At 42.3% G+C, this 72,089-nt stretch overlaps 1 protein-coding gene across 3 annotated transcripts; it reads left to right on the plus strand.

Annotated features, from left to right (window-relative positions):
• The first annotated feature begins 1,145 nt into the window (after nucleotides 1-1,145).
• Nucleotides 1,146-22,108, plus strand: nfatc2a (nuclear factor of activated T cells 2a). Of its 3 annotated transcripts, XM_075475313.1 has the most exons (11): nucleotides 1,146-1,251; nucleotides 1,412-1,469; nucleotides 3,138-4,071; nucleotides 4,176-4,344; nucleotides 6,197-6,399; nucleotides 6,490-6,662; nucleotides 8,338-8,478; nucleotides 11,386-11,441; nucleotides 11,546-11,678; nucleotides 11,771-12,457; nucleotides 20,050-22,108. In XM_075475313.1, the coding sequence occupies exons 1-11, from the start codon at nucleotides 1,186-1,188 to the stop codon at nucleotides 20,103-20,105; spliced, it is 2,676 nt and encodes an 891-aa protein (XP_075331428.1). In that variant the 5' UTR covers nucleotides 1,146-1,185; the 3' UTR covers nucleotides 20,106-22,108. The 3 variants fall into 3 exon arrangements, with proteins under 3 accessions (XP_075331428.1, XP_075331426.1, XP_075331427.1); XM_075475311.1 differs by lacking the exons at nucleotides 1,146-1,251; nucleotides 1,412-1,469 and adding an exon at nucleotides 2,391-2,713; XM_075475312.1 differs by lacking the exons at nucleotides 1,146-1,251; nucleotides 1,412-1,469 and adding an exon at nucleotides 2,391-2,713 and having other exon boundaries at nucleotides 11,771-12,451.
• The last annotated feature ends 49,981 nt before the right edge of the window (nucleotides 22,109-72,089 follow it).

Consider the following 72,089-nt stretch of genomic DNA (forward strand, 5'->3'; position numbering starts at 1 on the left):
TGGTTCAAGTCCTATCTCGAGGACAGGAAGTATTTTGTTGAAATTGGTAATTTAATTAATTAATGATTATTCTTGTGTTTTACTGATTTTATTTGCCTTCTTGTGATTTTATGTAGCTGTAAAGCTCTTTGAATTGCCTTGTGTACGAATTGTGCTCTACAAATAAACTTGCCTTGTCTTGCTGAGACATTTGGATCTTGAACAGGCAGAACATAGGGCCTTTTCCCCTCAAGTTCATTATGATCTGCATATACACAGATACATGAATCAGATATTCATTCATGCATTCAACATAGGATTTACACATTCATTATTTGCCAGCAGTGGTGGGATTTAAAACAGAATGACTATTCTAAGATTTCTATGTCTCTGTCTGTGACATTATACTCTCCTTCCACAACACTGGCAGCAAATGAAGTGTCTTGGAAATAAATAAAAAAACTTTTGCATTGTTTGGTGTCTGACAAAAAACTACACTCTTAAATAAAAATTATTTAAGTTAAGCTAAATTAAAAATATAAATGCTTTCCCCCTGGATGCTTACAAAATTTTCGATAGATTGAAGTTGTTAATGTGTCCTCCTGACTCAGTTTTATGTCATGTTAAGCTTTTGGTCCAATCAAGAAGTAGAAGATGCTACAGACTTCCATGACAACATGGAAATGTAAAGTAAGTTCTACTTCAATGGAAACAATTAAATTCTCATTATTTCATGTTCAAAAAGGACAGTTTAATAGTTATTATTTAATGCTTTCTGGATTGCAGACTGAACTTCAGGATAAATTTCATGTGGTTTATCCTAAGAAGTTCAAAGGTACCCCCCCCCCCCCCCCCCCCTCTCTCTGTCTCTCTACAGTGTCCTACAGTAATTTCTTCACCCCTACAATGAAGTTCTTGTGTGCTACTGTCTGAGAGAAGCCGCAGAAATGCCTTGGCGCAGGAGACGTCATGGATTCCTGAGTGTGGGGCTTTGCAGGAAAGCCCTGAGTCTCTGACATGGACCAGCTCCAGGTTTCCATGGCAAAGGCGCACAAACAGGAGGAAACACTGAGGGAATCCCGTTATTTTACAGCATTGGACCATTATAAACACCCAGAGCGGGGAAGGAAGCCGCTCTTGATGCTCAAGTAATCCTTATAGAGCTCGAGGAAGGGGGACTTCATACCAGAACCGTTGCTTCAGCTGATGTGGCTGCATGTTTTTGAACAGAGAGAGTTAGCGCACAGCTGTCACAGCTTCACGTTTTTGAGCGTAAAGAGAGCCTTATTTTCTTTTTTCTGTCCTTCCAGCACATTTATCTGAAGACACACTGTCTCTGCTATGGTTGTTGGAGAGGAGTAATTTTATACAGCTTGCTTTTTTAAAAACTTTTACAGAATTCTTTCCTTCTTTTTTTCGCTTTCTTCTCCAGATGTTCAGAGAGACTTGGAGGCTGGCACAGTACCACATGATGCGTTCGATGGATCAAGGTACTGCTGAAGTGTTGTGATTATCTGGTAATCAACCCATTTGATTTTTAATTGTGTGTGTGTGTTTGAGAGAGAGAGAGAGAGAGAGCGAGGGAGAGAGAGACTAGAACGATGGAATGTCATTTGTCTGCCATTTGGGAGATGGTCAGTTAGAAACATGCTGCTGAGCTTCAGAGGATCAGTGCTGTAACACATGGGAGCGTCAAGAAATTCGGCAAGAATATGAAACCTGTTAGATACATTTTATTTCGTGAGTGAATAACAAGCTGAGAGACGTTTTGTATGAGTAAAGTAGGCTACACCATGGTTTTTCGCTCATGAAACTTAAAGAGCTTTAAAGAGCTTTAAACTAGTTTAGTTTAAGTATAATCAAGCTACGACTTGCAGATACCTCTAAAACGAATATTTGAACATTTCAAATTTACTGTTCGCTCTTTTTGCTGACAGAGTACATACCACTGTAAGGGGTGTAAGGGATGTAGCCAATGGAACGAACGCCCAGTGTGTGTCGTGTCGTGCGTAAATCTGGGGATACCCTTAAGAGAACCTGAACGTTTCCACTGACAACAAAGAGACTAGGGAATCCACAGTGGAATTTTTTTTAAATAAGTAAATGCAGAGGAGAAAAGTGAATCTTCTGTCCTCCTCTATCTACTCATCTACGTGCCTGCTCATACCTGAAATTGTGCCATTCAATCGCGCTTCTCGGCTGTAAAACAGGTGACCGACAGACAGGTCCCTGTGGTGTCACTGCAAAATGTCAGACACCTGGGGGCAGCATCAGGCTTTCTGTGAAAGGAGCTCCGTTTGTTTTATCACATCCAGTTTGCACTTTCGTTCTAAGTTCTTCGACGCATCAGCGAACGGGGGGGGGGGGGGGCGTGATCCGAAACAGACACTCTGCATTCAGTTTGTAAATAGACCCGCCTTCGTCTGAAAATAACCACGGCGAACTGAAACAGGAAACTCGTGCGCTTCACCTCCCGTAGCTCACCGATGCATAAGTCAACACTTGAACAGGTGCCCCAAATTCGCATCAGCCGCGCAAATCCTCATCTCTTGTCGTTTCGTCTGTTAACACTCGAGGAGAGGATAGGAACATTTTAGACAGATGACCTCCTTTTACGACGAAAAGGATCTGGAGGAAGAGCTCAGTCGAGTCAACTGCCCTGATGAAGATTTGGAGTTTGAGTACTTGTTTGAATATGAGCCGCCTTGCAACGAATTTGTTGGGGGAGATCAAGGTTTGTCTGATTCGTTTTGGCAACCCGAGTTTACCCCTTTACCTCTTTAGGTTATTTGTCGACGCATTATTAAAACACTGCTTGCCTGTACAGTTTGTTCATGTGAATGAAAAAGAAAATCAGGAAGTACATTTCACAAGCTTCTTGATATGAGTTAGGATATGAAGCCACGTGAGAGAAGATGTCAGAGAAAACATTTTTCTTTCCAGGTGTTACATGTAGATTTAAACTAAAACATAAATGCCCTTTGGAATGAATTGGTGGATATCATTTTAACAGAAAAATGATCAAATAAATATTTTTTCTGGAGTTGGAAAGTTGTTCTTGGAGTCATGAAAATATCTGACAAATGCCATTTTGACATTCGTTTGTGAAATCTGTTTATTTTTGTAGTTAATATCCTGTATTTTTTTTTCCTCTTCAGATGACCCCAACCTTGCATCTCACAAAGTGCTTAATCCGGAATCAGAGCAGGCTTTCCCTTTGGATGAGACCTCTCCATACGGAATCAAGTCCCTTAGTCCGTCCTACCCTGAGCACAACTCAGCGGTTCTCTCAGAGTATGAAAACCAAGAGGCTAGAAACTACCTGGACGGTGCCCGACCTGTAGGCCTGGCTTCGAGCCCTCGAATTGAAATCACCCCCTCCCATGAGCTCTACAACCATGGCCGGGAATCCCTTCAGAATCAACACATAAACATTAGTCCCAGACCCACCCTCACAGTTCCTGGCCATGAAAATCTTGCCTATCGTGAGCCCCAGTGCCTGAGCCCTGCCAGCAGCAACTCCTCCACCAGCTGGCACTCAGAGAGTTATTCCCCCTGGGCATCCCCCTGTGTGTCCCCCAGCAACGGGCAGAATCCTGGAGATCTCTGTCCCCGGTTGCAAAACATCCACACTGACTCCCCGTGCACCTCCCCAGGCACCTCCCCTCGCACAAGTCAAGCTGAGGACAACTGCCTGGGGCCTCAATCGCCTTCCCCCAGGCCTGGTTCCCGCTCTACCTCCCCACAGGGAAAACGCACCTACGAAATGTACAGGAATCCAGGGTTGATCCCTGGGCATCGCTCCCGCAGTCCCTCCCCACACAGCACCCACGAGGATCACAACATAGGAGCTCATTATACACACAACAGTCTTGAGATTGGCATGAATGGTTTTGGCACCAGTCAACCAGGCTTGGTGCCCACTAAAATAGTCAAGACATCCAACCAGGTTTACACTCTGTACCCAGAGAACCACGGAGAAAGGAATTACTTAGTGTCCTGTGACCAGGACATAAAAGCCAAAACTGCAGCAGAACCTTTCTTCGTCATACCCCAAATCTGGCCCAAGCCGCTGGTTTCCAGTATCTGCAGGTAAGTTGGCAAAAAAAAAAGTGAAATCTTGCATGAGAATTTAATTTACAACCTTAATTATTTATACAATTTATTTAATTTTTTCTATCTCTTATGCTCGGTAGCATCCCTGTGGCTTCACTCCCTCCACTGGAATGGCCGATCCCCAGTTGTACAGACCAGTATGAGCTCCACATTGAGCTGCAACCTAAACCGCATCACAGAGCTCACTATGAAACAGAGGGAAGCAGAGGTGCAGTCAAAGCACCTACAGGAGGGCATCCTGTTGTGCAGGTATGTCCAAAAGCTTGATTAAATTAATTAAGATGATTTAGATCATTATAAACTTAATACGGCCATTCATTGTGGTACGTGACCATTTGTAGACAAGGTCTGTTCAGTATTTATCTTCTTACTGTGGAGCTCAGGCTAAGTCAGCACTGATGGGAGTGCTCGCCTTTTATTGTATTTCCTACTCATTATGCACTCAGTTACTCTTGAGGCACCATGTCTCACTTTTTACAACAAATAATAGTGGCCCCATAACCACAGACATATGACACATTAAAACCACCATGTAGTCTCAGGACAACCCTCATGCAGACTCTGATTTTTTTTTTCACTGTTTTCTATCTTAAAATAATTAGTTATTTTGTGCCCTCGCCTCATGATTTTCACCACAGAGACCGGTCTAATTTTATGTACTTCTGAGTTTCTTTTATATGCTTCTTTACTGATTGTGTGACTCTTGTTGCTGTAAGTTGACTTAGTATGTAAACGCTATATGTTACATATATGTAAGACATGTGTTAAGAAAAGATCCTTTATAAATGCAGATTAGGTGCAGAAAAAGTTTGCTTTATGTCTTTAACACTTATATAGGATTAAAACACAGCACGTTCAAATTAGCTGTGCATGTTACAGCTGGCTACAGTGTTCATAAAAAGTTCAACTTCCTTTTCTTGGTGTTACTGTGGCAACATTTCAATGCTGTTTTTGTTGGTGATAGTAGCGACTCTGTGGAAATGAGACTTCCCCTGCTCATTTTCCATTTTCTGCCCATCCCCAAAGGCCTCACCCTGAGGTCAGTTCTGCCTGGTTAGCCAGGCCAATCAGATGGTCAGGCCTGGTTAGCCACGGTTTCACTCCTTCATCTCATCTTTTTTTTCCTCTACCTCTCCTTCATTCAGTATTTTCCCCCTCTATCTCCCTCTCTCTGAGCCTTGTGCTCTCCACTTTACTTTTCCTACACTGCTCTCTGTCATGACTCACTGCTCCTACCACTGCCATGACAACGGGCTGACTGCTCACATGGCCTGCTCGGTGTTTGCAGTCAGCTTACTTTCTCACACTGGGCGTGATCTACCTGGATATGGAGAGAGCATACTTATTCATGTTGCCATAGTTTCTGCTCAGACTAACCAGCTGTTGTGAATTCTAACAGTTACATCCACTTAGATAAACAAAAACATTTTCCCCATGCAATTTGTGGTGGATTGATAGCAAAACAGCTTGAAATAAACACTGTATTTCTGGGGCAAAGGCCATGGTAATGCAAAATTACTTGCATTGTTGGTTCTTTAATTGCAAATCCTTTTCATGGCGGGGTTCCGTAATAAAGGTTACGCAATACAGAGTTTGCACAAAAACTGTATTTAGATGCATGTTGTGGTTTTTGCAGGTTTCCTTGAGAGGTACTCTTTAGTAAAAGTAACATATTTGTATTTCTCAGTTCATAGTTACACCCACATACTACTTTTCATTTTGCGGCAGGATATTAAAATATTCATTGGTGTGTCAGTTATGCTGAATGGTTATGACAATTTAAGTCCTCTCGGTGAAAGACAGGATTCCTGCTAAATGCTTCATCCACTAAGGAAATAACAAGTGCAAGGCTTTAGGTTTTGAGCTGTCTATCAGCCTCTGCTACAGGTTACACATAGAAGACTGACACTGACACTGATTGGCAACTCTTGGGGGAGAGACATCTGGAAGTCCTAAACTGGAATAGAAGGCAATGGGGACGCACAACTAGTTTGAAATGACTTTCCTTAATGCTGTATCTATATTTCATCATTTTAGAGAGGAATCTTCAACTGTTCCAGCAAAAAGAAAAAAATCAACTCTGTGTTTCATGTGTATACAGTTACATGGCTATAGGGGCAAAGAGCCACTTGGCCTGCAGATTTTCATCGGTACAGCAGACGAGCGCATCCTCAAGCCTCACGCCTTTTATCAAGTCCATCGAATTACCGGCAAGACCGTCACCACCAGTAGCTTTGAGAAGATTATCAATGGCACCAAAGTTCTTGAGATCCCACTGGAGCCAAAGAACAACATGAAAGCAATGTGAGATGAGCAAAATATCCATTTTTGAATCATGGATCACATATCCAGTTAAACGTGATCTAAATGTTTTTTGTTTTTTTCTTCCTTCAGAATCGACTGTGCTGGGATCCTGAAGCTCAGAAATGCTGACATTGAGCTAAGGAAGGGCGAGACAGACGTCGGTCGGAAAAACACCAGAGTCCGTCTTGTGTTCCGGGTGCACATACCTCAGCCTGGAGGACAGCACATCTCTCTCCAAGTGGCCTCGCATCCCATTGAGTGCTGTAAGCAGTGAACAAATTTTTTGTCTTTAGCTTTTCTTTAATTAGGTTTTCAAGTTCTCCTACAATGTAGTCTTCATGACTATGCTTCCCGTTATGGTCAATCTGCCTGTCAACAGTTAACAAAACTTTATACAAAATAAACACCTACATGGTAGACCTACATTCAAATTAAGCTTGAGCTTGGCTGATAGTCCAGAATTCTAAGCATAAAGACCTTTTTGTGCAACTAGGGCTTCTATCCAATAGGTGGGTACAACATGTTTCAGTGTCTGTACCGGTTTGTATGTGGATGGTCTGTGTTTGGGTACATAAGTGTATGTGTACACAGTGTTATTAAAGCACCCAACGTAATCACAACTTAAACAGGTCTCTTATCTAGCTTTGATCAACACTGATCAAGCTTGACTTCAGCTGCATGCAATATGCTCCTGTTATTAAAAAAAAGTTTTGATGCAAAATTTAAGTTCACTTTATAAATGTTGTATCCAATCTTCTGTCTGTTTACTGAAAGGGTGAAATAATACTTGTATCTGTTTGATATCTGTCATGCCCATATAAGCAGACCTGTGTCAGTGATGGTGCGTTGGTTGGAGGAGACAAGTCCCTCTGCGAGTGTTGCTCTCTTCCTTTTATCCATTTGAATCAAACCTGTTCAAAGGTCACATGGTTCTCTGTCAATACCTCAGCTTCCTTCTGAGAGAGCAGGGATACAGCTGAACTATTCATATATTTTCACAGGTTATTTTAATGTTAGTCCTGTGCAGAATAGTATACCCAGCTGAATTTATTTGTCAAAAATTTTACAGTTAAGGCTTTATGTAAAATATTTATTTTATTATATAATGTCAGACTTTGACAGGGTTGTTTTCTTTTTTTTGTCCCTTTCTTGAATATTACTTTTATCGACTGAGGCTTTTCTTGTTACCAACCCCAGTTGTGATTTGACAAAATTTTAATCGCTGCTTATCAAAACCAAGAGCAATGGCTGTGTTTATTGAGTGACTCAGCATTACACTTTTACTTTAAAACAATACTACTTCTTGGTAGTGAGTAGCTGTGCATTTGAGAAATCAGTAGTGAGCTAGATGTGTAATTTCAGTTGACGTTCAGATACATTTTTGATAGTTTCTCATCATTTAGTCAATGAAATGTTACATTTACAGATCTATTAACTGCTTAGGCTGTAGGTCTTCTGATGTCTTGTTTCACCCGATAATCAGAACCACAAGAATTTAAAGTTATCCTCTGTTGGCTTGTGTTTTAATAATATTAAGATGTTAATGTTTAGTATATGTTACAAGATATATCGTAAGTAAAATCAGTGATTAATGCTGTGAGGAAATGACGAGAGGAGAAGCTAGCACAACTTACTGACCACTACTGCTGGTGTGTGTAGATGTGGGTGGGAGTAGATTAGCATTCAAAGTTCCCCAGTTACTGGATGAAGAAATCATATCCAAGGCCTTTTAGGCCAATTAGAGTTTAGTTTAGAGTTTCTTTTTCATTGGAAAAACTAAATGTAAAATCTTGTGGAACACAGGTGAGTTTTTAGGGGATTTTACAGGGACTTTAAAATTCTAATGATATAAAACAGAGACAAGCAGGAAATCCTCATAATGGACTTCAGTTGAGAGAAAGTAAATGTTACACACCACCCTTCTGTGTATCCCTGCAGCCCAACGTTCAGCTCATGAGCTTCCCATGGTGGAGAAGCAGGACATGGACAGCTGCTCTGTTCTGGGCGGCCAGCAGATGATCCTCACTGGGCAGAACTTCAGCTCAGATTCAAAGGTCATATTTCTGGAGAAAGCCCAGGGTGAGTGGCACTGAATCATTGATTTATCTAAAAACCATATCTGTAATTGAATCTATAAAATCTACGATCTGTCTGTTCCGATGTTACAGAAAATAGTGTCGTGGTAACACCACAACAGTAGGTGTTACTGATGACTTCCAAGTTGCCATGTTGTTAGTTGTTACATTTCTTTTTATGATGTTGTTCAGATGGAACCACGCAAGTTATTTGCATGATCCAGAGGATAATACTGTTGCCTGACTTCCTTTTGCCCTTTTCTTCCTTGCTGACTTTCATGATGTCTTATCACTCAAAGGGGCCTTTTGTGATGTGATTAATGTTTTGTGTCACATGAAAAGTTGTTTCATGTACATTTGTTGACGCCGATGTTTCACCCTGTTGTTTTGGATTAGATAGAGGGACTCATATTCATGCCTCTCACTGCAGTGGAATTAGTATCTGTACTTCAGTAATATATTATTTGTCAGGAGTTTATAGATTTGAGTAATCTAAGTAATTACCGTAGTTTCTATCTCTGACTTTCCTGAGCTAAGACAAGGATTTAATCGTTTTTGTCTTTTTTATGTGGTCACACAAAATTTGTTGGTGTTCCTCCTTCTGTTTGTGTGGCTCTGGGATGTACCCCAGCCCCACCCAGATCATTGCTGTAAATCTGTAGTATCAATTCTCAATGACTTGCCTAGATGCTGCTGGAAAGTTCTGTAGAAACATTGATTATGTTACTTGTTTGATATTGTGACTGATTCGGTCCACTGCTGTCTCTCAGCAGAGAGTTTGTCCTTTTAAATGCAGGAATTCCACAGCATGCCTCAATTAAAACTTGAACCTGCACATTCGGGCTATTTATTTTTTTCTCAGGGATTCTTTGTCACTGTCATTCTAACAACACTTGACAGTCATAGTAATGGATAGTAAGATGGAGACAGAAAAAGAAAACAAAAAAAGAGAGATTGCCATTGTTTTGGAGAGTTTGTGTAACTCACAAAGTTCGGCTGTGAAATCCCTCTGAATGAGAGACAGCTGCGTCTGGCTGGAACTCCACCTACTCCTGTGCTTGGACAGGGAGAGTTATACGGAGGGAATAAAACTTCCCAGGCCACACCAAGCTGCTCTGGCTCTTTCCCTAACTACATAGCTCCCCCTCTCCACCCCCGATCATAATTATCTCCAAGACAGGGGTGTCCCTTAGAGAGAAACAGCAACAAAACGCAAACAATTGCTAAAGCCAAGAAAGCAGCAGTCAAATTTTGCAGGAGAAGTGGAGAAAAATTTAACATGAAATGAAAATAAATTTTTTTTTAAAGTTGGCAGCAAGTGTGGAATCCCCCTTACTCCTGCTGACTCATTTAGGCCATGTGTTTTTAATTGGCAGTTTTGACAGAGGGTTTCCCGCCTACATCCAAACACTGCAACATATGTCTTAAATGTTTGGGCATCTGCAGTTTGTATTGAGGGGCAAATCTTGTGTTCAGCTTTTGCACTTAAATGGCAGCTTGAATGTAATCTGATGAAGTGTGACATTACACAACCATTACTATGTGTAGCGGTGCAAGAGCCTGCTGTTCTCATCACATCCAAGCTAACATTAACTGTCTGTCAGCACTGCAGTTAGGAACAGACACATGTGTCTTTCACAGTCATATGTCTTTGTGATTAATGGATGAGTATGTGTGTGTGCAACAACATGAACACCTAAAGGCAAATCCTATATCTATGTTTTGGAAGGAAGTGGTTTAAAATTTTTGTCTACATGCTCGCAAAAATGATGGAATAGCTGCACTTGGAGAAATTCTATCCAGCTTTTTTAAATTTAATAAAAGAAAAAAAAAAACAGAAACAACAAAAAAACATTTTATTGGATAGCTAACATACCTAAAAATGTTTTTTTTTTTTTTCAGATGAAATAGAGGGAAAAAATATAGAATCATGAACCAAAAGTCACAATTAATACTTTGTTGCACCTCCTCTGGCTTTTCAGAGAGTTTTAATTTTGTTTAGAATTTAGTCATGGTTTACGTTTGGCTTTGCTGGGTGGAAATCCCATTTCCTTGGTTTCTAAAAGTTCAGACACAAACATAGACTCCTGTTTCTACTAATTTGTTTTTCCCTTTCTTTGTTGTGCATATTCTCTTTTTAAGCCACATTTATTTGAATTTTCTTTCCAGAAACTTTGATGTCTTCTTTGGTCGACCTGTATGTTTCCCATTTACAACCCCCCCATTTTGTTTGTACTTACTCCAAATTTTAGACATAATTGATTGGGAACAACTGACATCTTTGGTACACTTTGAGTTTAATTACCTCCTTAAATTAGTTTTATATTCCTTATATCATTATATCTTATATAATTTCCATAAACAACTCTGTTTTTGGGGAAATGTTTCCTGCCAATCAGCCAGGTGCAACAGCGCATTAAGTTTTCCTTTAACTGCCGGCTCTTTTGCATGTTTTGACAGGTGCAGTTATTTGTTTAGGAAAGGTGTGATTACATTCTTTTTTTCCTTTACTTCATCTGAAATAAAGATTTGCAAAATTTTATAACAATTTCATTCATTTTATAATGTAGGTTTTACAAAGCCAGAATATTCAGCTATTAAAAAATGTGTTTTGTTTCATTTCTATGTTTTTTTTTAAATGTATTTTATAATATAAAAAAGCTGTAAAAACATCTTCCAAGTTTGGGTTTGTTTGGGTTTTTTGTGAAATTAACTATACAAAAGGAGCTTAATATGCAAAGGAAGAAAGGGGGTTTATCATTTGGTTTGGATAGCCTTTTTTCCACATTTCCAGCCTGACATTTAACATGCTCTAAGTCTTTTCAAACAGTCAGCCTTACAGATGTTACCATGCTAATAACATTATTCCAATGAATTAAGGTTTCCACCATCTCTTTTCACTTCTATTTAGATGGCAAGCAAGATTGGGAAATGGAAGCAACAGTGGACAAAGACAAAAGCCAACCAGTAAGTATTAAACATCCGACTGTGCATTAAATACTTGTCATACCTATGTCACAGATAATTTAGAATGAAATCACTTCAGTACATAATAGAGCACTGTTTTCCAGAGTATGCTGTTTGTGGAGGTGCCGTCTTACCATAATACATCTGTCTGCCATTCCGTCAAAGTGAACTTCTATGTCATCAATGGCAAGCGAAAGCGCAGCCAGCTTCAGCATTTCACCTACACTCCACTGGCATGTAAGAATTCTACTAAGGCTCTGAGGTATTCTGATAACATACTGTGGAATTTGAATAATTTTCAGAGTCATCTGATTTGATTTTTCTTCTAGCTCCATCCATTAAGACAGAGCCTATAGATGAATATGAAGCAGACCACATGGGATTTGTAATGCCTCAGATTTTGGGGTTATCACCTCATTCCTACTTCCATAACCCTCGCAGCATCCTTCATCCAGACAACGGCCTGGTCTCTGGCATAGCTTCCTGCCATCGTCTCAGCTCAAGCGTTCCAAGCCAGGATGCACGTTTCCCACAGCAGAGCCCAGCTATTGTCTATTCCCGTGGGGGAAAGAGTCTGAGTGGCAGCCCTGGCATTTGGCAGACTGGAGGGATGATGCCTGACCCTCACTGCTCAGTCCTGGTCCACACAGGATCTCCAGCTCCGTCTATAGGTCCTGTCAGTACAGGCCAACATCCCTCTATCATCCAGTTTTCTCCCAACAACCACCATCTGCTTCGGGCAGGAGACACTCAGACCCTCCATCAGCCTGATAACCAGCAGATTGTCTACTGTGATGGATACCCTCCACAGGCCACAGCTGCCTCTCACTCACCCACACACCCCCAGGCTCAGCACTGTCCCACTGTGATTCAGCAGCAGCCCTACGTGCAGAAGGAGCAGCAGAAAGGCCGGGCCCCACCTGGCATAGGGCAGATGGAGGCTCCAGGAGATGGACAGAGACGAGTGACGGTCAAGGAGGAGAACTTGGACCAAGCTTACCTAGATGATGGTGAGTGTAAGTTATTGCCTTTATACTCTTTGTGAGCATGTCATTCACTGTGTTTGCAGATAAAGAGATGGATATGTGCAAATATTTTTTGTGAAGTAAATGGATAACAAGAAGCACCAACTGAGATATGAGCTCCCAAAGAACAATTGAAGGATATTTACAATATCTACGCCATCTCCTTTACACATATTCCGCTCAAGCCGAGGCACAATAGTATTCTCTGAACAAAGCCAAGAGAACTGTTAAAACAATCCTTGCTAGGAGGTGTAGTTATGTTCCATTAATGGTGGAAATAACAGGGATTGTGACTCACATGTTTATACTTATGCTTGTCAACCCCATTACCCTCTGATAGAATTAATGTCAAACCACATCCAGCGTCAGGCAGAAGGTTGAACCTCTTCCTTATTTTGGAGTTAAAGGTTCTCCAAACTGTTATCTTTTGACATAAAATGACAAGAGTATTTATCTTGTCTTTGATATTTTTTATTTTTTTTTGTCAGCCTGGTGAATTTAAAAAATTGTCATCCTCCTGCTCACTGCTGGTTGCATGGCTTCATCTGGCACCAGCACACATAAGGAAATTTTTTTTTTTTTTTCTCACTGTAAAGTGAGGGCTGGAGGGAGAAAAAAAGTGTCATTTTGCCGACCTCCCCGACATGTTGACACTGTTATGAAGTGAAAAACAACTTCCATAGCAACCATTGTCAAACAGTGGAACGTGCTGCCTGGGAGAACTGGGGAAAGCCTTTTTGTTTGTTATAGTTGGCGAGGATTTTTCCTTGGCCTTGTGCCCCTCGATTCTATGGGGGAGCCCACCAGAGGATTAGCTTTTTTTCCGACCATGGGATTCTGCCAATCTGGCACAAGAAATTCCTATTTGTAGCTGCAGCTCTCCAGAAAACCAGCCTGATCCCTGTAAGATAGCAGGAGGGTGGAAGGTAGTTTGCAGGAAAAGGGAAGGAGATGTGTGTATTTGAGTTTCAATGGAAAATATTAAACGAAGTAAAAAGGCTAGGAATGGAATTTGTGTCTTTTGGATGGAACTTGTAGGGCTTCCCTCCACAGTAAACAAGCAACAGCGCTGTGAGCTTGTGAAGTAACAAGGAGTTAGAGTAACAGACTAACTGGAGCCCTCTTTCATCCTCCCATCTTAAAAGATGACGATGGCCCAAAGAGCATCTGCATCAGTTTGAGTTTGGTCTGTGAATTAAAAAAACATTCACACCCTTTCTGGAAAACTCATGAAAGCTACATCTAGTTTCAGCAGCTTTTATCTTTCCAAACAGACAGCCATTTCATTATCGTATATCAGTGTAAATAGGACATTTCTATATTAGAGCATGGCAGAATGTAAAATCCCCACTCATAATGCATAAACATGAGTGAAGCTATGCAGCTGCATAGCATGGCCACGTCTTATCACTCCAGCAGGTGATAATTAGCCCACTCACATCATCATTGCTGCTTTAATAAGGAAAAGATGGGGGACTTTCCGCTATTCAAAACATTTTTGGGGGTGTTGAGAAGATAACCAAGGTCAGAAAAATCCCTCTCAGTTTCACTGAAAAGTGTTGATAAATGATCCTGACAACAAAACTATCATAGGCATTTTCACCTAAGTGAGACTGTCAACATTTCTCATCAAGACATGTGTTAGAGTCTAGTCATTTTTGGAAAAAAAGAAAAAAAACAGAGATGCCACATCCTGGTATCGTCACAGTGTTGTGGTTGAAAATTGTCACATCTCCTAGCAGCCTGAATTGAGTCGACTCTAGAGACAAGTGCTAAATGAAAGTCAGGTGTTACATCTTGAAAAAAATAAAATAAAAAAATTGTCATAGTTTCTCCCACGCCGAGGGCTTTTATTGTCAGCCCTCGTTTAAGTTCCCATGCCTCCTGTGGGTGCTTAAAGACCATGCCTGTGTAGTGGTACTTATTGATTCATTACATATAGTCAGCCAAACAAAAAAATGTTTCTTCTATAGGTTTTCTACCTTTAATACTTAAAGGTCAGTGATGTCTGGCACAGCTCACTGCATGCCACAGTTTGCAAAAACTGGAAAAAAAGGGCACCTGGCATACCCTACAAAGGCTAAGAAAGACAGATTTAGTGGGTGTGGAATAAAGCCTAGAGGCAGTGGAGCAGGTGAAATGGTTCCAGCAAGTAGAGATCTAGGCGGGACAGATAAAGCACACAGTAGCAGCCTGGTTGACGCACATTAGTCTCAGCTCACTTCCATCCTATTTTAGAGACTTTGTCAAGTACAAATCATAGCTGTATTCAGATGGTGACAAACATGGTGCACACCTGCACATATGTATCCTGAAAATGAGTCCCCTTAAAGGGATAGTTCACCTCTTTTGACATGAAGCTGTATGACATCCCATACTAGCAATATCATTTATTAAATTTGACTTACCCTCTGCTGCGTCCTGTGAGCCAAGTTCCAACCTTGTTGACGAAGGTAGTCTGGCTAGTTGGCTGGGGCCACAAAAATAAAGCGTTTTGCTTCTCAATATGCGTTCAAAAGAGTAATACATTTGCATCACAAAATCATTCTCTTAAAATCAAAATTGTCAACATAGTCTTAGCTCTTGAGGACAAGCACATCTGTGCACAATTTTATTATTTTGTCAATCCTGAAAACATGCCAGTAAGATGTAGCCTTAACTTAATCTGAACACGATATAGGCAAATCAAATGCCATCCATCCATCCATTTTCTATACCCGCTTAATCCGCCGGTTGGGTTGCGGGGGGGCTGGAGCCTATCCCAGTCATCGGGCGAGAAGCGGGGTTCACCCTGGACAGGTCGCCAGTCCATCACAGGGACAAACAACCACACATACTCACTACTTTTTTTAGACAATTTGAGACAATTTTAGAGACACCAATCAACTTAACATGCATGTTTTTGGATGGTGGGAGGAAGCTGGAGTACCTGGAGAGAACCCACACATACACAGGGAGAACATGCAAACTCCACACAGAAGGTGCCCAGCCGGGAGTTGAACCTGGAATCCTCTTGCTGTGAGGCGACGGTGCTAACCACACCACCGTGCAGCCCAAATCCAATGCATATCTTCAAATTAAGTTTTCTTCAGATAGTATAAACATCTGCTTATAGTCTTTCCAAACTGTGTTAGTTTTATTATTAGGTTGTTCCAAAGTCTGTAACTAAAAGACAACTTTTTAACTGCTAAACTTTGGAGGACAAAAAGTTTGAGAGAAAAACAAAATGCAAAGAACTGAAACCCTATACATAGGGGCTTGTGCAATGTCAACACAGAGGTGCAAGCTGTGATCCTGTGTCATAAGAGCTGATCTACAGAACTGATAGGCTTCTTAAATCAGCCCGTGGCAGTTACTCACCAGAGAATGTCAATTCCTCGTCAAAAAGTATAGTTCTGGTCATTACTCTGCATATGTCAGTAAGAGTTACATTTGCAACAATTTTGTTTGGTGAGTAAACTCTGATGTATCATCTTGGCAAAGCAGTCATATGTACGAAAGATAGGATTGAGAATGAGGGGAGTTTGACAGTTTTGGAAAATGGTAGTGACAAACTGAGCAGGATGAAAAGCCCAGACAGTAGAGAATGAGCACAGAGGAGGGGGAACAGATCTCACTTATTGATACTAAGCTTAATTTTATAATGAATAATTGATATAATTGATGCAGTCCAAGCTAACAGTGCAATTAATTCCAGCCACTGTCCTAGATTAAGCTATCTGTCACTTGTGCGCTGTACACTATGTTTGCAGAATGTTGTACTTCCATTAAATCTGGCAATTTGTAAACTATAACTTTCCATCCAATTTAATGTCAATTCAGTTTTATCTATATAGTGAAAGATCACAACAAATGTCAGCTCAAGGCACTTCAAAGATACAGCAAAATTCAAGCCAGTTATAATCCAGTTCATTGTAATACAATTATAATTCAATCAATTCCAATTAATTTAATTCCAAACTTGTCATAAACATTTTCACTCATTGAGCTCAGTGAAATTAATGTTACCGCCCATGTTGCTGATACTGTCAAATGAGGAGAGCAGAAACATGCAACCAACACACGAGTCAAAAACCAGGTAAGATTTTATAGATATAGTCACCTTACATTTTCGCTGAACTATAAAATAGTGTTTTATGATTAAGGTATTTCATTACATGTCAATGAGAATTTACAGACAATGAAAATATATGTGTATAAAAGAAGAATCTAATAACTGGATGGATGGGTGGATGGACTGATTTGGTTTTTAATGAAATGCATTTAACTGCATGCCAATTAATTGGATTAAAAATTAGTTGGCTAGAGATTACTTTAGTTGAAGTTGACACTACATAAATATTGAATTGAACTGAATTGAACTGAAACTATAAAGGTACAATTCATTTTGAACATATGTTGTTGTTTTTTTTGCAATGTATGTTACCATTCAAAATGAAAACCTTAATCATTGCAGCAAGTCAGTCAACCCTCATTAGGCAAAAATTACAACACCATTGCTTTGTAGAAAAGTACAGTTCGGAACTGCTCTGGTCAAAGGGCAGACCTGTAACACGCTAAACTAACTTTGGCATATTAGAGACGATAAATATGACAAAAGAAGCCCAAAAGTTTTGAGCAACTAAAATGCTATGTGAAAAAATAATGAGAAAATCGTCACTTTTAAAATACAGCGATAATTCTGTTCAGTTCCAGAAACCCAGTGTTTCAGAATGGGTTTGTATTTTTCAAAAGAAATTGAACTTGAAATGAATCTCTTTACAGTCATTTCAATTCAATTAATTTTTATTTATATAGCGCCAAATACAACAAATGTCATCTCAAGTCACTTAAATAATAAAGTCCAATTCAAGCCAATTGGAATTCAATTAATTGTAATCATAATTATTAATAAGTCAGTAAAGAGAGAAAGAACAAAAACACAGATGAGTGGCTCTTCCACTGCACACATCTATACCCTGCGCTTTAAGCACTAACAAACCAGCTCAGTAGTTAAGTTAGTGGTTAACAGTCAGTCCACTCTCTACTTTCTCTTTACTGAATATGATTTTTAGTGTCAGGGTGTCTTTGCAGCTAGATATGAGCCTTGCTCCAACTGATCCATTGATACTTGACCTATGAACAAACTGTACACGCTAATGCAGAAACACATACACTGTATGAAAACTTGCAGGCAAATAAACACATTCCAGCTCACGGCAGACTGTGTGAAGCAACTGAGTCAGCCACTGTGCAGGGTGTCCTTCTCCTCCCTCCGTCGGTTGTTAAACAGAGTAGCTCATTTGTACAGAACTCAGGAGCCAGACACCCACCTATTGAACAGACTAGTGTTCGCTGAGCCTGCCTCAAATAGTCAGTCCGTGCCAACCCTTCATTAGAATCAGTAAAGCCCCTCTGTGTGCCGTCCTTCTGTGGTACTCTTGCTGCTTCTCTGAGCTTGTTTTTCACTTAGGAAAAATCTTGTGGCACTGCTGGGCAGATGAAAGTTTCCTTAAGGCATTAGGTGTCAGAGGGAATTCCACTACACACTCAAATAAACAGGGACCCTGATGTTGTGACGACAGCAGAGCACCCTGTTTGGCTGTCCCTGCAGATTTTGAAACTCTCAGATGCTGCTCCAGCTATAAAATGTACCCAGTGTTCAGCTGCACTTTCACATCTGCAATTGATCAGATAGAGAGACTGACAGACAGACAGTGAATATGCTGAAGGCCAGAGAAACAAAGATTAGCTTGTTGGACAGAGGAGGATTTCTAAGAATTGAAGCACTAATTTTCTCCTGTGAATTTAACCAATTTCAGTAGTAGAAACATGCCATCAACCTAGAACAGTGAATTTACATTGCTAATTTTGTGCCTAAAGATCATACTGTGTGAACAAGATGGTGTCTGAATGTATGTGTTTTTCATAGTTCTACAACATGTAAATCAGGCCAATAAATGAAGCGTATACAAGTCAGTTGAATAATTTTTATTTTTTTTTTACACTGTATCAAATAAGGTTTTTTGTGTGATGGCATTCAACAATGGTCGCTCATATTCACTGACTGGTTCAATGTGGTTTGGTTTGGTTTATCAAACTGACTGAATTTCATATAGGACAGTCACCTTCTGCATATTATTTTAAAGTGAGGGTGAGTCTCAAGTCAGCTGGTAGTCTTGGAGCAAATCTAGCCAATTTGTCAGCGGCTGCAAGCAGAGCAGTATTTTGCTTCATTTTGGTTCTTTGGCTTCTTAGTTTATAACAGTTTGCCTCCAGCTATTAACTTATTATAGCATAATAAAACCAGGTGAAATTAAGTCTGATTCTGTAACTATAACATGATAGTATGAAATTCTAGTCTCATTATAAAGCTCGCAAGTTAACCATCTAGTACACAAACCATGTATGTAGGAGCTAGGTTAGCAAAGCTATTCTACCTACTTAGAACATTTACACTTCACTACACAGCTAGTGTAGCATAACATAGCACGTGCAGATATGAGGGTTTCTTATTTTCCTTCATGAACTGAAGGTAAATGAATCACTAAGCTGAAGAGGAAAATAAGCACATTTTAAAATAGCATTACCCAAACAAAGCAAGGGAAATGTAAATGTATGGAATGTAATGTAATGTAAATAGATAAATACATGAAAAAATAGAAATATGTTGAGTGCTATTTGATCTACCAATGCTGGTGGCTCAATGTTACAAAGCTTTTCGCATTTTAACATGCAACAGTTGAATAGCCTAATACCAGGTTTGCTCATCGCCATGGTTACAAAATCAGGATGTTCTTTGTAATAGCTTGCATGCAGTCAAAACGCCTTTTTGGCCAACTTTGAAATATTTACATTACTCATCGACCCTAATGAGTTTCCCGAGGCACAGTGGAAGCATTGGCACCAGTCTATAATATCTAAGAAGTCCAATTTATACAAACAAACACACTGTAGCCCTCTAGACTTGGTCTCCCATACAAACACCAGAGCTAAACTCAGACAATGCGGCATATCAGGAAAGATGACATGTTACACATTCTTATCATTCCTTCATGCTTAAGGTAGAACCTAAGCAGGCAAACTGGCTCAAATAGGAAGAGTAAAAGCCATGTCATAGGTAGTTCCACTTCCACTTCCCTTTCACTTTACTGTTGTTATTTCATCTGGAGACACATGTAAAAGCAAAATTCTGAATCATAAATATGAGGGATACATTTTGGCAGATATGCAAAATCTCATGCATGTTTTATGCCGCCCGCCTACATTGTGTTTTCTATTTTTAGAAAAGAAAGAAATTCGACACCACGAAAGTTTCCATTTCAACCCCCCTCCTTAGGCTTGGTGTGTGTGTGTATACACACTCGTGATTGGCTTAGCAACAGCGAGTAATTGCTTCCTACCTCCACAGGTTACTCACCATTAATGCAGCTTTTATGTATGCCCTGGAATGCTTCTCCAGTAGCAATATTTAAGGAATACAATCAGTTTACTATTTTATTTTGTCTGAAGGGTTGAAAAGAACTGTTTTGAAATTTAATTTTAAAATCATGTACCTTGCACCTTGCAATTGTCTAATCACTATCTCTTTTTTTGCTTTACAGTGAATGAGATCATACGAAAGGATCTTACGGGCACTCAGGGCAGAGGGCAGACTTAGACAACAGATCCAAAGAGGAATTGACAACATACCCCCTTCCCCTGAGATGCACACAGACCGACATGCACACACAATCTTTAACCTTCCATTGAGGTGACACACTTCCACCAGCAATCAGTACTTCTCTTCCTCATTTTCTTTACCCATCAAGATAGAAATATTAACTCCTCACTGCTGTGTTTGCTTTGGATGTTTTCCTGCAATAAAACATTTGGTAAACAGAATTTATTTGATCCATAACGTCTGCCATCAACACCCACCAGGTTTCCAACAAGTAGGATCTCTGAAAAAGAGCAGTCAAGTGTGCCTTATTTTTTTCCATTGTCTTTTCAAGTTCAGGCTTAGAAGCAGTTTATTACTGAAAGGAAAAAAACATGTGAGAAATTAATTAAATCCTGCAAACAGCTTTATCTGGCAAAAAAAAAAAACGGGGAAAAAAACGTGTGTATGCATCATTATACTTTATGACAGTTATGTAGCATTCAGCAGTTTTACCAAAAATAAATTAAAAGGATTACTGTTACACCAAAGGAAAAGCCCAGATATGCTGTTCAGATATTTCTTGTGGCTCGACATTTTTGTCTGTGTGTAGTCTGTATAGTTTTACATGAAAAGCCAAAGCTTACTTGCTGATAATCACAGTTCAAGTTCAGTTTTCTAACAAACACTCTCTGCCTTAAGCATACAAACTATCGCAACCTTGCCCAAAATGCACTTTTTTCAATAAGGGTGGTCAATGAACTTTTATAGAATATTTGAGTAATGTGAATAATTTTGCAATTTTATACTCCTATTTAATCATACTCTGATGCCAAAGTTTCTACATGGGGGCCTGTGGTGATACAGTGATATCAGGGGTCTACATGTATTTTCAAGGCTTTCCCTGCACAAGTTAAAATCTTTATTACTAACTGCAATGAAAAATCTAAGAATGCATTTTAAGTCTGGCTCATGTGATATAAATAGAGTTTTTTGCTAATTTAAAGTGGCTTTCTTGTTTTTTTTTTTTAAATCATTTTTTATCTTAAATCTTTTTGTATTGGTAATATTGATTATAATAAAATATGTTGTTTTTTTTCCCACAGTCTAAAAAGACATATCCAAGTCTTAAACTGCATGGTTTACTCGATGATACATACAGTTGCATCTTGCACCTGTACAGTGACATTCATTATTTTAAAAGATGCCTATGCATTACTACCATGCCTACAGATGTAAAAAGCATGTATATTTTTTTCTCTGCCATCATAGTGTAAGCACAATAGGGATATTCAGTCAAGGATCACTGATACAAATAGTTTGCTTAAATGAGAAAAACAACTACTTTTTTGTAATACATATATAACTGAAGCTCATTGAAAGTGCCAATTCTGAGATTTTTAAACAAGAAATGTGAGTGTAAAGAGTTAAAACACTTTACAGTAAGATGTTAGATTGAATCACAATGTTTAATATTTCAAATGGTCCTATGCGATAGAAAATATGATTATATTATATAATATTAGTAAAACTAATCTTAATGTTTTAATGATTTGTGTTATTGAGCCAGTACAGCACAAATGCATTTGACATTTCTTGGATGTAATCTGTATTAAATGGTTTCCCCTTTCGTGTAAATATTACAAAGTTGTTGTTGTTGTTTTTTTTTTTTTTATAAAGTTTGTAGAGTCTTAAATAGAAGCAATTTTTTGTTTCTCATATATAATTGATCTGTCTCTTGTGTAAAATATGCAATGTTATAATCAGCATTATATCCACTGTCTTTTTATTTTTTTTGGAGAAGATAATTATGTTACATTTACCCAAAGTAGTTTATTTTTCATGTGCTTGTTGTCTATGATGTCACCATCTGATCTTTGATAATGGATAGATTTTAGATACTGTACTATTTTATTCTCTTCATTCATAGATGTCTTGTATAAGCAAGTTTCTCTTTGATTCTTTTCTTCCTCTTTAAAAACCTCTTTTCAGGCTATTTTTGTATACCTAAAAGAAGCAATAAATAATAACCACATATATTAAGATTGTACTTGTTGTTATGTCTCATTCTCTCCTGCTACTCTTATGAAAAAAAGAAAAATTATACATAGCATTTATTTAAAAAATTAGATCATAGGAGCTTAGATGTATAGATCTCCTGTGTGTACAGTAGAGATTACTCAAAGGGCCCTCTTGTCTTTCTATGGTGCCCATTAAGGTGAAAATTAGTAGACCCTCGGTAGACACTGACTCATCAAATGCTGCCCAACGGCTCTGAGCCAGGAGCAGATGTGCTCATTGGAAACCTAACTTGTTTGTCTGTAATCAATTATATCAACATGATAATAATTACAACTTGAACCCATAAAAGTTGTGTGCTATCAACATGGGCACACACGCACACACAGTTTCAAATCTTCCCTAAAATAACAATGAGATAACAACTCGCATGCCCAGAGGCTGTAGTTGCCATGGATACAGCTTGTTTGGCGCTTTGTCCCTTGTCAGGAGGAGGGCTCTGTGAATGAACCTTGTGTTCAGGAAGTCTCTGGTTATGACATCATCATGGGTGAAAATGCATCACGTGGGCGTCTCTGCAGGAGCTGTCTCCAACCAATACAGATATGCCTCGATGACTCATGCGGCCTTTAGCAGTCTGTGGTGTAATGAGTTTGGAGTGCACACAAATTTACTGTGTGAAATCGGACAAGAATTAAATACATGATGACTGTGGCATTTCGTTCAGCTAGCATTTGTGTCATTTGAAATAGAGGAGGAATGAGTTAATCTTGTAATATGTGCCAGTACACGTACAAAACATTAACCAAACATACCGGTATTCAAATTCAGATTTAAATACTTTCATTAGCAGGCTCAACTGCGTAACAACATCAGGCCTATAATGAACTGCTCAGATAGAATAAAGATGGTACTGTCTGTTTGGAGACAGTTCTGAAAACTCAACATCATGTTTTAAGAGACGTGAGTCAGTTTCCTTGGTTTCAGGAAGGGAAGGAAACATTATCCAAACAAAAAATAAAAGCCAAAAATTAAATATACTGATCTGATGAATGATACATGATATGCTAAATCCAATGTAATTGGAAACCTCAAACATTATTTCTCTTTCATACTTTACAGACACGAGTTGGGAAATAACCTCATGATGCAATTGGATGACCATTCCACAAACATGAAATAAAAGACATAGAAATGCTGTATGCATAATAATGCTATTGTCTGTTTAAACCTTGTATTACAGTGACAACTAGTGTGACTAGAGGAAGCTAAAGTTAGTGATGATCTCCGCTGATGCCCTGCAGAGGGAGACAAGAACATGCAAGAGTGAATCAGAGGCACAAGGAGCTGTTCAACAGCACTCCACTAGATCCAAGAGACAATAACAGAAGTAAGTACAAAACACAAGAGCTCAATCTGTGAAATAATGGGAACACTTCACTACTAAGTATATCTTAACACTCAACTGGCAAATTCAGTCATTTCAGAATTGCCAGTCGAATCTAATTGCACACACAAAAAAGTTCCTTTGACAAAACAGCTGCTGGCTTTATAGCCTTTTCAAGTCATTCTAATGTTGCAAGTGTAGCGGATCTGACTGCTTAAGTTTTTCTTTTAATCAAATAGATTAACAGCCTGATAAAAGGAGATGGATATTGTGCAACTTCTCAAAAAAAAGAAGCTGTAATTACACAAGGAGCACCGACCTTATTTGATAAGCCTGAACAATTTATAAAGGAGCAGATTGATAAAAACAGATATGACAAACACCATAGAGGCCGTGTCAGCTAGTACTAAATTTAATCTGTTCTGCTTGTAAAATTTGCTCATGTCACATATAAACACAATGTCATGCATTTGTAAGTCACTTTGGTTAAAAGCGCTCCACAACGGCAGGGGTGCTTTGATGCGTATATGTGTGCAGTCTATTGCTCCGATTTGGCAGTCCAGTCATGGCATGAAATCCCTCTTAATTTGTACTTGTTTGACAGCGGTGTATTGGAATTTGATGTACCATGGGTGATAAAATGATGAGAGTTTTGATGACCAAGGGGAGCACACGACTCACAGAGTACTGGGACACACCCGATCTGTCTCCAATCTCCCTCTGAAAGGTTCCCGTGGCCAAAAATCCAGGGGTGGTGAGGACCTAGAGGTGTGGTGGAATTGGAAGGGGAATTAAGTGGCAGTGAAATGGATGACATGGATTCACACCAGGCAGGTAGTCAAACAACGCAGGGACAAAGCAGTGAAACAGTGGCGGTGAGGGCCAGCGAAGGACAGGTAAGACCCACACAAGACAGAGAGGAAGCGAATATTGAGGTTAAAGTCATCTTAAGGTTTGGGGAACAGGGAGGGCTTAAAACCATGAATCCAGTTATTTTGACAAATGTATTAAAGAAAGAGGTGGGGGATATCATCCGAGGAGTAGTGTTAAATGATGGAAATTTGCTGGTGATATGCAGAGATAAGATGCAAGGTGAGCGGGCATTTGGTCTGAAGACTATAGAGCAACGCAAAGCGGTTAGTACAAGCTATGTGGGAGTGCGTGGCCGACTGCTTAAAGCGGTGATATGGGGAGTTCCACTGGAGATGTCCATGTTGGAGGTGGAGGCCAACCTACAAGGAGGTAGGCTGAGAGGGGTGAAACGTATGCAAGTTTTTCGTGAAGGTGTGAGGAGAGATTGTGAAGGTGTCCTGCTGGAATTTGAGGAAGATGTACTGCCATCGAGGGTGTTTTGGGGTCTGGTAAGCTATACTGTGCGTGAATACGTGCCCAGGCCGGTGCGGTGCTATAAATGCCAGAGGTTTGGGCACATAGCAAAAATGTGTAATGGAAAGCGCCGGTGCGCTAAATGCAGAGAGGACCATGAATATTCTGAATGCACGCGGGTGAAGCCGGTGTGTTGCAACTGTGGAGGGGATCATAGTGTGGCCTTTAGGGGGTGCGAAGAATTAAAAAGGCAGAAGGAGATACAACAGGTGAGAGCACAGCGGATGATCACATATGCGGCGGCGGCTAAGATGGTTAAGCCAGTCAGAGGGGGTGGAGAAGTGACTGAGCGTAGCCAAGGACTTAGGACAGAACCAGATAAGTTACATCAGGAGATCTTAGTCGACTTGAAGAAGTTAGTTACGTTTGTGGTGGCGGTCGTTAACTCAACTAAGAAATGTATTGATGATTTACCTCATAAACCGGATGTGGTTTGTGTCCAGGAGACATGGTTGCGGCCGAACTTGGATTTTAGAATTAGTGGATATGTGGCTGTTAGGTGTGACAGGGAAGAAGGGGGTGGTGGAGGGTGTGCCTCGTTTATAAAGGAGGGTGTCTCATTCAAAGAAGTAGGTATAGGTAAGGATCAAGAGTATGTGTCAGTGGAGGTTTGGACAGAAGAGGGTAAGTTAAGTGTTATTAATTACTACAACCCATGTAATGCTCTGGATTTGAATAAACTATTGTCTATAGAGGGTATTGGGGATAGCAGGGTGGTATTATGTGGTGACTTTAACGCACATGGCACTTTATGGGGGGGCACTAGAGACGAGCCTAATGGGGATGTGATGGAACAGTTGATGGAGGAGAAAGGTCTGGTCTGCCTTAATGATGGGCGAGGAACCAGGATTGATGTGCGCACTGGAAATACTTCAGCTTTAGATTTAACGTTGGTGAGTAGCAACATTGAAAGTTTATGTGAATGCTAGGTGAGGGAGGATTCAACGATGGGTAGTGACCATTTTCCAGTAGAAAGTAGGCTTTTACTGAGGGGGATTGTAACTCAGGGAGGTATTGGTAACAGGTGGATATTTGGTAAGGCTAACTGTGACCTTTTTCAATATTTTGCTGAAATGGAGATGGATAAGATTAAGATTGATGAGGATATTGAAGCCATGGATAAAGGAATAAGAAAAGTTTTAATAGAGGCTGCAGAACGCTGTGTCCCGAAGAGTAGTGGTAGTGGTATAATGAAGAGACAGTCTGTTCCATGGTGGACGGATGAAAGGCAATCAAAGAGAGAAATCTAGCACTGAATGTTTTAAGAGAAACTTTGACCTGTGGAAATTTAGTGGCATATAAAAAGCCGAGAGCTATTGCACGAAGGGTTGTGAGACAGGCAAAGAGGGAAAGTTGGAGTAAGTTTTGTGATGGGATGGGGAGAACAACTGCGGTAGGGGAGGTTTGGGGTGCAATCAAAAGTATGAGGGGGATTCGTAGAGAACGGCAATACCCTGTCCTTAAATTACAAGAGGAAGTTGCAGTGGCTGATGAAGAAAAGGCTGAAATGATAGCCAAGGCCCTGGTTAAAATACACAGCTCTGATAATCTGACAGTCATGGGCAAGCATGGACGGGAGGAGACAAAAGCGGCTTACCCAGATGTACTTAGATGGAGGGAAGGAAATGGGGGTACAATAGATGCCCTGTTTACCCGTGTGGAGGTGGAAAGGGCTATAGGGAGGTCTGGTAACTCAGCTCCAGGTAAAGATAATGTTTGTTATGCCATGCTCAAGCAGCTGGGGCCAATGGCTATGGCCAAGCTCCTTGGATTCTATAATAAGGTGTGGGAGCTGGGCATTCTCCCCAAAAGCTGGAAAGAGGCTATTATTATCCCGATAAGGAAACCAGGTAAGGACCCTTCGAACCTGTGCAATTATAGGCCCATTGCACTTAAATCACATATGGGGAAGATAATGGAAAGGATGATTGCTGAAAGGCTATGGTATCACGTGGAAATTAAAGGCTGTATGTCAGTGTTACAAAGTGGGTTTAGAAAGGGGAGAGGAACCATGGACCCAGTTGTTTGTTTGGAGACAGATATTCGAAAAGCCCAGGCTAACAAAGAGTCAGTCTTGGCTGTGTTCCTGGATGTAGAAAAGGCGTACGATATGGTATGGAAAGAGGGTCTGATGATTAAATTAAGCGAACTTGGCGTATCAGGGCGTGCTTTTAATTGGATTAAGGATTTCTTATTTGATAGACTCATTCAAGTTAGAATAGGAGGGGCCTTGTCAGGTCGATACGCAGTGGAGAATGGCACTCCCCAAGGGAGTGTAATAAGCCCTCTGTTATTCTCTATTATGATTAATGATGTCTTCAAGCAGGTTGAGGATGGTGTTGGTCGCTCATTGTTTGCAGATGATGGGGCATTATGGAAGCGGGGACGGAGTGTCGATCACATAGTCTTGAAAGTGCAGGAGGCAATCCGTTCTGTGGAGGAGTGGTCAAACGCATGGGGCTTTAAGTTCTCTACTGAGAAAACTAAAATGTTACTATTTACAAGGAAGAGGAATGTGAAAGTACTATTGAGAATGTATGACCAGGTAATTGAACATGTTAAGGAATTTAAATTCTTAGGTGTATGGATGGATTCTAAGTTGACATGGAGAACTCACATTTCGCACACGGTTAAAAAATGTAAGGGAGTCTTAAATGTGATGCGGTGTCTACGGGGGATGGATTGGGGGGCCAGTAAATCAGCCTTGAAAAGGATCTATATAGTGTTGATTAGGTCTGTACTGGATTATGGATGTGTGGTTTATGGCTCAGCAGCAATATCGACTCTTAAAAAGTTGGAGGTGATTCAGGCGCAAGCACTGAGGCTGTGCTGCGGTGCTTTTAAGACTTCCCCTGTAGCAGCCCTTCAGGTAGAGGTGGGTGAAATGCCCCTAGCTCTGCGACGAAAGCAATTAATTATGCACTATTGGGTTAATCTCAAAGGGCATTTAGGGAATCTCCACCCTGCAGTTAACACTTTGCAACAGTGTTGGGAGAGCGAGAGGGCGAAGCAGGAATGTTTTGCATGGAGAGGTAATAGGCTTGCAGAATTGATGCCTTTCACTCAGATGCGGTTTTCCCCCTCTGTGGCGTTGTCTGTAACTCCTCCATGGCTGTTTCCATCCGTTACTGTGGACTTCAGTATCCTGGATAGGGTGAGGTCACGCAAGCCACCCACTGACGTAATTCAGCTTGTGGAGGAGAGGTTAAGACTCGTTTATGGCTCCTGTATTTCTGTATTCACAGACGGTTCAAAGGACCCCAAGTTGGGTTGCACAGGCTTCGCTTATGTCATCCCATCTCTGCATGTTTCTGTTAAAAAGAGGACACCAGATAATCTAGCAGTCTTTACAGTGGAGTTGTTGGCAATTTTAGCAGCCCTTCAGTGGCTAGAGAGTGCCAACATAAAGGAGGTAATCATATGCTCTGATTCAAGCTCCGCGCTAGAAGCTATCAAATCCTCCAGGTCTACTAGTAGACAAGATTTAATTGTTGAGACCTTTGAGAGCCTTTATAGGCTACATCGTAACACGCAAGTCTCATTTATGTGGGTCCCAGCCCACAGGGGTATTGAGGGTAACGAGGAAGCTGATCAGCTGGCTAAGCAGGCAGTGGTGGCAGACGGTCCATTTATGGACGTCGCTGTCAGTAGAGCAAAAAGTAAGTCACTTATTAAAGATTATTTTATCAAGGAATGGCAGGGCAATTGGGAAAGGGCTATGAAGGGGAGGGTTCTGTTTATTTTTCAGAAAACTGTGGGTTTAAAGGGAAGGACAGAAATCAGAGGTACAAAGGAGGAGAGAGTAATCACTCGACTCAGAACAGGTCACACTTGTTTAAATAAGACTCTTCACCTCGTAGGGAAGCACCCATCAGGCCTCTGTGAGCATTGCAGGGAGCCAGAATCAGTGGAACATGTGTAGCACTCGTGTTAGCCTTTGCGTTAGAAATACAGTTTATGCTACTAAGACCTAGGTTCTGAGGAGTAATAAAGAGTATGGTTTGTAGTAAACAACTGACAGATTTAGTGCAGCAACACACATAAACAAAATATATATAGAATATCACAATTAGAGTGACTGGAAAAATAACCCAAATAAAATAGAGCTCTTTTCTTACAAATAAAATAAAATAAAAGTACCAAAAAAACAGGGAATAAATAGTTTCCAAACCCTGGTTCCGTTGTTCAGTTCTTGTTCTAGTAAATGTTCTTTGTGTTTCTTGTGTTATTTTTTTTGGACTGTACCTTTAATCTCGAGAGTCCAAGGTGTTGCTTCATGCGGCTACATTTTGCAGCTTGTTTGTCCTCCTCTGTTCTCAGCCACAACAACAGTTCGGAGAATGCGGGGGGTTGGGATTTCTTTTGTTCCAACTGAAGGCTTATAATTAAACCATTATCCCAGCATCCTCTGCAGAACTGTTTCAGTAGTTGGCGGTCAAAGTCACCAGCTGGAACACCACCACCTTTTACAACTTTACTCAATGTGGTCTGTAGGCGATGCAAATAAGCAGAGGGTTTTTCACCTGCATTCTGATTGGTGCTGAGAAACTTGGCAAACAGCTCATCAATATCATAGGCTGAGTCAAGGAGGGTCAAGAAATCCTCTGGCTTGGAGAGAGGACTCAATTGTTTGACGATGTTGGCAGCGGGAAGTAAAAGACTCTCTATGATCTTCCTGACCACTTGCCTTTCTGAAACTGAGGGATCTGCAAGGTAAGACTCCACATTACTCCGCCAACTGTCATATTCAACCTCCATATTGGGACAGGGGCTCCTTCCTGAGAAGGGTCTAAACTTAGAGGAGCTTGGGTAAGTTTGAGTTAAGTCACTACTTTTCACAATGTGTTCAACTATTACCCTTTGAACCTCAGGTATATTGAGCTGCTCTGGTGACAAGAGTGGGGTTGGCTTCTCAGTAGCAGCAGGTAAGACAGGTTTGGGTGTGGCCTGACCAATATGATGAGGCTGCATTTGATCTGGCATCACTTGAGTCACTGCCTCTGAATCAGAGGAGGACTCTTCAGCAGTAACTACATCCTCACTATCAGCCAATTTCTGAATTCGGCTCAGTTCTTCAAGCAAAAGCCTCCCATAATCTGAGCCACTCAGCTTTGCAACCCCCTTTAACTCAGCCATGTAGGACTGAGTAAGGTCAGAAGACACCTTAGAGCTGTAGAGAGGTGACAAAAGTTGGATGTTGTGGGTGATTTCCGGGTCAGAGGTACTTTTCCGACATGGCAACTCACCCTGAAGTGCCTTTATAGCTGTATCAACTGAAACTCAACTATGGTTGTGTTCTTAAAGTCGAGGTCAGAACTATCGACAGGTACTACTCTGGAGATGGAACCATATTTCTGCAAGAACTCAACTAATTCCTCATCTACCTCTGTGCCTGTCAATCCATGAACTAAAACTGAATTTGACACATTAACGCTCTGTGCCCTTATGACATCCATCCTGTAATAAAACTGTCAGATCGTTTCAAATTTTCAGCCACTCCTCCTGGCTGGCTCGCCAATTTTTATGTAGCACTCGTGTTAGCCTTTGCGTTAGAAATACAGTTTATGCTACTAAGACCTAGGTTCTGAGGAGTAATAAAGAGTATGGTTTGTAGTAAACAACTGACAGATTTATTGCAGCAACACACATAAACAAAATATATATAGAATATCACAATTAGAGTGACTGGAAAAATAACCCAAATAAAACAGAGCTCTTTTCTTACAAATAAAATAAAATAAAAGTACCAAAAAAACAGGGAATAAATAGTTTCCAAACCCTGGTTCCATTGTTCAGTTCTTGTTCTAGTAAATGTTCTTTGTGTTTCTTGTGTTATTTCAAGTCTCTTTTGTACACTACCCGGGTAGGTATAAGTGCAAGTGTATTTCCTTAGCTGGGAAATCCTGAGAGTTCCAAGATGAATTCAAGATGAATCCCTGTAGCAGCTGGCCAGTCTACTAACAGGAATCTTCAGAGTATCGTCCATGGGTCTGGCTCGCCATCGAAGACTCACTCAATCACGGGGTCTCAAAAAAAAACAGTCTACACATTTTGTGCAGAACAACAAATAAAATTACTTAATAACTTCAACACATATCAAATCACCATAAATGAAATGATGTCACGTTCAATCACTGCATCAAGTTTACATTTTTTTCTAAACTTGTAAATGGAGATAATCTCCCAAAGAAATTAGTTTGAACAGTCTTTAGACATGAATTTTCTCAAATCTCCACTTGTAAAATTAGAGCATTCTCTTGGTAACAGAGTAACATCTTTTAACATGTAATCAATTTTAACAACACTTTCAATATGAAATAATGAACACATTTTACTAAATAACATCATGAATTCAACATCTAAATACTCCAACTGGTTTTAACCGACGTTCTACTATGCTATATAATGCTAATATGAGCAATTTGCTAGCCGATGATCTTGCTAGCCATTAGCTTCACATATCATTGATATCACTCACCGGAGTTTCCACAGTAAGTTACAATTATCCAGCCCCGTCAATGTCAGCGATATACACCATGCAGCACTCCCTCTCGCACACTTTATCCTCAATTCTTTTTTTCTTTAGAATTTCCTCCATGCTTTGTATCTCACCGCTCACATGGCTGGGCTCTCTCGTCATGCTGGGCTTTTTTTCTTCCTCGTACTTGTCCCTCACATACACACAAGCGGAGGATAGGGCCTGCAGTCTCTACAAGTGCCGCCAAGGATCAAAAATTAACTCGCGCAGCATTAGTCTATTCGTGACCATACACTTTTAGTGTGTGGGTTACACATGCATTACTTCATTGTGGTAAATATGTACTTCAGAGGAGACAAATTCTCCAAGAGATTAGGAGTCAGGGTAAGGCAATCAGTCTAGTACATTTTTTCACTTGTATTAGACAAAGTATGTTTTTCACCTATCTAAAAGAAACAGGCTTATTTGACAGAATCTGAATTGGTTATGCACATTCACACACGCACACACGCCCACACACGCACATACATCAGACATACACGTTACCCTCCACAAATACTAGAGACTAAAGGCGCTAGCATGGTTGACACGTCTCTCACGGCGGTGGCGGACCGTGACGTCAAAATGACGTATCAGGCCTGGCGCTTCCCTTGAAAAGACGGCGCAGCGCGTTGTCGCGCACCAGTCGATTTTTGTAACTTGGCGGCGCCACCAACGAAAAACCGGATGGACCGATGTGAGACCAGGCTCAGTGAGGAGGTGCGTTTGTACAGGCAGCTGTACGAAACTGCAGTGAAACAGCACAGGGAGCACGTAAACTCCCAAAACTGGTGCACAGAGATTGGCAGAACTTTGGGGAAAGAGGGAGAGTTCTGTAAGAATGTGTGGAGGAAGCTACGGGACAGATACGTGAAGGCAAATAAGAGGGCAGAGAGTCTCTTGATGCTGGGGGCTTCAAACCTTCACCTCTATTAACTGAATTAAAAAATTTAAATGATCCGAAAACTGCAGCAGTATCATTAATTACAGTGTTCTTGCTCTTGACAGTGGCATTGTTTTCTTCTCCACTTTCGTGGTTGTAGAATAGTGGTAATCTTCACGTAGCAGCGCCACCTCTGTGACGGAGAAAATTGCAACTACTGGCGCATCGACTTGCGCCACTATATATTGCGGGCACGAAATCGTGACGTCATCAACACCGCTCGCGCTAGCAGACGCGGCAACCATGCTAGAGCCTTTAGGGAAAGAAAACTCTGGCTCTTATATAACAGTAGGGGGCGGACATGCGCCTAGACTGTGCGCTACTCGCCCATAAAGCCTCCAAAGAAGAAGAAGAAGAAGAAGAAGGCACAGGTGATGCTGATGAGTGGGGAAGCAAACAGTTTTCGACTGTGCTTGAGTGATATCTGTCTATTGTGTATGTACAAATTATAAGTATTGTGGCTTCATAAAGAAATTAAAAGCAAATTATTATTTCAAGCCAGAAGGAAGGTTTCGTTGGATTATTGCCCGAAGTACACGTCAAAACTAAACAATCAGCATCCAGTAGCGACAGAGTATAGGATTGGTCGCTACACTTAGGTCGAAAACTGCTTCGTTTGGAAGAGGAAAACCCGGACCCGTTGCGCTGTGATTCAGTGAGCCGGGCTTGGAGCTGCATCGGAGCGGGCTGGTAAAGCCGCCGGGAAACCGCGCGTGGGAGTCTGGACGTCAGAGCATCAATGCCGGCCAACGCACCATTGGGGTATGTGGTTCAGCGCTGATATCTATTAATGGCCATTATAAATAGTGTGTGCACACAACGGTATAATATGCGTAAATCCAATGCATTGGTAGCGGACTCGCCACTGCCTTGAATAAACTTTGCGCGTCAGGGTGTGCGTTTTGTGTTGATATTAATTTTGCGCGTTAATAAATAAAGCATTGACTTTTGGCCAACATGGCAGAAGAGGAGAAACCGGACAGACATTCTGGGAGTGAGACTGACCTCAATGTGGGTGGGGAGGTAAAAGCACAAACTGAAATTAACAGCCAAAGCTTTATTGGAAAAAATAAGCAATTTAGAAAAGGAAAGAAAGGCTCAAATAAATAAACTGTCTAAACTAAAACAAACTATTGTTGTGTTGATGGGAGATAAAGCACATGTAAATGAGGTTGAAGGTGAATTTAATATGTTTATGGGTTTGTCTGAGGAAACACACCAGGTACACAAGGTTTTGTTGAGCTTATTGCCTGATGATGCTGCAGAAAAGCATGATATATGGTATCAAGCCAAAATGTTGAGTGTCAATGATTTTATTGCTGTTACTATAGCCGCTTTCGGACTGTAGGAACCTTTGGCAGTTCTAATAACCTTTTAATCCGCGGGGCCGTTTTCTCCCGTGTTCGGACATACAGGAACTCGGGGCTATCACCCTTAGTTCTTATAACCATTTAGCTCCTTCTCCGAGGTCGGGTCTTTTCATGGTTCTATAGAACGCATCTGACGTTGGTGTGTGGTGGTCGGTAGCTACGCCCCATGTCATGCTATCACGGCTGAAATGTTTCATCATACCACACAGACACAACCGGCGGGTGTTTAATAAGTTAAACTTACACGTTGTCTCCTTTGTCTGCAGCGCTCTGCTCTCCTTTCTTCCTTCATGAAATGAAAAAGTATCGTCTCCTGACTCTGTGAGCTCTTCCAGCCTCGATATTAGACGCCTGATGTGATCGTCCATGATTAATATCACCATCATGCAGACCATGAACACGGTGGCTTTTTTGGCTTCTTTTTGGTGTTTTTTCTACTTTTACCGGTTTTGTTTTGTTTTGTTTTGTTTTGTTTTGTTTTGTTGTTGAATGTGGCGCTAAACGGCTAACGTAACACGTCACTGACGCAGACGGCTGCGCGTGGCGCAAAGTCCCGACCTGGTCCTGACTCATGTGCGAATGCAGACTGAAACAGTTCCGCTGGGGAAGGACAGTTATCAGAACGAAATTCGAGTAGGTCAGTTCTGATAACTGCGTTCTTATAACTACTCTGTCCAAAAGCGGCTAATGAGATGGTTGGCTGAAAATCAAGGTTACACAGCCGCTGTGGTCAATGACACTGAGGAACAAGTTCAAAGTGAAACCCCAGCTGTGAGCAACAAGATAACAGAAAGTAAAGCTGCAGCTCACGGTCAAAAGGAGGATGAAAGTAAAAGTGGAGTGGAGGCTCAATATAAAGTTGCTGCTGGTGATCAGGAGGAAGAGGAGATCCAAATTGAACCTCATGATAGTATTTCCAACGTTGCTTCGAGATCCTCCAGAAAACAATTACGTCATAAAGGATCCTCAACTAGTTCCTCCTCTAGCAGCAAATCCTCAACAACCTCGGAACGGATAAGAGCGGAGGCGCAAAGGGCTGCACTCTTGGCTCGCGCTGCTGCTTTAAAGAATAAGCATGCTCTGGAGGAGCAGGAACATCTCTTAAGGAAAAATAAGGAACAACTTGAGTTGAACACGGAAATAGCTGTCGCTAATGCTAAGCTGGCGGTGATACAGGCCAGTGGCAGCGGTAGAAGCAGCGTTGCATCGAAACACTCTGATGGAATGGAGTCTTATTTTAATAAAGGGGCTAAGCCTAAGACCAATCCTGTTTTGCTCCATCCACATGCTCCACAAGCGGTGCCTCAGCCCTCACAACAGCACACACCTCGTCATTCACTGCAAGGCTATGCTGAGCCATCGTCAAAAAGTGAAGTTGCATTTGAGCCAAATGCAGCTCGCTACAGTCAGCAGTTGGAACCCACAGCCCGTACAGTCGACACCAACTCAAAACCTCCGGTATCACAAACAAGCTCACCTATCATAACAAGCTCTCAACCCCCTCATTTTAGGTTGCCTACAAATCCAGCTGTCACACAAAGCAATCAATCCCCACCAGGTCAAAATCAAGCAGTAGGAGACATCTACAGTGTGTTACAACAACAAAACGATATAACAGCTCTTCTTATTCAAATGCAAACTTCCCAGTTACTGCCACACCGGGAAATTCCAATTTACGGTGGAGATCCTCTGCAGTTTAATTCCTTTATGAAAGCGTTTGAGCACTGTGTGGAGGCAAAAACTAAGGCTGTGTTCGAAACCGCCTACTACATACTACATACTTGAAAACAGCATACTAATCGATCTGACAGTATGCAGAGCGTTTACACACAGTGCACTTCACTCCTGCCCGAGCCGAAATCAGCCGGCCTGAAAAGCTGATTTCGCTTAAGCTATAAACTCTGTAAATATATAACTTTAGCAACATTTGAAACATTTTCAGGCGAGAAAGTAGTCATTTAGACCCCCAAGGTGTTGAAAATCTGACAAAATACCGGCTATTTACAATTTTGTTCCCACAAATTCGGCGTTACTAAAGCTAGCCGCAGTGAGCAACGCACTTCAGGTTATGCCGTTTTGACAGCTCTCGTCCCGTTAACGGAATTTGACCGTTCAAATGGCGATGGGCGACGTCACGTTACGTTGCATCTTGGGTAGTTTGAGTGTGACAAGTAACCTCATGATGAATACTCAACATTTTGACAAATCTAGTATGCATCTAGTGTACATCCGGGAACTTAAAAAAGTATGACTAGTAGGAATAGTAGGAGAAGTAGGCGGTTTCGAACACAGCCTAAGTGTAAAGGAGACTGCCGGTACTACCTGGAGCAGTACACAAGGGGACAGCCAAGGGACATTGTACGCAGCTGTCTTCACATGACCGCTGAAAGAGGATATGATGTTGCCAAGCAGCTGCTTAAGGATCACTTTGGAAATTAATTTAACATAACAGCAGCCTACATGGAAAAAGTCACTGGCTGGCCAAGTATCAAGTCTGAGGATGCTAAAGCACTGAAAGCTTATGGACTTTTCCTTCGTGAATGCTGCAATGCTATGGAGGAGTTACGATATTTAGAAGAGCTAAGCATGCCAGCTAATATGAGAATTCTGATTCAAAAGTTTCCCTATAAACTCAGAGAAAGATGGAGAACAAAGGCAAGTGAAATTTATGAGAGAACCGGTCAACGAGCACGTTTCCCGGACATTGTTAACTTCATCGAGAAGCAGATCAGAATTATCTCAGATCCAGTCTTCGGCGACATACAGGACACACCACCTGTTAAAGGAATAACAAGGCCAAGTAAGTTTCAAATGAAATCACAATTGAAAATAAATAGTTTTGCGACTCATGTTTCCATTAAAGCTGCCGTCGGCAACTTTTTTTTAGTCATATTAGCTTGAACTGTCATGGGATTCTGAAAGGAGAATATTAAATAGGCTGTTTAGGAAAAATCCCGAATTCTGTAGCTCCCTCTGAAGCCTGTAATCGTGCTTGCAAAAATCGAGCGCTCCCGGCTGTTTTTAACCAATCACGTTAGGTTTATTATTGATCTATTATCTGAGCAGAACAGTCACCAACCACGTCTTCCATGCTGAGCGTGAGGCTGCCCCCAGCTTGTGTGCGCGCACACTGGTGTGAACTCACGTGCACAACCTCGTCCACAGAGGGGGAGGGGTTGGGGGATGGACCTGAAAGTTGTATCAGTTCGAATTTTCCGACTTTAGACTCGGAATTTTGAAAACCTGCCGACGGCAGCTTTAATGATAAATGCAAAACAATTGCTTACAATAATGGAGAAGCTTAGAAAAAAGATGTTTACTTCACCAAGACAAACTCTTCCTCTTGTTTGTATTGTGCACGTGATGGTCATGTATTGGAACAATGTCAACAACTGGGGAAAATAATACACAGAGAAAAATTAGACTTTCTAAAGGAGAAAGGCCTATGTTTTGGCTGCCTGAACACAGGACACATAAGCAGGAGTTGTGATAAGCGCATCGCTTGCAAATACTGCAGCCAAATACATCCCAGTATTCTGCACATTAGACAAAGAGAAAGAGTGAAGCAAAAGGATACAGAGCAGCTGAATAGGTCCTCTGAAAGCTGCACAACTTCCTCAACTTGTGGTCATACAGGGGCTGGCCACTGCAATGGTATTCTTCCCATCTTGCCGGTTCAAGTGAAAAGTTCAAAGGGGAATAAGGTTATTGAAACATATGCCTTCCTGGACCCAGGGAGCACAGGTACCTTCTGCTCTGAAAAACTCCTTCATAGGTTGAACACTCAAGGACGAAAGGCCAAGATTCATCTTCGCACCATGGGTCATGATAAAACGGTAACAAGTTACATTATTAAAGGCCTGGAGATTTCAGACTTATCTGGCAAACATTTCTATCAGCTTCCCACTGTGTTTACTCAAAAAGAGATGCCTGTCTCCACAGACAACATCATCAGTGAAGAGGAGCTGACCAAATGGCCCTATCTGAAAGAGCTTAAAATCCCTCACATAAATTCTGATGTCGATCTGTTAATTGGCACCAATGCATCTAAACTGATGGAACCTTGGGAGGTAGTTAACAGTCGGGATGAAGGGCCCTACGCCATCAGAACCTTACTGGGGTGGGTAATAAATGGTTCAGTACAGGGATATAGTGATAATGAGAGTGGTTACCCTTCAGTTCATGCCAACAGAACTGTAGTTGACAGAATAGAGGAACTGTTGACTAGCCAATACAACTACGACTTCATTGAAAGGTTCTTTACAGAACAAGAGGAAATGTCAAGAGAGGAATAGAAGTTCATAGACATAATGGAGGACTCTGCTCGGCTTGAGAAAGGACACTACAGCTTCCAACTTCCTTTCAGAAAGAAAGACATCTTAATGCCAAACAACCTCACCATTGCTCTGCAGCGTGTCTGTGGTCTGAGGAGGAAGCTTCAAAGAAATGCAAGCTTTCATGAGGAGTATACCAACTTTATTACTGACGTCATAAACAATGGTTACGCTGAACAAGTGCCGCATCACCAGCTGGAGACGACTGTCACCAACAATAATGCTCCTCCCATTATACATCCCCATAAGAAAAACACACAAAAACCTTAAAATACATTTACCCTCTTATTATAAAAACAGTCAATTATACTTCCTAGTATGTCTACTATGGTTATAGTACTAAATCAATCAATTATACTTCCAATAACTGATTCTGGTGCACTCCCCCCTACACCAATCAGCACATGGTATGACCCGGAACGTTCAAATGCTGCAGACTGAATGCAGGGACTCTTTTGCCCGAGCACCCTGGAGAGGAGACATAGGTGAGTGACTTTACACACATTTCAATTACCAGACAGCATAGTCACAGTTTATCACATCCTTCAGCTAAATGTATACTTATCAGAGCCTTCAGTCTACTAATGAACTGGATGTTTCCCTTTTACAGACCTGGTCCCCCCTCATTCCCTGCTGAGGGCAACACAGGACCTGCACACCCACATGTTGTCAATATACATATTCAATAAAACATGACAATTTGTTTGTGCCTCGTTATTTAACACATTACTCATGTGACCCAAAGTCAGTAATGAACATTACCTTCATTACAGAATCCTTCACAATGTTACGCTGTGCCTTTACAGGAGCAGTAGATCCAAAAGTGTGTAAATGCAGCATTTCTTGTCTTACCACTGGTAATCTTAAGGCTTTCACCACACCCTCATGAATGAAGCTTCTCTGGCTGCCTCCATCTAACAGACAGCGTACGATTTTTCTCCCTGCTGGGCCCTCTGTCCATGCTTTCACTGTCTGGAGCAACACTGTGTTCTGTGCATAAGTTTTCTGTTTCGCTGTGCTGGACACAGAGGACACAACAGCCTCTGTGCTGCCACTGTCCACATCTGCCTTAGCTTCACCTTGCTCACAAACTGACTGGTGATGTCTGCGACCACACAAAGGGCATGAAACACCTTTAACTTTGCAGAATTTTGCTATGTGTTTTGGGCCAAGGCACACGTATCATCTTCTAAGCTTTCTTAATTTTTCTTTGCGAGTAGACACATTCTCAGTACAATATTCTGGTTTATGGTTAGCACTGTCACAATATATGCAGGTCTGTGGTGCATTACTTGCTGTGTGCAGAGCAGTAGCTGAGGGGACGTTCCATTTTTTAGGTTTGTTTTCATAAACTGGTGCTGGCCTACTGAATGGTTTATTACTTGGTGTCCTTTTGAGTGTTACCTGGTCTGTGTAGCAGTCACAGTGCCGTGTGGATTAAGAGTTCTTCAACCTCTGACGATACCAACATTCCTATCGGGGGATGTTTACGTATGTGGATAAAAACCAGATCTTCAATTCTTTTCCACCAAGGAAAGAGAGACAGAAAACTGCCTAAGTTACAACGACCTTCGGCCCTTTGAAAGCTTTTTTGGGAGTCGAACTAGCAACAGACACTCGCCATAAATTGAAATAAGCTCAAATTAACAAAGAACTCTTCTTTTGGAAAAGTGGGGGGCTTACCGATTTTATCTGGACCCATAAATCGAAGTTGACACTTTAACCCCATTCTCCAGATAAAGGAACCAGATGGCTACACACAAACTGAAAATACCTTACTAAGACTCACTTTTAGTCGAATCTTAAAACTGTATTAAATGTGTTTGATAACTTCATACAAGTTCTTTCAGGTTTCCAGCTTGATCACAAGACGCATATAGAGACAATTTGTACGATCCTGGCTTAAAGACATGGTTGGTAATCCTGTTCAGAAACACATTTTGTAATACTGGGTGAAATGGTCCGTCTATCCTGACAGAAATCTATACAAGATGTATTTAGAAAAAGGGACGAAAATAATCAGACCTCTGTGGCAGCTACAGGACTGAGAAAAAGCTGACCAATCCGAGATCAGATTGGAGCGCCTACAAAAACCAATCAGATGCCTCTGCTTTCTGCCTACGCCCCCCTCTGTGGGCTCCCTGCTCCGTGTGCGCAAGCGGTTCTACCGGCTTTGGATGAAGCACTGACGGAATGGGGAGGGGGGGGTGGAGCTTAGAGGAGGGGCCACTTTCGAATCTTGCTTGCTCTCTTGCTAGCTCTCTAGGATTACCTACCATAGCTTTAAATATTGACGAAGAAATAAACTTGTTGGAAAATGACCAACCGCCAATGGAACAACATTGCCCCCTTGTGGTCTGTAGTGTTGAATAGTTGAACACATGGGCTCAGTAAAATGGACAAGATGTATGCAACAATTTAACTTTTAACAATGTCCCTTCGGTATCTATTTGTTATTGTTTGGTATCCCCATTGTTAACACAGAAAATTAACATTGTGTGGTTCGCTATTCATATGTCATGACTTTACAGATATTCATCTGAATTTTGAGACTCATAATCATCTGTATCATGTTGTGTTATTTGATGTCTTTATATCACAAGTCTATGTTATATCTTTAATCTGCATATCTTAACAAGTTGTGGTGTTTTCAGAATCACCGAGACAAATGTTCTATGAGACGGAGTAATTAAGAAATAAGAGTTTCTTTGTTATATTCAGAAGTCCATTTGACGCTGAACAGAGCACCTCAAAGAGAAACCCAGGCAGACGTTCACCACAGTTCAGGCATATCATTGGCTGAAAGAGTAGTGTAAGCCTACGTCATGCCCCGCCTCCGCGAGTCAAACCACGGAGCCCGCGAAACCAAACTCAGAGTTGATACAGAGAGTTGATGAGAGTTCAGAACGCAGACCAGAGTTGAGAGCAGATTGGATTTGATTTTCAGTTGTTCAGTTTTTCAGATCTGGAGAGATTTGAAGAGAGCGGAAAGATGAGAGGATGAGCCATGCAGAAGACGACAAAAGGGAGGAAGGAGATGGCAGAAGGACCCAAGGAAAGACGAGGAAGAAAGACCCGAACAAAGAAACAGAATGAAGTCTGAAGATACACGTTTTCCGTGTTTTTGTTCGTCCATCGTCATCCATGTCCTTTTTACGTCGCACGTTCTAACCTTCGCTGTTGCACGCCATCATAGTTCTTCCTACCAAGAAAGCCAACTCAAGCAACCTTTTATTAATCTTCTGTGAACTTAAGTTCACTTCATCAGAGAAGCAACGGACCAACTCTGACACTCGGGGGATTTGATCGTTCCACAGTGAAGTCAACACCAGCGTTCCCGTCCAGACAGCTGCTGAGAAGTCCGCTAAAGTCAGCCACCACAACAAGGAAGGCCCAGAGAGCGGAACCGAGAGAAATCCCCTCGGACCCCGCATGGCCACCACCTGCCGTGTTCCGAGCTGACTAAACAGAACTTCAGTACAGTAAGACCGACCCGTTTTTCACCTTAAAGTGGGTTTGATGGATGTCTCGAGGCTTTCACAGAATGATAAATTAATCCAAAATGTCAGTGTTTAGCGTCAAATAGTCAGCCAACCTGAACTATTTGAATGAATCCAGTATCTCTCCATTCCCCATATTTTATTTTCCATTCACTAAGTGTTTTATATAATCACCCATATTCAATGCATCTCCTGTTTGTTTAAGGTTCATGTCTTTGGTCATATCATTTTAATAAATAGTTCATATATCTATATATATGTTATAATCACAGATTGTGTCGTATGCTTTCTTTACGCAATGTCTGTCCAACCAAACGAGAACTTTCACGAAAGTAGCGAGATATGAGACTGATTATTAATTGATTATTAATTTAACATACCAGGATCGTAAGATCTTAACAGTTTTCCTCCCTGGACTGTAACTTAAAGCAAGTTAAAACAACATAGAGGTGGTCCCCCAGTATTATTGAGATAAATAATAATTCATAAGTGCATAAATGCTACATCTGGTAAGCTGAAGTGCTCTTTCTCTGCTTTGGACCTCCTTTTGCAGGAACTGGATGATCTCTAGCACCTTCCATTCGTCATTGGGGTCTGAATTGCGCGTGTAGACTAGTGCTATGTCTTCCGGCAGGAGCTGGAGCAGTACTGGACATAGCAGGCAGCCATATGTCTCACTGTGAACTCCCATGGACTCCAGACTGCAAATCTGTATTTCACATTCGTCGTACAGGTGCCTGAGTGCTGCAACATCTGATGACCTTTTCACAGGGGTCAAGCTCAGTAGTTTGGACATTTGTGCACTAATTACAATGTCTTTCCTTTCAAAACGATTGCGGAGCAATTCTACTGCAGCGTCATAATTGCTATCATTCAAAGTAAGTCCTGCTACAGCTCTTGATGCTGCTCCAGTCAAATAGGATCTCATATAAGTGAATTTCTCCCTCTTACAAAGTGCATCATTCTGATGAATAGCCGTTTCATACCGAGACCAGAATTCTTGCCACTGACTAATTTCTCCACTGTATTTCTCTATCACAAGCTTTGGTAGTTTTTTTTTTTTTAAGTATTTTTATGCCTTTAATGATAGGACAGTATGAGAGAGACAGGAAGCAGGGGGCAGAGAGATGGGGAAGACACGCACCAAAGGGCCGCTCGGTGCGGGAGTCGAACCGGGGCCTGCTGCATTGAGGACTAAACCTCTGTACATGGGGCGGCTGCTTAACCCACTACGCCACCGACCGCCCCTCCAGCTTTGGTAGTTTAACAGTCTGTCTACTCACTGGTTTCACCAGTGGCAATTCTACAGATTTATACATGGGGTGGCAGGCATATATTGTAGGGTGGCAATTTTTTTAGGAAGCCCATCTTACTTTGTACTTTATATGAACCCATATACAACAGTTTTTTCAACACCCAAGTGTGATAAATTCAATATTTGGTCTACATACATGAGCATTCCACTTTTTAGTACATTAAAACAGTGTTTCCCTTGGGATTATTATTGCAGCAGAAATGTTGCTCATCCCAAGCAGGCCTTCTGCTTATACATCGAAAATGTTGAACATTGTTAATTCAATCGAATCAATCTGAGGCACTTTGAAAGCAAAATCAAGCCATAGGTATGATTTAGAAATTTGAGGACTTCCCAGCACTTTACAAAATTCCAGCATTATCCTAGAAGTAAATCCCTCCCTCAAAGGCCTGCCTGTCAAAGTATTTTGTGAGTGTATGTGTACAGAATAACAACAATGTATCAACATATTAAATTGGGGATTTTTTAAAAGGCTTCGACAGGCTGGATTTAGATAGTTAGATACTATAGCTGGCTAGTTAGATATAGGCCTACACAATTTAGTAACTAAATGTGTATTGATACTTCAAATAAGTATTTGATACGTTTTGCTTTATTTTATAACAGCATTTAACCTACAGAAATAAAATGCAGATGATGGCGCGTTCAGCCTACCTCCACATGTCTTTTACAGTCATTAAGTCCGCCATGGGCAATACTGAAGTCACTATTGCATACAGTGCACCTCGCCACGGTGTCATCATTCTTCACCTTCATTAGACATGGATATACTTTAGTATATTTTGCTGTAAAATGAGTCTTATATTTTCATTTTTTACTCGAGGATTCACCCTCTGCCATTTGGCAGGATGCACAGTTTTGAGTGGTAACTTAGGTGACTGTCAGAGAGTAAATAGAAGCCCTCCCACATCGAACGATATTGGCTTATTTTGCTGACTAAACCAATCAGCGCGCCCTCTGACAAGCAGTTGCCTTGAACGCTGGTTGAAAAGAGCATCGCTTTGGACAGATACGCACAGGTTTCACAAGCAACCTCTCCCCACACCCCTCTCTCTCTCTCGTGTCTGCGCAGTCGAAACATGCATGGTGCACGAGTTATTGTACTGCCTGCATGCTCTCACTCGCATTGAAAAAAAAAAAAAACACTCTCTCGCATAGTCTAAAATCCGGGATATTTTATCCGACTCGCAGGCATCCGTGATTAACTATCAATATCAGGGAGACTCCCGGAACTTCCGGGAGACTTGGGATGTCTGATAATAATAATACTTTTATTTTGTACAGCGCCTTCCATCTATGAGGAATTATAAACGTTTCGAAACCATATTACACTTTGATGCATGTTACCCACCTGTGAACAGGCTCCATCTGACAGCTTGTGTCCGCACTGACTCCACGTCAAGGCAAAGAGATTCTGCGATATGGATGCAACCATTCGTGATGGGGGAAGAGGGGGGGTGGACCAACGTGTTTCCTTTTCAAATTTAACATTCTGTAGTTTGACACCGATTTCGGATTGTTTTGCATTTGATTTGATCTTAAAACGATATTAACAATAATCATCCAATAAATCATCAGTTGGTATTTTTTGACTGGGGTGGCAGGTGGGGTGGCAGACCCCTTTTCAGGGGTGGCGGCTGCCAACCCGTGCCACCCTGGTAGTTTCGCGCGTGGGAGTTCGTACTTGCATCGCTCACCCGCACACTCACGTTATCACGTGCAGTCTGAATGAGCCTCGTGGCACGAGCCTTCAGCGTGGTAATGCGGTCCTGGTAGTCCTGAGTACTAGCAATCTCCGTCTCAAGATCGTCTATCGACGTTTCATCTTCAATTTCTTTGTTTAAGTCCATTAAACTATCTTCCTTGGTCGACAATACTGACAGCATTTCACAAAGTTTATCACAGTTGGGCACCTCATTGCTCACTTCCTCATCAATGCGATTCAACAACTTCGTTGTAGATGTAAAATGCTCGGCCATCTCTGCTGTCAATGTAGCTAGCGTTAGCTTCCAACTTCGACACAGTCAATTCAATATTCAATTCCCGGGTTTCGGCACCAAAATGTTGTGTAGTTTTCAGCTTCTAATGATGGTCAAACGGTTTTCTTTGATTAACGGAACTTTACTTTCCAAATGCACAGTATTACAAAGAAGTAGTATATAAACTAAGGCAGGTTTGCGACTTGCAATTTCATCTCATGGAATCCTTCATGAGGCTAACATATAAGCATTACTCATTACTTCCTGTTCATCAAAATAAAAGTATCTTCAGTCATCACATTCAAACTAATATAATTCTACCATCAGGAAGTAAAATATTCTCCAATATTCCCTGTAAATAATGAAAATACCTTCTCTTAATTCCTTTTAAACTAAACAATATAAATCATGTCAATTTACTATTAGATTCAAATAATAATTCACAACAGCGACAAAAGGTAAAGTGTGGTATATACCGCATCACGGTGTATACCATCCACAAAAACATAAGCTACATAAGCAGTGTTTGATTGTGGAGCAGAATATAAAGGGGTCTCGCTCAACAGTCAGCTTTTGCAAGGCCCAAACCTGACCAGCTCCTTGGTAGAGGTCCTAATGAGGTTTCGGCAGGATCGTGTGGCACTAATGGCAGACATAAAGGCCATGTTCCACCAAGTAAAGGTAACAAAGGAACATGTGGACTTTCTGCGTTTTGTGTGGTGGCCTCAAGGTAATCTGGAACAAGATCTCATGGAATACCGTATGACTGTCCATTTATTCGGAGCGGTTTCCTCTCCCAGTGCAGCCTGCTATGCTCTAAGAAAGACTGCAGAGGACAACCAGGCCAGCTTTTCACCAGCCGTGGTCGAGACAGTCAACAGGAATTTCTATATGGATGATCTCCTAAAGAGTCTGCCCTCTGAAGAGGACGCTGTCACCATGGCTAAGGATCTCATAGCCATATGTATCAAAGGAGGGTTCACTCTAACCCAGTGGATCAGCAACAGCCGGGAAGTGCTTCAATGCATCCCAGAGGAGCTCAGATCTAAAACTGTGTGAGCTGGACCTAGACAGGAATAAGCTGCCTGTGGACAGGGCTCTAGGTTTGCAGTGGTGTATTGAGACGGACAGTTTCAAATTCAACTGAAACTCAAGGAGAAGCCTTCCACCAAACGAGGTATGTTGTCCATGATCAGTTCCGTCTATGATCCATTAGGATTCCTAGCACCTCTAATATTCCCTGCTAAGCTGCTGTTGCAAAACCTATGCAGAATGAGATATGACTGGGATGATACCTTCAGCTTTCCTAGAAAGATGGAACAAGTGGCTGACGGATCTGGAAAAGGTGGCAGATATTTCATGTCAACAGGTGTGTCAAGCCCGAAGGATTTGGTAGGATAGTTTGCGCTCAATTGAATCATTTATCAGATGCTAGTGAGAATGGCTACGGTACGGCTACTTATCTCCGAATGCAGAACATGAAGGAAATGGTTCATGTTGCTTTCCTGTTTGGTAAAGCCAGAGTGGCTCCAATTAAGGCTGTTACCATTCCCCGTTTGGAGCTAATAGCCGCTGTTGTTGCTGTTAGAGTGGATAGGATGCTTCAATCAGAGCTACAGCTTCCATTGAAGAAAGCCTGCTTTTGGACTGACGGCACATCAGTTCTAAAGTACATAAGAAATGAGGACCGGAGGTTTCAAACCTTTGTTGCAAACAGGATAGCTACCATCAGGGATAACACAGAAGTTCAACAATGGAGATACATTCCAACAGCTTTAAATCCCGCTGATGATGCTTCTCGTGGATTAAAGGCAGAAAGCCCTTTGAAACAAAGATGGATAGAAAGCCCTGAGTTTCTATGGGATCCTGAAGAAAAGTGGCCAAAATATCCTATGGATTTCAATGTGACTGCTGGCGACCCAGAGGTAAAGGGGAACCTCAGGGTCAATGCAACAGTTGTCAGCCTTACTACCACTTCTCAGCTGATAACCTTTTTCTTGGACTGGCAAAGGTTAAAGGTCGCAGTTGCTTGGATCATCAAGCTGAAAGGAGCTCTACTGAAGCTGAGTAAAAGAAGGAAGGAGTTGCAGCTCGCTAACGCAAGTAATAATGGAGCACCAGTGAATGTGCAAAAAGAGATGCAAACATTCAGAAATTCACTTGGGAATCAAAGGGTGTTACTGGAAGACCTTACAGAGGCTGAGACAGCCATAATTGCCTTCTGTCAACGAGAAAGATTCCCTGATGAAATTGCTACGTTAACCTCCAGCAATCCAGAGATACCCAGAAGTAGTAACATCTATAAACTAGATCCTATCATAGAAAAAGGGCTTCTACGTGTTGGGGGACGGCTGAGCAAGGCAGCTATCCCTGAGGACATAAAACATCCCCTCATCCTATCAAAGGACCAGCACATCTCTCACCTTATTCTCCGTAATTTCCATTTACAGCTTGGTCATGGCGGCAGAAATCACTTCCTTTCCACTGCCAGGAGAAAATTCTGGATCACAAGTGGTGTTTCTTCAGCAAGGAAGGTCATAGCAAGATGCCTGTTCTGCAAGCTTTATCCCTGTAAGACCCACTGTTGCAGAATTACAACAATTTTTGCATCCCCCCAAAAAACTTTTTTTTTTGTTTTTTTTTTTGGTTCAACCACATTAACATACTCATTTGGTCCTATTGTTCAGTCTCAGAAAGCTATTGGGTCACACATTTGTATATAAGGCCTGCCCTCAGGTCGAGAAGTCACACAACCTCCAGATTTTTGAGAGAGCATCAACCCCTTCATTTACTGGACTGGATTTATCTGATTGAAGTAAGTAAAATGCTTTAAATAATTTTTTTTGTGTTTATTACAGTGTCTAGAACGTGTCCATATGTATTCATTGTGGAAAATGTGCATTACAATTTATTTAGAGCTTGTTTTGTAAGCGTTGCAATATTACAACGTTGGGTGAATGTGGTAGTCAAAATATCCCTGTTTTGAGAGGAACCTCTTCAGAGGACCTTCCATTTACATTTTTTCTATATAACTTTAAACTACACATGATTTATACATTCTAGCCTTATATTAGATCACATATTATTGTATTAGAAACTAGTGTGCAAAGGTATATATTGCCATATATAATCATTTTCATTTACTTATAATGAATTCTAACCACCTGCAACATTCAGTATTTTCCCCTTATCACAGAAAGCAGGACTTTCTAACAAAGAAATTCTTTTTGTGCATGTCTGCTCTTTGTCTTGGCTATTGATAAGGAAATGTTCCTATATCAATTCATAGACATAGCAGTTGTGGGGGATGATGGGGGAGGGCTTTTCCATTGTTCTGGAGCAGGTGTTGATGCTCAGGAATGTAAGGTGTTGTTGTAAATTGGAGGTTACCTGCATACCTATTAGTATGATAATCAGAGTTTACAATTGGTCAGCTATACACTATTGTGTGACCAGTGAAATGTGTGAATAGGTTATTTCAGTGCAATTTGTAAACACTTCATATTGAAATCAATTTCCCCATCATCCCCTCTTTTTCTGCAGGTTATCTAGAATCTAATAAGCATGTGTGCTGTTTATATTCAATTTTATTTTTTCCATTTCAGAATGCGACCAGCAAGGACAGATCCTCGGTACAGTGTGACGGATGTGATTGAGATGGTCCATAATGGAGAGAGTGATGTGGACATAGAGTTTGACGACACTGATGCGAGTGATGAGGAGTCAGATAACGATGCCTGTGTGGACAAAGAAAACCAGGAACCCACTGACTGCACAGCCAGGACATTGGGCATTGAGCCCCAATCAAATGAACACATCAAGCCCCGTGACAGATATCGCTGGCAAAAAAAGGATTTCATCAGTCCCAATACTGATTTTTCTGGTCCAGCTCTCACAGATGATGCAACTGTCCTCCACACACCGCTGCAGTACTTTGAAAAGTTTGTCTCAGAAGACATGATTCAAGCTCTGGCAACCCATACAAATGAGTACAGCGTTCAAAGTAATGGAAGATCTGTGAACACCACAATCAAGGAAATACAGAAAATGTTGGGCATGTACCTGAGGATGGGCTTGGTCCAAATGGCTGGAACCCGTATGTATTGGGAGACAGATACGCGGCACTCCCCAGTTGCTGATGTGATGCCCCGCAACAGATTCCAATCTCTTTTGACAACATTACATTTTGTGAACAATTCAACAGTGTCAGAGACTGAAAAGAGGGACAAACTCTGGAAACTCAGACCATGGCTTGAGTCATACAGAGAGAAATGCCTGCAGGTGGTACCCGAAGAGCACAATTCTGTGGATGAGATGATGATTCCTTTCAAGGGGAGGTTCAGCAGCATCAAGCAGTATATGCGAGGCAAGCCACACCCAAAGCCACACAAAGCCAACAAAACCTACATTGACGTTGAAAGGCCTTACATTGTGGGTACCTACAACAAATACATGGGAGGTGTGGATTTGTTGGACTCGCTCACAGCGAAATACAAGTTCGCCCTGAAATCCAAACTGTCCCTCTTCCAAGAAAGCATGTACACACCCCCTGCAGGATGTGCGCAAGGACCAAACTGGACATTTCCCAATGAAGGTGAAGAGAGGACGCTGCAGACACTGCAGTAAAGGGTATACTAATACCCAATGCAGCAAGTGTGATGTTCGCCTCTGTTTTTCAGAAGACAAGAACTGTTTCTGGGACTATCACTGTACATAAATGTTCTATTGACTACACACTGATGCCAGAGCTGTCCCAGACCGGGAAGCCTCTTGGCATGTGTGTGTGTGTGTGTGTGTGTGTGTGTTTTTTTGCAACTCATAGAATGTTCTTTGCACAATTATCTTTATTACGCTACTCTACTCTACTAAGTTCTTGTTGTTGCAATAAATGACTGTTCAGAACAACATGACTGAGGTTATTTTTCATGTTATGGGACAAAAGCAAAACCCTGCAAAAGAATCCTTAGTTCTGTATTGTTGTTCAGACAATGAGTGCAAATGCAGGAGATTCTGCTCCCCATTGAGCCCAACGTTGCAATATTACAACGTTTCCGTAAAAACTTAACAAAACATATTTTTTTTAAAAACACATCATTTTCAGCATCAAAGGCCTCCTACAACAACATCTTAATGGTTGAAAAAAATTTTTTTGGTGTTTTTCTATATCTGGGTCTTACAGGGAGGAAAGATGGGTGAACAAAAAATGGCTGACTTACCTGTGGAGAGAGTGGTTCCTGATCTAGTAGGGCCGTGCACCTGGAAGTGGCTTACTCTCTAGATACTGACTCATGCATCAACGCATTGAGAAGATTCATCGCTCAAAGAGGACAAGTTTCACACGTGAGATCGGATAATGGCACCAATTTTGTGGGAGCGGTAAGAGAGCAACGAGAAGCCTTGGCTGCTCTAAATCACAACCAAATTGAAAAGGCCTTATCACAGAGAGGAATCAAGTGGAGTTTTAACCCACCATCTGGGTCACATCACGGTGGCACCTGGGAGCTTCTCATACGAATGATCAGAAAGGTTCTGAGTTCTGTGCTTCGTCAACAAACATTGGATGATGAAGAATTTCATACCGTGCTATGCGAAGCAGAGGCAATGCTCAATGATCGCCCCATCACAAAACTGTCAGAGGACCCCAACGACCTTGAAGCCTTAACACCAAACCACTTACTACTCATGAAAGGAAAACCAATTCTTCCACCAGGACTTTTTGACAAGACAGATCTGTACACCAGGAGACGGTGGAAACAGGTGCAATACATCTCGGACCTCTTTTGGAAGCGGTGGATCCGAGAGTATTTACCATTACTGCAAGAGCGTCAAAAATGGACAAAGGAAAAAAGGAGTTTAATGCCTGGAGAGCTTGTCATGGTGATGGATTCCACAGCACCACGTGGGTCTTGGGTGCTTGGAAGAGAACTCAAAACCTTTCCAGATAAGAAGGGTTTGGTGCGTGTGGTTTGTCTTCAAACCAAAACAAATGTAATAGAAAGACCTGTAACAAAATTATTTCTGTTGTGTGAAGCCACAGTTTGATTTATATGTACAGTGGGTTATGTAAAGTTTGGGTTATGCTCTTATGCATATTCATACATTTTGAAGTTGTTTCTTAGTTGTACGGCTCCTTTAATTTATGTTTTTTAATTGCTTTGTGTTCTGCCAGACGCAATTAGGGGCTGGTGTGTAGGAGCCATGTTTTTTTTATGAACATTTTCACTGCCAAGCCATTATTATTTCAAGCCAAAAGGAAGGTTTCGTTGGATTATTGCCCGAAGTACACGTCAACACTAAACAATCAGCATCCAGTAGCGACAGAGTATAGGATTGGTCGCTACAATCGGCATGTTTCTCTCTGGAGTTGTGGCTCTAGCAAGCTGCATATTTGCAGCAGCACAGTCCTTGGTAATCTAAATTGTGACGTCAGCCAGTCGTATGTCTCCACAAGGATATCTACATGGTCTCGGAACACACGCTCTCCAAGAGCCTAACGCGCTATGGCATCCAAAAGTAGCAAGTCAGCTGCTGGTTACACTTCCCATTGACCTTGTCAAATTAACCTTCAATTAGTGCACAATTTAAGTCAAACAGAATAGTGTCAGCATAATTATGGGTTATAATGTGTATATTTATTTATGTTTGCTTCAAAGTAATTAAAAATACAATCTATTAGTCAAGCAAAATTGATTCGAATAACAGCGGACTATTTTACGTAACTCCTATGACAGGTTTGGATCACTCTTAAATTCTGTTCGTACCTGAAAGAAAACTTAAAATACGAAAAAATTGATGAATGCACAAATTCTCTTAAATCACTCGTATGTACGACTTCAGAACAAATCTATTCGTACGAATGGTTGTCGCATGAGGCCTATTCGCTCTGTGCACAATATGGCAACCGTTGACGTTCAAACTTTTGTGTGTGCGCCAGTACTTCCGGTGAAAACTTCCGGTGATTTGACAGCTAGAGCGGGAAACGCGAGAACAAGACAAGCGACCGAGTTTGAATTTTGAAATGAGTGTTTTTAGAATCCAAGAGAGAAGACTTGCCTTTCAGAGGGTGAGAGCCTCAGCACTTCATTGTTGTGTGCCGTTGTGTACCGTTTCGTCACGTTACAACAAAGAAGTCAGTTTGCATGCATTCCCCGTTGACGCTGCAGTACGAGTGGATCCAGAAGATCCGGAGGGATGACTTCAACCCGACCAAAAACACCCGGGTCTGTAGTCGGCATTTTAAGCAGGCTGATTTCAACGTGACTGCCGGGGGACTGAGGAGGTTGAAGAAGGGATCCGTACCGGTTTACTTTTCTTGGAATGGGTACGAACTACCTGCGCCCAGACCAAGTGTCTGGGAACGGCGTCTGCGGGCCGAGAGTCCTGCCCCAGAGTCAGACTCGGACTCGGAGATGGAGACCGAAATGGCTCCAGATCCCGACTACTGTGTAGTCCCTCAAACAGGAGCGAGGGCGAGTAATTTAGCCGACGAGAACGAAGCTCTATGTCGTCAGGTTAGGGAGTTACAGCAGCAATTAAAACTCCTCAAACTTCGTCAGCATTTTGGCATCGAGCGTCTGTCTGCATCAGATGATGACGTGCGGTTTTATAACAGGTTTGCGTCCTACTAGCCTGGGAATTCCCATGCTGCTTTGCGCACGATTTCATTCACACTGCAAAGGAAGCCTGGAAACCACCGCCCTTATTTTTGCCTGAGTTAGGGAACCAATCACAGAACGGGGGGGGCAGCAAGAAGATGACGACGGCACCGAAGCTTGTAGAGTGTTAATCCAACATGGCAGCGACACAACGTTACCGTTCGATGCAGCCTTAGAAAGTGTTTTAAGTAGCTTAGAACGCAAGTATACTTTTAAAAAAGAGCAACGTTTGGCGTTGAAAGATTTCATTGCCAAGAAGGATATATTTGCTCTGCTGTGAAGAAGTGAGAAGTGATACAATTGGCTATGAATCGCGCGCAAAGCAGCATGGGAAGAACCAGACGCCATTTGATAGACATTCGTAGCGCCCAATAAACGGCTCTTGGCATTCGTAAACCACGCCTCAAATACGAGAAAATGCACACCTAGTTCCCAGACAACCATCTCATCGAGATGTGGACACGTCAGCCAGGCTAGCGTCCTACAGGAGTTTCATGGCATTCTGGACATTAATCGAACCTGCCGTGACCCACAAGATGGTGCGCATAACTAGCGCCAAGACAGCCTCTGCCAGCACCAGCACAGTCCATCACCCAGCAACGGTAAGTGATGACGTAATGTGACGTGATATTAAAAGGTGTAGGCCTTTTTTGTTAATATATTTTTTATTGCTTTCACATAAAAAAAACAAATTATACACCAAACAGCAATGCATAATATAAAACGTTACTGAAAACAAACAAACAAACAAAACTAAAACACACAAAAACAAAACAAAACTAAATTTTTCTGATTTATGCTTTGTAATAATAATGTCAATGTCAAGGTAACTAAACAGAGGCCTTTTGTTTTTATATCTCAACAGAAACTGAGACCCATTGATGAGTTTCTTCTTTTCCTGATGTACCTGTCAATGGGTTTTCCTCCCAGGGATCTTGCAGAGAGGTTCAGCATTCACCGCACTTCTGCAAGTCAAATCATCTCCACATGGACTCATTTCCTGTACTGCCAGTTCGGAAGCCAGCGCCTTTGGATTCCTCCAGCGACAGTGAGAGCTCACCTGCCAGTTGAGTTTGCAGCTTTTTCTGACACACAGGTGGTCCTTGATTGTACGGAGATATTTTGTCAGACGCCATCCTCTCTGCTCCTTCAGAGTGAGGTTTTTTCCACATACAAATCTCACACTACATTCAAGGCCTTGATTGGCGTGGCACCCCACGGTGCTGTCACCTTTGTGTCTGGACTGTATGCAGGCTCTATGAGTGATTGCAAGATCTTTAAGCAGTCCGGGATTGTAAAGCTGCTGAAGCCAGGTATGGCCATCATGGTGGACAAAGGGTTTGTTGTGGACAACCTTGCTCCTTGTAAGGTGTACCGGCCTGCCTTTCTCAGCAACAAACAACAAATGAGTCGAGAGGATGTCAGACAGACGCAGTCAATTGCACGGCAGAGAGTGCACGTGGAGAGGTGCATAAGGAGAGTGAAAGAGAACAAACTCTTTGACAAGGAGATACCACTGTCTATATGTGGGAACATTGACGAATTGTTCAGTGTGGCCTGCTTCCTGGTCAATTATCAGAATGGGCCGTTAGTGAAACATTAGCATCCGCTATACACTCTGTGTGGGAACTGGTAAGAAAATTTTTATCTATTTTTTATCTAAAAATTGCCCCTCAAATCTGAGTAAGCGCCTAGCATGCCGGCACAGGAATGTGAGACTCATCCCCCGGATCCCCCCACTGACATGACCGCTGCGGTTACCACATCCAATTCCACCAGGCAAACCTCCGACGGCCCCTCTCCTGCTAAACAGGCGAAAATAGACTTAAGAGCGACAGGACTTAGTGCCGCTGAACTGAAGAAGCTGATCGCTGTCTATATTGTTGAGGACATATTGCCCATTTCCACTGTAGACGCTGAATCATTCCAACGCATAGTAGAAAAAATACCGACCAAAAAGCAGTGTCAAGCTACCATAGAGAAAGTCATTTGCAGGATACCTTGAGAGAGAATACGACATAATGGTAATTATATGTTTATTATTAAGCTATTATGTCAATTCTACATGATGGAATATGCAGAAAGAATAGAATTAGGCTGAAAGGTCTATTGCTTTATAGTGTACGCGGGTTGTGCATCATGTTTTTGAAAAGTAACTAAGTTAAGTAATCAGTAAAGTAACTAACTACATTTGAAAATAAGTATTCAGTAAAGTAACTGGATTATTTTCTTGGAGAAGTAATCAGTAACTAATTACTATTTCCAAGTAACTTGACCAACACTGCTTAAGAGCGCCTGGATGTGTACAGAAAACATCTGTACGTCAGCTGGCCCATGATGATTTTTCCACCAGCTTTAAGAAAGCTACCATCATCCCTGTATGTGACTCACTCACTCTGATTAAGTGCTTTGAAAAGTGGGATATATGCAGTACAACAAAGAAAATATCCCTGCCAGCCATGGGTCCTCACTAGTTTGCATTTAGGCCCACAGAGGAATCCACAGAGGTGGCCATCTCCACTGCTTTTGTGAAAATAAAACTCCTGCATCAAAATACTGTTTGTTGAATTCTTGTCTGCCTCCAGTTCAGTCTCACCAATGAAACTCATTGGCAAATGGACTACTAAAAATTTCTGATTAAGACACAATAGCATTGAAACAAATAACCTGTTTGTACCATTAAAAAACTGCAAAAAGAATTAAGCTTAAGTAAGCTTCTGTCATGTCTGTGAGTTTTGGTTATGTTTTTAGTTCCTCTTGTGTTTTACAGTCTTGTCAGGTTTTAGGTTTCTTTCATGTCTTAGTTATGTTGGTTTTCAAGTCCATGTTTATTATTTGCTTTTGCCATTAGTTTCTCTTGTCCTGCCATCATCTTATTACATGTCAGCTGTGTTTTTTTCCCCCTCTGCTGCACTCACTCACCAATCACTCCTTCAGTATTTAGTTTCCAGGTTTCCCAGGTATCAGCGCCACATCCTCACCTTACCTTATCCCCCTGATTGTCACTGTAAGTCAAGTCAAGTCAAGTCAGAGTTTAGTTTTGTAATCCGGCTTTTGTTCTCTTAGAAATAAATCAAGTTTTTGTTTTTTTTGGAAAATCTGCATTTGGGTCCTCCTTATCCACGTCTCGCACCACCACTGTCCATGACAGCTTCAGCTCTGTAACCGGATATTGGACTTCCTCAAGAACAGAACATTTCTGTTCAGTTCTGACTGAAAGTAAAAAATCATTCTGAAAAATTTCCTGTGACATCATTTAACTTGCATTTGATATGCAAGATTCAAGATAAAGAGGTTTTACAGTGGATGATTAAAACTGCCCAGAACATATGTATAAATACTGTATCTCAAATTAGCGATATTGGGGAAGTGAGGTATCTACAGAGAGATGCAAAACAAAAAGACGAAACACACCTCTAACCACACCATCTTTACTCAAGCTATAGAGAACTGTACTACCAAACCTAGGAGTTTATTTCCTTATTCTGTAAGACCATGAATTTACAACTGTAATTTCAACAACCGGCGGTTGCTGAGGCAAAAACTCGGGCTTGGGAGGAGTTCGGGGAGGCCATGGAGAACGATTTCCGGATGGCCTCGAGGAGATTCTGGTCCACCATCCGGCGGCTCAGGGGGGGGAAGCGGTGCACCGTCAACACCGTGTATGGTGAGGGCGGGGCTCTGCTGACTTCAACTAGGGACGTCGTGAGTCGGTGGGGGGAGTACTTCGAGGGCCTCCTCAATCCTACCGACACGCCTTCCGATGAGGAAGCAGAGTTGGGGAGCTCGGACGTGGGACCTCCCATTTCTGGGGCTGAGGTTGCCGAGGTGGTCAAAAAACTCCTCGGTGGCAAGGCCCCGGGGGTGGATGAGGTCCGTCCTGAGTTCCTCAAGGCTCTGGATGTTGTGGGGCTGTCTTGGTTGACACGCCTCTGCAGCATCGCGTGGACATCGGGGGCAGTGCCTCTGGACTGGCAGATCGGGGTGGTGGTCCCCCTCTTTAAAAAGGGGGACCGGAGGGTGTGTTCCAACTATAGGGGGATCACACTCCTCAGCCTCCCTGGTAAGGTCTTTTCGGGGGTACTGGAGAGGAGGATCCGCCGGATAGTCGAATCTCGGATTCAGGAGGTGCAGTGTGGTTTTCGTCCTGGCCGTGGAACAGTGGACCAGCTCTTCACCCTCCGCAGGATCCTGGAGGGAGCATGGGAGTTCGCCCAACCTGTCTACATGTGTTTTGTGGACTTGGAGAAGGCGTTCGACCGTGTCCCTCGGGGACTCTTGTGGGGGGTGCTCCGGGAGTATGGAGTGCCGGACTCCTTGATATGGGCTGTTCGGTCCCTGTATGACCGGTGTCAGAGTCTGGTCCGCATTGCCGGCAGTAAGTCGGACATGTTTCCTGTGAGGGTTGGACTCCGTCAGGGCTGCCCTTTGTCACCGATTCTGTTCATAATTTTTATGGACAGAATTTCTAGGCGCAGCCAGGGCGTCGAGGGGGTCCGGTTTGGCGACCTCAGAATCGGGTCTCTGCTCTTTGCGGACGATTTGGTTCTGTTGGCGTCGTCAGGCCGTGACCTTCAGCTCTCACTGGAGCGGTTCGCAGCCGAGTGTGAAGCGGCTGGGATGACCATCAGCACCTCCAAATCTGAGACCATGGTCTTCGGCCGGAAAAGGGTGGAATGCTCTCTTCGGGTCGGGAATGAGATCCTTCCCCAAGTGGAGGAGTTCAAGTATCTCGGGGTCTTGTTCACGAGTGAGGGACGAATGGAACAGGAGATTGACAGACGGATTGGTGCGGCGTCTGCAGTGATGCGGGCTCTGCACCGGCCCGTCGTGGTGAAGAAGGAGCTGAGCCAGAAGGCGAAGCTCTCGATTTACCGGTCAATCTATGTTCCTACCCTCACCTATGGTCACGAGCTGTGGGTAGTGACCGAAAGAACGAGATCGCGAATACAAGCGGCCGAAATGAGTTTCCTCCGCAGGGTGTCTGGGCTCTCCCTTAGAGATAGGGTGAGAAGCTCGGTCATTCGGGAGGGGCTCGGAGTAGAACCGCTGCTCCTCCGCATCGAGAGGAGTCAGATGAGGTGGCTCGGGCATCTGGTGAGAATGCCTCCTGGACGCCTCCCCGGTGAGGTGTTCCGGGCCCGTCCCACTGGGAGGAGACCCCGGGGAAGACCCAGGACACGTTGGAGAGACTATGGCTGCGGCTACACGAAAACGTTTTTCACTGTAAACGATACTTTTTCTTATCGTTTCGCTGTCGCGGCCACACGGAGCCGGCGTTCCCACTACCCCAAAACGATAGTTTTTGAGAACGGGTTCCAGAGTGGGAAAGTTTGAAAACGGCCTCGTTTCGTTTCCATTGTTACAGCTAAAACGTTTTTGCGTCAGTCAAACGTTGACGCTGTGAGCCAATTTTAACACTTCTCTATTGTCTCACAGCGTGGCGTGACACAGTGGCGTGTGTACTGCATCGTTTCATCGTTTTCGTCTGGACCAGCAGCGCGTTTCCGTGTGGTCGCAAGAATTTTCGTACCCGTTTTCAAAAAAAAACTCGTTTCGTTTTCGTGTAGCCGTAGCCTATGTCTCTCGGCTTGCCTGGGAACGCCTCGGGGTCCCCCCAGAAGAGCTGGAGGAAGTGGCCGGGGACAGGGACGTCTGGGTCTCTTTGCTCAAGCTGCTGCCCCCGCGACCCGATCCCCGGACCAGCGGAAGATAATGGATGGATGGATGGATTTCAACTACCGGATGTTAAGTGGAGTCCATATGTCTAAACTCTATAATTATATTCCATAATAAGTATTCAGTGTCAAATATATAAAGTTTATTCAGAACACTTTAATTTAAAGCTTAACAGTGAGAAAACAAAAAGTGTAGAAAGCAAAACAAACTGTTCCAATTGCTAAATATCTATTATCACCAGGTGGTGAAATCCCACTCCGCTGCTCTGGGGTGAATGTTGATGTCAGCTCAAGTGGCCCTGATACTCATTTAATCAGAGGAAACAGGCTCCATTGGTATATACAGCTGCCGCCCACCAACAACAAGACGAGCAGCAACCAGCTTCATGTATCACTTCTATAGTTCCCACCAGCACCAGCGTCAGAGGTCCTATGTTTACATAATGCTTTGTTCACACTGACAGGGGAGTAATTGGGAGGACATTTGCAGAAGATCCTCCAGGTTATATAAAAATCTCCATTAGAAAGAAATTATTTGATAATACCTCATTTGTTGCATTACTTGTTACGATGTCATTTGCAAAGCAGCTGTATTATTTATTATGCACTGTATTTTGCAGTTTATATAACAGTTTGGTGTATTAGTAAATCATTCATCTGTGAATTAATATTCACAATTAATTAATTAGATTTCATTGGATTATCATTACAATGAATTGAAGTGCCTTGAGATGACATTTGTTGTAATTTGACGCTATATAAATCAAATTGAATTGAAAGAAACTGAAAATAAAAAAAGATCAAGCTGGAGATTATGAAACTGGACAGGGATTCAATTCAATTCAATTCAGTTTATTTATATAGCGCCAAATTACAACAAATGTCATTTCAAGGCACTTAAAGGCCTACAGAAAGCTGACACTACACCCAATAAATAATGATAATACATACACAGAGGAACAATAATGATCATTGGACTCTACACCAAAACATTTCATAAACGCATGAAATTTGCGTTTTTGAATTTGCCGCTTGGAAATCCTTCCTGGAATTCCAGACTGGGGGCGGGGCTTCCGTGTGACGTCACAGGTGCCACGGGTTTTCCTGGCTGCCGCTATTAGTATGCTTGTTGAGTGGTGAAGGCAATAAAACGTTGGGTTCAGTGCAGTTTTTATTGCGAGTAGATGTACGAAGTGCTGTGGGTGCGTGTGTTGCCCTCAGCAGCTCACACCACCGGGGACAGAGGAAGCAGAGAGACCCGCGGTCTTGTGTCTGTGTCTCCCTGTCCGCCTGGTGAAATCAGCCGGAGCCATCCCGCCGTGTTCAGCTCCCTGCGGTGCGGACGCTCAGGGGGAATCCACCTGGCGGAGAGCGGACACACCGCGGGATAGTTGCCCTGAAATCAGAGAGGAGGCAGGCGGACAGGGAGACACAGACACAAGACCGCGGGTCTCTCTGCTTCCTCTGTCCCCGGTGGTGTGAGCTGCTGCTGCTGAGGGCAACACACGCACTTCGTACATCTACTCGCAATAAAAATTGCACTGAACCCAACGTTTTATATTTCCAAGCAACGTCCCGCGGCACACATCGAAATTTGCCGTGAAGAAGCTGTCCAGGTCTGGCAAACTGCTGGCTTCGCTACTAGAACTACTGGGGGTTGTTCCAGCAGCTGGCACTCGCGACGTCACTCACCTGTCGTTCCAGTTTGCCAAATTAGAGTCAAATGTGGTGATAGTTTATTGGGCCTAATCAGGACTATCCAGGGGCCTAAAATTATTTTAAAATCATAAAAAAATTCCATGGTAGCCTATATAAGGAATCGATCTGCTATTTCAGTTTTGTGCAAAAAATCACCTTTCTGTAGGCCTTTAAATAGTATAGTCCAATTCAAGCCAATTGGAGTTCAATTAATTGTAATCGTAATTATTTTCAAAATAATCCAATTCATTTATATAGAGCCAATTCAAAAACAATTTCCTAGCAAAGGAAACCAACAGATTGCACAGAAACTGTCTTCAGTCCAATCTCCCGTCCTGAGCGTCCCTGTGGCGACTGTGAAAAGGAACGACTCCCTTTTAACAGGAAGAAACCTCTGGCAGAACCAGACTCAGGAAGGGTGGCCATCTGCCTCGACCAGCTGGGGTTTGAGAAGACAGAAAAGAGGGGGAAAAAAACCACTGTAACACCATTCAAAGGATACCTGTTGGAACAGGTAAACATGAGTTAATGACCACAATAATGTCACATGTACATAATATCATTTGAGAAATTAAACGGGGGAAAAAGAGAGTAAAGTCAGGAAAAGTGTGACAGATGATAACTGAAGGCTCTGCCTCGCATTCTACATTTAGTAAACCTGCAGTTTGGGAGAGAAGTGCTCTGTTAAGAAAATATCTTATAATGAGTTCTTTAAGATATGATGGAGCTCAGTCATGAAGAGCTTTATATGTGAGAAGAAGAATCTTAAATTCTATTCTGAATTTAACAGGGAGTCAATGAAGAGAAGCTAAAACTGGAGAAATAGGATCTCTCCTTTAAGTTCTCATCAGAACTCTGGCTGTAGCATTTTGGATCAGCTGAAGGCTTTTCAGAGACTATGTGGGACAGCCCAATAATAAAGAATTACAGTAGTCCAATCTTGAAGTAACAAATGCATGGACTAGTTTTTCTGCATCACTCTGAGACAGGATGTTCCTGATTTTAACAATATTATGAAGATGAAAAAAGGCAGTCCTAGAAACTTGTTTTATATGTGAGTCAAATGATAAATTCTGGTCAAAAATAACTCCAAGGTTCCTCACTGTCGTACGAGAACCCAAGAAAATACCATCTAGAGTAACTATATAGCTAGACAATTTATCCCTAGAGCACTCGGGTCCAAAGACAACAACTTCAGTTTTGTCTGAATTCAGAAGCAGACAGTTCTGAGTCATCCAGAGGTCCGTTTCACGAAGCAGGTTTAGTGAAAACTCTGAGTTGATTAACGCTGAAATGAGGGAAACCCTGAGTTTTCCGTTTCACAAAGGGAGGTAACTCAACCCCGAGAGAGGGGTAACCCTAGCCTGTTTCACAAAGAGAGGTAACTTAAAGCTGCAGTCTGCAAGATTTGTTGTTGTCATATGTAAAGTCCTACTTTTTGGCATTTTAAGAGTTTACATGATCTATCAGAACGCTTGAAGTTGAAAACGGTGACCTCCGTAGTCGCAAAATGCAAGAAATGCTTATTTTTTAACCGAAAAATAAAAAGTTATTCAACTTCCTGTCCCGCCCCTTCAAAACACATGAGAACTCGTGCACGTCTACGTGCACGCCAGATGCGCCTACACGACTCCTCATTCATCAACTCACCTGTCATTTGCGATCATGGAAGACACAGTAAGTAGACTAGCCCGAAATGAAGTTCAATAGTCCAGATAAATAAGCGTGGGGACGAGCCTACCTTGTATCGCGCGTGCACAATCGGTGATTGACAGGCAGCAGAGCCCAGCTCGTAAACCTGATTGGTTACCTTTTACCGGTCCGGTCTGCAATTTTGTAAACAAACCTGCTGGCTTTGGAGGGACCTAGCGGGACATATAGGGGACCTAGAGAACTCTTTTTTTTTTGTATTGGGGTATTTAATGTACTACTTTCAGAATCCCCGGACAGTTCCAGGCATTATGCTTGAAAAAGAGTTGCAGACTGCAGCTTTAACCTCTCGGTCAGTTACTGTAGTAACAGACTCTCTGAACCTAACCTGGTCGGGACCAGGTTTTATTCAAGAAACCTTGAGTTTCTTTCTGTCTCCGCCCTCTTTTCAGACACACACGCCATTTGATTTCTTCATTCATTCAGTCAGCAGAGCGAGTTCTTCTACTTCTAGAAGTCCATTAGGCACAGCAGGAGATTACTTTTTTCACGAACATGGCATGTCCTTTTGACAACGATCCCGTGGATGAAGGTGCAGCATTATTGCACAGAGAAATAAATATTCGTCGGAGATGGTTATCAGACCGCGCATAGATTTTTGCATTTACAGACAATTATCTTTTTGAGCGGCACCATCAGAATTTTGTTGGGACAAAAGAAAAAAAAGACATAAAAGACAAATAAATATTTGTATGAATAGGCTTAAAAAAGATATAATATAATATAATAAATATATAGGCCTATTATATTTTATAAAGACACTTGTCTCTTGGGGGTGGATTCCCTCAGCCACTGGCCTTCCGTTAGAGGTGGCGGTGCTGGGCACCACCCGTTTTACGGGCATCTGCCTTCTTTCTGTTGGCTGAGTAGAAGTCTGCATTAGTTTAAATAGGCTTAATTATTTAACAGAACATGATATAGATGAGAAGACATAGTTTATGTGTGTGAAAACAGCATTATGCTGGGGATAAAACAACTGCACAGTGAAATAGCCACTTAATATTTATTTTAAAGTGTAAAACATGATCAAAATGAGGAACCTCCATGCCGAGGTCTCACCTGTTTGAACAATGGGCCTCATGCAAGAACCGTTCGTACGCACAGATTTGTTCTTAAACCGTGCGTACGAGTGATTTAAGAGAATTTGCGCATTCACCAATCTTTTCGTATTTTACGTTTTCTTTCGGGTCCGAACAGAATTTACGAGTGATCCAGACCTGTCGTAGGAGTTTCGTAAAATAGTCCGCTGTTATTCAAATCAAGTTTGCCTGTCTAATGGATTGTATATTTAATATCTTTAAAGAAAACATAAATAAATATATACATTATACCCCATAATGATGCTGACATTATTCTGTTTGACTTAAATTATGCTCTAATTGAAGGTCAATAGGAAGCGTAACCAGCGGCTGACTTGCTGGTTTTGGATGCCTTAGTGCGTCAGGCTCTTGGAAGAGACCGTGTGGAGACAGACGAATGGCTGACATCGCGATTAAGACTGCCAAGGACTGTGCTGCTGCAAATATGCAGCTTGCTAGAGCCACAATTCCAGAGAAAAACACGCCGATCAAACCCAATTCCACCACACGTCCAGGTCCTCACCACCCTTGGATTTTTGGCCACTGGAACCTTTCAGAGGGAGATTGGAGACAGATCGGGGGTGTCCCAGTCCTCTGTGAGTCGTGCGCTCCCCTTGGTCATCAAAACTCTCATCAGTTTATCACCCATGGTACATCAAATTCCCATAGACCGCTGTCCAACAAGTACAGATTAAGAGGGACTTTCATGCCGTGGCTGGACTGCCAATCATAATTGGAGCACGAGACACATACACGCATCAAAGCACCCGTGCTGTCGGGAGCGCACTGAGCTGAAGGCCAGGTGGGTGTGTCTCAATACAGCGGGGGCAAACTGCTCTACAGCCCAGAGAAGGCATGCCAGATTTGCACAATATTGCCATGAACGAGGGTCTCCACCTGAACCAGCCCAGGCAGACCAGAAGGTGTGGTGCCAGAAGACCCCCCTCATGGACCACCCCATCAAAGAGCCATCATGATGAGGCAACAACTGATTGCACGGCTTTAGTTGCAGTCATCGAGCACCTGCCCAGGAAGAGACTTTTTTTTTTAAGCCATTTTCATATCAAACCATTTATTTTTTATTTCGAGGACATTACGAACTACAGGTGACACGGAATTAACAGCACTCGTAATTGCTTCCCATTTCTTCGCTTAGCAGGTTCTGTAATTCCACTGCTGACACTGCTAAAAATGACAGATTTTCCTTTTTGGATCTCTGAAAGCAGAACTTCAATCTCAGAGCCCCTAAAGTTGTTCTTTTTGCTCCCCCACTGCAGACGCCGCACCAATCCACATCAATCTCCCTCTCCATTCGTCCCTCACTCGTGAACAAGACCCCGAGATACTTGAACTCCTCCACTTGGGGAAGGATCTCATTCCCAACCCGGAGAGGCCATTCCACCCTTTCCCGGCTGAGGACCATGGTCTCAGATTTGGAGGTGTTGATTCTCATCCCAGCCTCTTACACCCTCGGTTGCGAACCATTCCAGTGAGAGCTGAAGGTCACGGCCCGACGACTTTAACAGAACCACATCATCCGCAAAAAGCAAAGACCCGATTCTGAGGTGGCCAAAACAGACCCCTTCAACGCCCTGGCTGCACCTAGAAATTCTGTCCATAAAAATTATGAACAGAATCGGTGACAAAGGGCAGCCCTGACGGAGTCCAAACTCTAACACTGGTCATACAGAGACCGGCACTCCATACTCCCAGACCACCCCCCGCAGGACTCCCCGAGGGACACGGTCGAACGCCTTCTCCAAGTCCACAAAACACATGTAGACCGGTCCCACTGACCAAAAAGGCCCGATAGGACTCCTGCTTCAGCTTGACGGCTTCCCTTTGGGTGTTGCTGCCACGACAGGCACCAACCACCTTACGGCCACAGCCGCCTCAACAATGGAGGCACGGAACATGGCCCATTCGGACTCAATGTCTCCCACCTCCCCTGGGAAATGGTTGAAGCTCTGCCAGAGGTGGGAGTTAAAGCTCCTTCTGATTGTCAGGAGCAGCTGCAGAAACATAAATGGAAAGAAACACAAAACAAATAACAACACCAGCAGCAAGTATATGAGAAGGAATATCACTGTAGTTAATGATGATTATTAAAGCCAAAAGTCACATTGTAATAGTGGGGTGAGCATTTGAGTGAATGAATGTTTGTGTGTCTGTGTATGTCAATTATTTGCCAAAGGCTCAACATGGATTGTGTATAGTGATGGGGAGAGGGGGCCGCAGCCACACCCACTCCAGAGATCAGGAGAAGACAGGAAAGGCTCCCTAGACCTAGCCAACCATGGACTCCACAGACATGGACTCCGCAGGCTCTATTAAGACCACTCCAACTATACAAGGCAACTTGATAGGCAAACATGAGAAAGTTCTTCATTCCCTAAATGAACAACAACTGACAAATAACCAATGTATGGAACAACTTTGTAAGCTAATCCAAAGTAATCATGAACGTCTATTTGTTTCTTTCCCCAACGATTCTTTAAAGATTTCCGATTTAATAAGTTTACTTAAAGCCTTTAAGTAAACTTTTTCATCTTTAATAGAGGAGTTTAAGAGGAACTTTGATCATCCCCTGTGTGAAGGAAATATCACCAAAAGGCTTCTTAATCTAAGGTAGGGAGGTCAAAGAGTTGCGGATTTTGCTATCGAGTTCAGGTTGAGTCCGGCTGGCCACCCAATGTCCTGTCAGGTCCAATGTCCTGTCAGTTCCTCAAATGACTAAATGAAGGATCAGAATGTGTTCCATGATTCATCATCTTCTTTTGAAGAATTGGTTTCACTAGCTATCCGTTCAGACAATTGTCTAAATAAAGAACTACAAACCCCATCGTCCATTTCAGCGTTACCTACTTGCCTCACTTCCATTGCAGTTTTCTGCTTCTCAAACATCCCAGTTGAGACCTGTTCCCCAGACATTTCTGAGCCCATGCAAAGCCCATACAGAGCATGTATCAATGTGGAGGAAAGGTATCGCAGAATCAGACCTAATAAGTGCTTTTATTGTGATACTGAAGGCCATTACATTGCCTCCTGTCCGGTTCGGCCAAAGGAGAATGACCATCAGTAAAGGCAAAAATACTGGTTCAAAAGGTCAAGATCCTCCACATTTAACCTTACCAGTCATTCAGAGAGTTGAAGTGGATGCCTCAGACTCTGGGGTAGGGGCTGTTCTCTCGCAATGTTCTGCCTTGGAGGATAAGATGCACCCCTCTTCTCCCTCCGATTGTCCTCTGCAGAAAGGAGTTATGACATGGGAAATCATGAGTAGTTGGCAGTGAAATTAACCTTAGAAGAATGGAGGCCCTGTCAGGAGGGTTCTAAAGAACCTTTTGTAGTATGGACAGATCAGAAGAATTTCACTTACTATATATACCTACAGAAGACCAAAAGACTAAATTCGAGACAAGCCCGTTGGTCATTGTTTTTTGGAAGGTTTAACTTCTCCATTACCTACCATCCCAGTTCTAGAAATATTAAACCTGATGCTTTGTCTCATCAATTCTCTTCTGAAGATGAACTTGCTGATCCCAACTACCAGTAGCGAACCGTGAGCACTACGGCTGGGCCTTCACCTCAGCCCTCGTTGCTGAAGAAAAAAAATCATTGCGTGAAAAAGGCTATCAAGCTAGCCACAACATTGGTCTCGTCTTCCGACAAAATTTAATTTCCTTCGGGATTAATAAAGTATCTCCAATCTAATTAAATAAATAAAAAAACGAGCACAGGCCGCTCACACAGTCAATGGCACGCACCCATAGAAAAAATACACACTCACACACACATCACACAACCTGACTATCGACTGCTAACACCCATGATCAGTAACCTACACAAACCCAGACACATAATGGCTCGGCGGCCAGCAATCGGATAAACCAATGAAGTGAATCAATCCTGTGAAAGAATGAAAACAAGTGAATGAAACCTGCACTCACCCATTATGAAGTTAACTCTGCCAGCCCCTCCATAATCTTGCCCCTGCTCAGCCAACTCCTTGACGTCGGGTATGGTTGGTAACGTTACTGCGGCTAGCATTAGCAACTAGGCTGCTAGGCTTGCTAAATCGGTAAGCATTAGGCTACTGAAGAAAGCTAGTCTTTTTAGCTACGTTATATTATCATCTTTCTTCTAGGCTATAAGTTAACCTTTGTTTACGGCCACTGGCCCTAACCTGACGAGCTAGCTGTCAAATCACCGGAAGTTTTCACCGGAAGTACTGGCGCACACACAAAAGTTTGAACGTCAGCGGTCGCCATATTGTGCACTGTCTCTCAACCGCTCCACTCTGCACGCTTTCCGGACTTCACGAAGGCCTACGATCTTTTTTTTTGTCCCGCCCACTTCAAATCAAGCCGTGATTGGTCAATTTTCCCATCACTCTCCAAACCAAAACACATAGCTTGGCCTTCCCCGAGATGCGTGATGTCCTAACCAATTAATGAGCCGGTTAATCTTGCTTCGATAGAGATGGACGATTCTGATTGGATAGTATGTTTCAGGACAGTAACCCTTTCATTGCCGATGTGAATTTGACAGTAAACTTAACTTTGGAACATAGATTAGCAAGAATGTAGTATTAAATGTATTGTATTAAATTAAATGAGAGTGATTGATTTTTTTTATGTATACATATATTATTATTTAATACTAATATGTTTTTGTTCTGAATTTTTTAAGGCCTTCTCTGAAGGCGTAGAAGGCCCTGAGGGTTCCCCTCTGCCAACTACATCTTGCCACAGACCTGCACTACTGGGGGAATTTCCTGGGAGACTGAGGAACAGATCCCACAGGCCCTGCAGACTGATCCTGATCCGGGTACTGGACCTCAAAATTGTCGCTACATCCCCGCTTCATCTGTTCTGCAGTTCTCCACTGGGCAAAGTTCAGCCGTCATGCAGGTATTCATAGAACCACAACTTTCCTCAAGAGATATTTCTGGTGGCCATCTCTAGACAAAGACACCCGTGAATATATCCTAGCCTGTTCTGTCTTATTCCCACAGTAAAAGGAGTTCCAAGCCTCCCTGTAGTCCGTTGCAACCCCTGGAGATTTCTAATAGGCCCATGTCACATATTTCTCTGGATTTTGTTACTGGTCTACCCCCTTCCAATGGTAAAACTACCATCATGTCTATCATTGACTGTTTCTCTAAGTCAACCCACTTTGTTGCCCTGGGTCGAGTTCCATTTAAAAGAAGATTTCTTATCTGTGAATCCTGCTTTCTCAGCATTCTGTTTCCTGGTTTTATTCACCTTCCATAGTTCAACTTGCTTCTACCTCCTCGATTCAGTTTCCATTACCTGCATTGGATTTACTTACCCCTGCAACAACCTGCCTGCTCACCCTCCTGCTTCTCCAGCCTCCCTTCGCCACAGCCAGTGCCTCCCCCAAGGATTCCATCTTCATAAACCAAGAAAGGAAAAACAATACGATAAAGACATTCTGGATTCTAGTTCTACAAAGACTAACATCTATATCCGTCTTTCAGTGACTCTACCCCCTGTTTGGATTCTCCCAAAGCCCTAAGTATGTGTGTGTGAGGTGTCATTGTGTAGAAATGTCTAAGGTGAAATTAAAACTGAGGTGCAGGTGGCCACGGAGTGTACACAACCACACACCCCACACATCCACGTGCCCCCCAAAATCCTATGTGTAAGGGTATGTGACATGTAAGGGGAGCAGGAGGAGGAGTGTGAGGATGTAAAGCTAGTTACAATAGGCACCCCTGTTCCCTGTGATCCGCCACTGAGCAGAAGGACTCTGGGTCTGCCAAGCCTGAGCCCAAAGCTACACCGCACCTCCAAGAAAGCCCTAACAGTCAGTCACAATCTTGGTGAGTTATGGCCTTAACTTAAAACTTCCACCCAGCAGACTGGGAATATTGGGCCTCATGCAAGAAAATTTTCGTATTTTTATTCTAAATTACTTTTTTCATAAGGTCTCGTACGAACACGCCATGTCAGATTCAACAAACGCTCTTAACTTCAGAAAAAGTTTGTAAACGACCTGCGTAAATGATGAATCCCATCCATGCGTATTTAAGTGCACATGCACGAGGATAGTAAATTTGCATACTCCACGCCCAAAATAATACCATATTAGTATCTGTGCTTCCTCGCTCCTGTGCCAGGAAGTGTTGTGTTGAGTCATTAGAATGGCATCAAGGCGCAAAAAGAACAAATTTACGGGCTCTGAGACTGAAGTTCTGTTTCCAGAGATCCAAAAAGGAAAATCTGTCATTTGTCTGTTTAGCAGTGTCAGCAGTGGAATTACGGGACCTGCTAAAGCGAAGAAATGGGAAGCAATTATGAGTGCTGTTAATTCCATGTAACCTGTAGTTCGTAATGTTACCGAAATAAAAAAGAAATGGTTTGATATGAAAATGGCTTAAAAACAAAAACGTCTCGCCATGGCCAGGCGCTCGATGACTGCAACTAAAGCCGTGCAATCAGTTGTTGCCTCATCATGATGGCTCTTTGATGGGACGGTCCATGAGGGGGTCTTCTGGCACCACACCTTCTGGTCTGCCTGGGCTGGTTCAGGTGGAAACCCTCGTTCATGGAAATATTGTGCAAATCTGGCATGCCTTCTCTGGGCTATAGAGCAGTTTGCTCCCGCTGTATGGAGACACACCCACCTGGCCTTCAGCTCAGTAAGCTCCACGACAGGGGCACGGGTGCTTTGATGCATATATGTGTGCTCCAATTATGATTGGCAGTCCAGCCACGGCATGAAAGTCCCTCTTAATTTGTACTTGTTGGACAGCGGTGTATGGGAATTTGATGTACCATGGGTGATAAACTGATGAGAGTTTTGATGACCAAGGGAGCGCACGACTCACAGAGGACTGGGACACACCCGATCTGTCTCCAATCTCCCTCTGAAAGGTTCCAGTGGCCAAATATCCAAGGGTGGTGAAGACCTGGACGTGTGGTGGAATTGGTGGAATTGGGTATGATCTCTCTGGAGTTGTGGCTCTAGCAAGCTGCATATTTGCAGCAGCACAGTCCCTGGCAATCTAAATCGCGACGTCAGCCATTCGTCGGTCTCCACATAGGTATCTACACGGTCTCTTCCAAGAGCCTGACGCGCTAAGGCATTCAAAAGTAGAAAGTCAGCCGCTGGTTACGCTTCCCATTGACCTTGTTATATACAGCGTCAAATTAACCTTCAATTAGTGCATAATTTAAGTCAAACAGAATAATGTCAGCATAATTATGGGGTATAATGTATATATTTATTTATGTTTTCTTCAAAGTAATTAAATATACAATCAAGTCAAGCAAACTTGATTGGAATAACAGCGGACTATTTTACGAAACTCGTACGACAGGTCTGGATCACTCGTAAATTCTGTTCGTACCTGAAAGAAAACGTAAAATACGAAAAGATTGGTGAATGCGCAAATTCTCTTAAATCACTCATACGCACGATTTAAGAACAAATCTGTGCGTACAAACGGTTCTTGCATGAGACCCATTGTTTTCACTGATTAATTTATGGTTTTCTCTGTTGGGTTAGGAGAAGGCACCAGAATAACTTTGATAGGTTTAGGAAAAAATAATGGATCATGTTGAAATTAAAGGTAGGGTAGGAGATCCTGGATTTTGAGTCCAGCGAAGCTGCATTTTGAAAATACACAGGTAAAAAGTCCCAACCCTTTTCTTCACTTTCCCCCCGAAGGCACGCCTCTAGAGTACATGAACGCGCACGAGCACGAAGGTGCACGAGTGCTGTTCTGACAGCAAGCATCGATTGTTGCCGTATTTAGTATTTAGTATTTAGTTTATGCTAACTATACGTTTAATAATGCTAGGTGCTAGCCAAGCTGGCTCTAGTTTAGCTTCCTGCCAAGCTTCTGGACGTTCACGGAGCAGGGTACGCGCACAGGGGGAAGGAGGGGGAGGGGGAGGGAGGAGCAGATTGCAGTTTGATAGACGGCATCAGTATCCAATCATTGTGAACGGTCCGTTCACAATGATTGGATACTGTTTTTCCTAGATTGTACGTTCTAGAGGCCACTAAAACTTTTCATATTTGTGTCAAAACTTTTAATTAATTGGTTGCAATGGGGGTGTGAAGAGTATTTCAAGCAATATGTAAAAAAATGTTCCAGAAAAAGATCCCCTACCCCGCCTTTAACCCCCTTGCTGGCAATGTTTGAGAGCGTTAGAGAGATTTTCTAGATTGTTGTGACATGTCTTGGATCACAAGGCCACTTCCAGTTAGAACATTTTTAAATAAATTGTTCTATTAACCCATTTAAAACTAATATTGTCTCAATAATGTCAATAATGTGGAGCTGTGTACACATTAAGTCTCTTTTTTATCATCACTATCATGTACTCAAACTGGAACGAAGAATGAAATCAGTTTAAACAAAAGGCACCCATCTAAAAACTAAGCAAATCTTTTTAATTGACTTAGACTGACACCATAAACCTTAAAGCTGCGGTCGGCAACTTTTTTTTAGTCATATTAGCTTGAACTGTCATGGGATTCTGGAAGTAGAATATTAAATAGGCTGTTTAGTAAAAATAACGAAATCTGTAGCTCCCTCTGAAACCTGTAATCATGCTTGCAAAAATCGAGCGCTCCCGGCTGTTTTTAACCAATCAAGTTAGGGTGGAGGAATCCTACCTGTTAATCACAGCTTGTGTACATGCTGCTGACGTGAGTCTGCCCCAGCTTGTGTGCGCTCACACTGGTGTGAACTCACGTGCACAACCTCGTCCACAGAGGGGGAAGGGTTTGGGGGGGCGATTCGGAGCTTGTTAGAGGTTGGGGGAGAGACCTGAAAGTTGTATCAGTTCGAATTTTCCGACTTTAGACTCGTAATTTTGAAAACCTGCCGACTGCAGCTTTAAAGGGAAACCGATAACAGTTTGGTGAAAGTCAGCAGCACGCATCGATGGTGTCATCCAAGTAGACGCATGTGTAGAAAGCCCCCCGATAGCCCTTAATAATAACAACACGGCAGTTCTGAGCTAACAGTGCAATAGTACACGGTCGTTCATTCATTCGTTCGTCTTAAAGTATTGGTGAAATAAAGACAGAAAATGCCTTATTTAGAGGCTATATTGTCAATGCCCTATTCTCTTCTGTTATATGGATATATATATCTGCGTCCTGGCTGAACAACAACACACCAGACTCATGTGTCTGCTCTCTGACGCTGTGACGCTTTGCTTTGCGGTAAGACGTATTGCATCACTTCCTGTTAATACCTTGCTTGTGCACTGTGGAATCTCTTGCTCCGCTTGGACTACTGATAATCACTTTATTTCTATCTATAACTTACACAATTTTGCATAGTTAAACTCTATAGCTTACCGTTCTTTTCTAACACACTCCTACAGATCTTTAATCTTTATTCTCAATTTTTAACAGTGTGTCTGGTTCTCTAGCGTAACATGGCTA

Source organism: Odontesthes bonariensis, chromosome 10, assembly GCF_027942865.1.
Source record: "Odontesthes bonariensis isolate fOdoBon6 chromosome 10, fOdoBon6.hap1, whole genome shotgun sequence".
NCBI lineage: Eukaryota > Metazoa > Chordata > Actinopteri > Atheriniformes > Atherinopsidae > Odontesthes > Odontesthes bonariensis.

Excerpts from the sequence above, each read along its gene's own strand:
- nfatc2a (XM_075475311.1), top strand. The coding sequence starts at position 2,581 with ATGACCTCCTTTTACGACGAAAAGGATCTGGAGGAAGAGCTCAGTCGA. Across the intron at positions 4,345-6,196 it reads GAGGGCATCCTGTTGTGCAG|TTACATGGCTATAGGGGCAA; the intron begins GTATGTCCAAAA and ends ATGTGTATACAG. Across the intron at positions 12,458-20,049 it reads TTACCTAGATGATGGTGAGT|TGAATGAGATCATACGAAAG; the intron begins GTAAGTTATTGC and ends TTTGCTTTACAG.